Consider the following 72089-nt stretch of genomic DNA (forward strand, 5'->3'; position numbering starts at 1 on the left):
AAGGCGATGCGGCTTATGCAGAGTCTGTTTGTGCTACAGAGGAGTTGAAGTTTTACAAAGACAATGTTGACCCAACAGATATGACCTCTCTGAAAAAGCCGACTACGGAGAATGAGCCGGCGATGAAATTTAAGTCGGCTGATGAAACTAAGCTTGTTGATTTTGTTCCAGGAGATTCATCTCAGCAGTTTAGCATCAGTGCCATCTGGATCCAAAATAGGAAAGCGCGCTCATCGAGTTCATCCGTGAGAATAGGGACATCTTCGCATGGAAACCTTCTGACATGCCAGGTGTACCTAGAGAACTCGCTGAGCATACTCTCAATGTGGATCCGAAATTTAAGCCGGTCAGGCAGTTCCTTCAGCGGTTTAATGAAGAGAGGCGGAAAGCTATTGGTGAAGAGGTGGCCCGGCTCTTGGCGGCCGGGTTTATCGTTGAAGTCTTTCACCCAGAGTGGTTAGCTAACCCGGTGCTGGTACTCAAGAAGAACGGCACTTGGCGGATGTGTGTGGACTACACGGACTTGAACAAAGCGTGTCCGGCTGATCCTTTTGCCCTCCCCCGTATTGATCAAATCATTGATGCTACGGCAGGTTGTGCACGCTTAAGTTTCTTGGATGCTTATTCCGGATATCATCAGATTAAGATGGCAGTTAAGGACCAGGAGAAGACGGCGTTCATCACTCCCTTTGGAGCCTTCTGCTATGTGTCTATGCCCTTTGGACTCAAGTGTGCACAGGCGACTTACCAGCGTTGTGTACAGAACTGTCTTCATAAACAGATTGGGCGCAATGTTCACGCTTATGTGGACGATATTGTGGTTAAGTCCATAAAAGAGGAAACCCTGATAGATAATTTAAGGGAAACCTTTGATAATCTCCGGGTGTACAAGATGATGCTTAACCCGGCCAAGTGTGTTTTTGGCGTTCCTGCAGGCAAACTCTTGGGTTTCTTGGTTTCTGACAGAGGCATTGAGGCTAACCCGGAGAAGATCAAGGCCATCACCTCCCTGGCTAAGCCGGCGTGTATAAATGACGTTCAGCGCTTGGCGGGTCGCATCGCTGCTTTAAGCCGGTTTATAAGCCGTTTGGGTGAGAAGGCCATGCCTTTATATCAGTTGATGAAGAAAACTGATAACTTTGTCTGGAATGATGCAGCTAATACCGCCTTTGAGGATTTGAAGAAGCAGCTGGCAGAGCCCCCAGTCCTTGCTGCTCCGGTTGATAAGGAGCCCTTACTGCTGTATGTGGCGGCAAATGCACGAGCCGTCAGTGTGGCTATTGTGGTGGAGCGCAAGGAGGAGGGCAAGGAGCATCCGGTTCAGCGGCCAGTTTATTATGTCAGCGAAGTGCTCATTGAGTGCAAGCAGCGGTACCCGCATTGGCAGAAGCTTGTGTATGGTGTGTTCATGGCGAGCCGGAAACTTAAGCATTATTTTCAGGGTCATCCCATCACTGTGGTCAGTTCTACCCCTCTTGGTGATATCATTCAAAACAGAGAGGCCACAGGGAGAATTGCTAAGTGGGCTATAGAACTTGGACCTCATGGTCTCAAATATGTGCCACGCACTGCTGTTAAATCTCAGGCCTTGGTGGATTTCATCAATGATTGGACAGAGTCACAAGTGCCCGAGCAAAAGCCGGATAACACGTATTGGACTATTCACTTCGATGGGTCCAGGCAGTTGGAGGGCTCGGGGGCTGGCGTTGTATTGGCTTCCCCTAAAGGTGACAAGTTCCATTATGTGCTACAGTTGATGTTTCCTTGCACTAACAATGCGGCTGAGTACGAGGCCTTGCTCCACGGTCTTCGGATGGCTAAGGAGATGAGCTTGAGCCGGGTAAGGTGCTTTGGTGACTCGGACTTGGTGGCTCAACAGGTATCAGGCAAGTGGGACTCTAAGGACCCTCTCATGGCGGCTTATCGCCGCGAAGTTGATGCCATTGCTGGGCACTTTCAGGGCTACCAAGTAGAGCACATCGATCGCAGGAAGAACGAGGCGGCTGATGCTCTAAGCCGGCTAGGCTCTCAGCGAAAGCCGGTGCCGCCTAACACTTTCCTGGACGTCCTGTATAGCCTTTCGGTTAAGCTGCCTACGGAGGAAGACTTGGCTGTCCCTGACCCGGAGGCACGACTGGTGGCGGCTCTCCATATAATACCAGACTGGACAATGCCATATCTGGCTTACATGACCCGGGGCGAGTTGCCTGAGGATGAAACTTTGGCCAGGCAAATAACCCGGCGGGCTAAGTCAATGATCGTTATTGATGGCGAGTTGCATCATCGCAGTGTTACAGGAGCATTTCAGCGTTGTGTCTCCCCTGAGGAAGGACAAGAGATCTTGCGTGAGATCCATGAAGGAGATTGTGGCCATCATGCCGGCTCAAAGTCCCTTGTGGCCAAGGCTTTTCGTCATGGTTTTTATTGGTTGACGGCTCATGCTGATGCAGAGGACTTGGTCAGTAAATGTGATGGTTGCCAGAGGTTCTCACGACGGGCTCATGTGCCGGCTCAGGAGCTGAGGATGATCCCAATCACTTGGCCCTTTGCGGTCTGGGGGCTTGATATGGTTGGACCTTTCAAAAGGTCCAAGGATAAGAAGACCCACCTTTTGGTGGCCGTTGACAAGTTTACCAAGTGGGTTGAAGCGGAGCCAGTTAGCAAGTGTGATGCAGCCACAGCGGTTCAGTTTATGAAAAAGGTGATCTTTCGCTTTGGTTTTCCACACAGCATTATAACTGACAATGGCACCAATCTCTCCAAATGTGCCATGGAGGAGTTTTGTCAACGAGAGCATATCCGACTTGATGTTTCCTCAGTGGCTCATCCTCAATCCAATGGTCAAGCTGAGAGAGCTAATCAGGAGATTCTGAAGGGTATCAAGTCCCGGCTTTTGGTCCCTTTGCAACGGACGCCGGGTTGTTGGGTGGAGGAGTTGCCCTCCGTGTTATGGAGCATCAACACTACTCCTAACAGGTCTACAAGCTTCACGCCTTTCTTCATGGTTTACGGAGCAGAAGCAGTCCTCCCCAGTGACATCCGTCACGACTCACCTCGCGTGGCGGCTTATGTTGAGACGGATAATGAACAGGCGCGCCAAGATGCTCTTGACTTGTTGGATGAACAGCGTGATGTGGCAGCAGCCCGCTCATCGATTTATCAACAAGACCTGCGCCGTTATCATAGCCGCCGGGTTAAATCCCGGGTCTTTCAGGAAGGCGATCTTGTGCTCCGGCTCATCCAGGATCAAACAGATGCACACAAGTTATCCCCGCCTTGGGAAGGGCCCTTTGTGGTCAGCAAGAACTTGCACAACGGGTCATATTACCTCATTGACATTCGGGAGCACAAAGATCCACGTAAGTCGGAGGAAGAGACCCGTCGGCCGTGGAACATAGCTCAGCTTCGGCCTTACTACACTTGAGCCACCGGCTCTCGTGGTGTACATATTTCTCTCAGCCATGTATATACTATGATAAGCAATAAAGCAGGACCTCTGTCCTTTTTTCCTCCAAATATGCACGTGTTGTTTTTATTGCAAGATTACATGATGACTTAAAGGAGGATCCGGCTTATGATCGTATTCGAATCTAGCCGTAAGCAGTAAAGTCACTTGGGGGCTTCCTGTTCAAACATGGGTCGTATTCGAACCAAAGAGAACATAGCTGTCGATACCCATTTGATTGGCACAATGCCGAGCTCATTGGGAGGTTACCTTTGGTCATATCTGAATCATCGTTTAACCCCTCTGAGAACCGACGTGGATCGTATTCGAATCAGCGTCGTTAAACAATTCTTAAAATCACTTGGGGGCTTCCTGTTCAAACATGGGTCGTATTCGAACCAAAGAGAACATAGCTATCGGTACCCTCTTGATTGGCATCGCCACACCCACTGGGGGCTATATGATCGTATACGAATCTTAGCATAACCCCTTTGGGCCGGGTCTCTGGTCGTATTCGAACCGGAAGCCCCTAAGTTCTTCTGCTTTATCACAAGTTGTCTTTGATTATCTCAAGGTGTGTACAACCGGGTTTCACTTTGCCGGCTTAACCTTGGTTTACAGTATTGCTGAACGCAATGGGTGTTATAAGGCAGGTAAACCGGAGTTGCGGTCCCGACTTCCTCATCTGGATTATTTAAACCGGAAGTATGCTTGCAGACCGTTCAGTATGTTCTTACGGCTGTATTCAGGATATCATTGAAGACAAGTCCTTTTTGATTCATATTCCGGGTTATCTTAAATTTATGATTTTCAGGACGGTAAGCCGCCTCGAGACTTGTGGTTTGCCCCTCTATGCAGGATAATTAAGGGCACCTCTTTTGAGGTTAAGAAAAGCAAAGGATTGATTATGACCCGGAGAAACATCGAAGAGACAACTTCAAAAGACTTTAGCATTCAATACGTGCTCGATGGCACGGCAGAGATAAACTGTTGCGCCTATTCTATTACAAAATTCATCAAGTCTAAAAGGGTGGAGCATTGTTTGGTAAACCGCCAGCCGAGTTATGATGCCTGCTGAGTTGAAGTCTCCGGCTCATTCCTACCCTCTCCTCCGGCTGATCCCAAGACCTGGAAGGTTGATGACTTCCAGTCGATGCCGCTGAGAGCTTCGAATTGGGCTTCCTCGTCAATTAACCCGGCCGGGTCAATCTCCGGGGCGAAGGTGTGTTGACGAGCCGGCGGGATCAAGTTGAGGGCTTCATAGCGAGGGGTTGGAATCCTCTGATTCTCCGCATCATAACCCGGCTGGTACTTGGTCAGATCGGTGTCGTTCCCGATAAGGGTGGCCACCGGGCGTACAACCTTCACGCAAGCTGCGAAGTCCTTCTGATCGAAAGCTGAGCCGTCTTCCTTCAGGCTTGGATAGCCAAGGGCGATGTCCGCCGGGTCTAACTCCGGCAGGAATGCCTTGGCCAGGCTGAGCGCAGCGATCGCTCCGGCTCTCGCAGAGGCCCGTCGCAGCTCTTGGATCCGCTGAGGCAGAACGGCGAGCCGGCGCAGGACTTCTGCCAGGTGAGTCGGCACCTCGTTGGATAGGGCCACCACAGCTAAGGCACGCTGTGACCCGATGTAGAGCTGCTCCACCAGGGTATACACGGCCTTTAGCTTGGTAACCACGCTCTGGTTGAGGTTGGCACTTCTGGGACCTGTTTAACAGAATCAGATAAGCCGGCGACAAGGATGAATCATGAGATATAAACATGCTAAACTTGATGAAAGCCGGCGAAGCGACTTACCGAAGATGGCGGCCACCATCTGGGAAACCTGGCGCTTTAGGCCAGAGAGCTCGGCGGTCTTCTCGGAGAGAGCCTTCTCCGCCTGTTCAGCCCGGGTCACCAGTGCGGCCTTCTCTTCGGCCCAGGCTTTCCGCTCAGCATCAAACTCTGTCTTCAGCTTCTCTTGAGCGGCGATGCTGGATACAAACTTGGCGTTTGCCTTCCGGGTCTCCATCTCTTGCGTCTTCAGCCGGTTCTTCAGATCCGCAAGGTCTGCCTCTAGCTTCTTGCCAACAGCCTGCATATATTTCCGGGTTATTAACAGTTACTATATAAGTCCCAAGCGTTTTCCAAGCAAAGACACTTGGCACTTGGGGGCTAATGCATATTGAACGTATCTATCTACAAACTGCCGGCTCAATGGAGTAAGCCGGAACCTAAGTCTACAACATATTCAATCATAAGTCGTTGACTCGGGGGCTAGCATGGCAAAGGTAACTATGCAGTAAGTAAGAAGACAGCAGAATGATACCTCAGATTTTTGCTGGATCTGGTTCACCATGGCGACCTCTGCGTCCCGGCTCTTGTGTACTTGGCTGATATAGCCAGAGACGAGCTCTCCAATGCTCAGGTTTGTGTAGTTGGAGAGGTCCAGATTCACCCGGTGGGACTGCAGCAATTCCCCCTTAGCGGAACACTTGGCCAGCACGGTGGGTCTCCCCGGCTCAACGAACTCCGTCTGGGTGATTACCACGTCCGGGTCGTTTGTTGGTTGAGCTGAGCCGGAGGCCTCCGGGTCAGCAGAAGCTTCTACAGGTGCTGGGTCCTTTGGAGTGGCGGCTTCGGGGGTGGAGGCAGCTGGCGGCTCTTGGACCGTCACCTCCGGCTCAGGCAAGTCCTGATCAGGAAATCCGACACCCCGGCTGACTTGGTCTTCTTCGCTCTCTTGGTGAGTTTTGCCTGGGCACTGAAAGGACAGAAGCGTTAAGCACACAAAGGGTAAGTAAGGACAAGTATAATATGAGATGGTTGTTATTACCCGGGCGCGGTCTTGAAAGTCGGAAGACTCGACTGCATAGAGTCGCCCGAATAGGGGGAGGTCTCCTGATAATTGGAGTCAGAAGAATTGAGTGGCTGACGGATAACACCCGCCAACGGATGAAAGGGGTACAAGTGGGAAATAACCTCAGTTCGGCGCTTCCTTGTTGCGTCGGGTAACCCGGTGGAGAGGTCGGTGTCCTTGTTGGTCTGGGTGTGACGCCGGCTTTCATGAACCTGTCGCTTCAAAATAAATTGAGGGTATTGATAAGCTAAAGGATGTGAAAAGCTTACTTTCCAGGTTACCCTTCGGACTTTCAGCTGTGGCAAGGGCTCCGAGTCGGAGGAAAGTGACATTACCTCTTCAACCACCGGGTTACTTGCGCCGGTGTCATCCTGTCAATAAGCAAGTATTGATAAGGCGGACAACAACAAACAGTGAATATAGCAGGGACTTAAAGACTCAGGGGTTACCTCTGACTCGGAGCTGTCGCTTAATTGCATCAGCTCGGAGGCAGTAGGCCTGCTTCCTTTCCTGCGAGGGGCGGCTTTCTTGGCGGCTTTCTTCACCTTTCTGGCCTTCTTCGCCGCCTCATGGTCGTATTTGACCCGCCAGAACTTGTCGTCAGCCTGAAAAATACAATGGTGGTTTCATTAGAAGATTCAGATGAAAGTTATATACAGAAGAAGATCAGATATTCAGATTGGCGGCTTACCGCTGGGGCTGGGTTGGTCTTGCAGAAGGGGGCTAACCCGGTCCTTCCACAGTCTGCCAGGCTCTCGTTCAAGAGAGCCTTGGTCATTTCCTCTGCAACGTCTTCAGGAAGATCATTGCGGCTGTGTCTCTGAGGGTCGTCTTTTCGGCCCGTATACTCACACATTAAGCCGGGGCGGCGGCTCAATGGGATCACCCGCCATGAGGTCCAGACCCGGACCAGATCGATTCCATTCAGGCCGTTGCCTAGGAGAGCTTTGATCCTGTTGATGGTGGGGAGCAGAGGCTGGCGCTCTGCCGGAGTCAGTTTGTCTGACAATGGGTGTGTTGACTCCAGACGTGTTGGGCGAAAGCCGGGAAGCGGGCTTTCATCAGCCGGGGACGTATCTTGGCAGTAGAACCAAGTCATGTTCCAATCCTTTGGGTGGCTCGGCGGCTCTACGTAAGGGAAAAGGCAGTCCCTACGCCGCTGGATGGAGATACCACCTAACTCCAGACTTGGCCCATTGGCGCACTCATTCTGGCGGTTTAAGTAAAAAAGCTCTCTGAAGAGCAGCAGACTAGGTTCTTCTCCAAGGTAAACCTCATAGAAGACTTGGAAGTTGCAGATGTTGGACACTGAGTTGGGTCCAATGTCTTGAGGTCGCAAGTCGAAGAAGTTGAGCACGTCCCTAAAAAACTTTGAGCCGGGCGGTGCGAAGCCCCGGCTCATGTGGTCCGCAAAAATCACTACCTCCCCATCCTTTGGCTGTGGCCTCTCTTCTGACGGGTCAGGGGCACGGTAGGACATGATGTCTTTCTTGGGCAGATATCCTGACTTCACAAAATCAGCTAGGGTCTCATTGGTGACATTGGACCTCATCCAGTTGCAAGTAATGGGAGCTTTGGGAGGCATGGTGCAAGTCGGCAGTCTATGACAAAAAGGAAAAACGTCCGGGTTAATTATAAGCCGGAGGAGATCTACAGTTCAAAGCTAAGGTGGCGGCTTATGAAGGGGACTAATGATATATACCTACGTACAGCGGGTTATTTAAGCCGCAGGGGCATTCATAATAAATTGATTATCTACGGCCTTATCGCATCTAAGCCGGAGGGTTCTACGAAGCATGGTTTTCTGTCAGCCGGAAGATTCTACGGCGCGTGGTTTCTTTAAACCGGAATTGTAAACCGCCAAGATTCAACGATTGCAATTTTTACTAAGTGTGGTAAAACAGGTTTCACACATCGCAGTGAAAATTTTGGATCAAAATGGTCGATTAAAAGGAAAAATTCCTAGACCTAAAAATGGAGGCAGGAGAAGTTCTTGGGTTTGAACAAGGTTCTTATGCAGTACAAAGAAGGCTACTTGCGTGTGAAATGGATCTTAAACATCTACCGCAGTGGTTATGTGCAGGGCTAAGATCAAAAAGGAGCAGTAAAAGTCGAATCCACCAAGGGATGCGACGAACTACGAAGAACAGAGGATGAACTCCAGAGCTCTAATGCGAATCTACCCTATGAAGTGTCGAGAACTTACCGGTGCGGAAGAGTCGCGGAGGTCGTCGCGTTTATCTGGACCGAGTCAGGGTGATGCAGCGGCCAAGAGCGACGACGGCGTGGAGCTCTGTTGCGGCGGAGACGGCGGCGGAGCTCGAGCAGGCACGGGGGCAGTGAGAGGAAGAAGACGAAGGAGAGAGAGGTGACTGGAGGCCGTCGGGCCGGCCTATTTATAAGGCGAGCTCGTAAAGCGGGCGCGAGAATCAAGGAGACCGTGGCGTGGTTATCTCCCCTCACGACGCCTCGATTTTCGGGATGACAGTAAAGGAAAAGATCCGTTGCGGATCTGGCGGAGTAAAAAACGGGCTTAATGGACAATGACGTCACGGCGGATTATCCGGAGTCCAGAGGATGACGTCACGCCGGGTTATGGCCTTCACACGAATGATAAGCCTGAGATTTTTTCTGTCGGAAGAATTGAAGATTGACATGAGCCGGCTCAAATCAATCTGGGGCCTAATGTTGAGGATATAGACCTTAGAGTCACCCGCCAAGAGGGGCCGGGTTACTCATGTGGTCGTTGCCAGAAGCCCGGAGCCAAGCTTGAAGACGATGGGCCAGAGATGGGCTTAAGACCCGGATATGGCTTAAGGCCCGTAGTTACAATCATTATTATGGTAGAACTTGTAGTGTAAGGCAAGTATGGTTGAGAGTCCGAGCCGGACACTCTTATGAGCCGGCCGGGACTCTGAGGGCTGCTGGGCGTCAGCCTCCCTATATAAAGGGACGACCCGGCAGTGGTTTAGGGACAAGAACAATCTCATCGAGAGCCGGGCATAACAGTTTAGCTCCCTGGTGATCGTAACCCTAATCAATACCACCTCAAACTGGACGTAGGCTTTACCTTCACCGTAAGGGGCCGAACCAGTATAAACCCTCGTGTTCCTTGTCCTGCATTAACCCCTTCAAGCTTCCTAGCTGCGATGGCTCCACGACTAAGTCCTAATTCGAGGACATCTGCCGTGACAACTCCACGACAGTAATCCTTATTCTTCTTTCTTCAAGTGGTTTTATCTCTTCTTTTCGGAGACTGTTCATCTTATCAAATTCTCGGTTCAAAGTGTTTTCATCTTTTCTTTCCGGAGTTCCAAGCTTCCTCGGCCATCTCGTCGGAACCCCCATCCAAATCATTGCAAGGATTTAATCTTATCCCTTTCATCCTTCAATTTTATCTCGGCATTCTTTTGTTACCGGAGTTCACCACGGTGGCTCGTCATGATTTAATCCATTCTTCAAGAGTTCTTCAAGATGCTTATCGAAGGTGCTCAAGTATCTTTCCTTTTGCTTTTCGAAGTGCAATTAAACCTCCGTATTCTTTGAAGTGGAGTTTTGCATTTCTTCGTTCTTCTCAGCTATCCAATCATTTCCGTTTGTGGCCGGTTATCACCTTATGATCTTGAGATGTTACCTATAAGACCACAACAAACTTATTCTTTTGTTGTCGAATTTCAAACAACTCCGTTCAATCCTTTCTTCTAAGGTTGCTTTCTATTTCATTCGTGGCACAAGTTGTCATTTTCTTCCCTGTTCTTCTCATTCTATTAATTCAAGTCTTCCGGAGATTTTGTGTTGCTCCTCAAGTCAAGTATCATCCCATTTCTCAAGTTCATGTTCTATTCTTTCCTTGTTCAGCCGGAGTGCTGCATAAATTCTTTCATTCTTATTCCTTTTCTATCTTGTTCCAACCGGAGTGGTTTCGAATTCACTCTTATTTCTTGAGCTTTTGCTTCTGGTCTCATTCAACATTCCTTTTTCCTACTCGAGTGTTCTTGACTTGTTCATCCTCACTGTTTTGTTCTTATTTCACCTCATCCCCTTTCCTTCCGTCTCGGTCCTAAGATCTCGGGACGAGATCTCTTGTTAGTGGAGGAGTGTTGTAACGCCCCGGATCCGATGTGCCAGGTGCCTGCCAGTTTTTCGCCGTCCTTGCCTTGTCAGCTGCTTGCGTGTTGCATTTTTCTTCATGTCGTGCATCCCATATCATGTCATCATGTGCATTGCATTTGCATACTTGTTCGTCTGATGCATCCGAGCATTTTCCCCGTTGTCCGTTTTGCAATCCGGCACTCCCACCTCTTCCGGCGCACCCCTCTTGTTTCTTTTTGTGAGGGGGTGTGGAACATTCTCGGAATGGACCGAGTCTTGTCAAGTGGCCTTGGTATACCACCGGTAGACCACCGGTCAAGTTTCGTTCCATTTGGAGGTCGTTTGGTACTCCAACGGTTAACCGGGTAACCGCAAAGTCCGTTTGTGTGTTGCAGCAAAACCCCTCTCTAAACAGCCCAAAACCCCTCTAAGTCTCCGCCATGCTCTCGGTCGTTCGATCACGATTGCGTGGGCGAAAACCGCACCCCATTTGGACTCTCCTAACTCCCTCTACCTATATAAACACCCCCTCCCCCGAAATTCGCGCAGGTTAAACCCTAGCATCTTCCTCCTCGCGCCGTCGGACACGCCCGTCCGCGCCGGACATGTCCGCCGGACACGTCGCTCCGGCCAACCACAAGTCGCCACATCACCCCGCCGCCGCACCCCTCCACTCGCGTCGCGCCACCTCACCGCCGCCAGCGCCCTCCTCCACCGCGCCACCCGGGGCCCAGGGCCCGTCCTCCGCCGCCGCTCGCCGCACTGGAGCCGTGCCGCCCCGTTCCCGCCGCCCGCGTCCCTCGCCGGCGCGCCCGTGCTCCGTCGCCTGCGCCTCGCCGCTGCGCCGCCGCCGTCCACTGCCGCCGCCGCCTCGCGCTCCAGCCCCGCCGCCTCCTCGCGCCGCCGCCTTCCTCCGGCATGCCGCCCCGCCGCCTCCTCTCCCTCCGCGTCGCCGCGCCGGAACCGCGTCGACCGCGCCTCTGCCGCCGTCCTCCGGCGAGCCCGAGCCAAGCCTCGACCCGATCTGGATCCAAATCCCGTAAGGTTGACTTTCTTCCCCTCTCCCGAAATCTCCAAGTCCCGATAATTTTGATATTACATGCCCCTGTTCAACGCATCATAACTCCATGCATACATCTCCGTTTTGTGCGTGTAATATATCGAAATGTTCGCCTCATGATGCTCTACATTTTGTTAAATTGCACCATGTTCATTAGAGTCCATCTTGGTGCCCAAATCTCTGGTGCAAGAGTGCTAGTTGCTGTTATCTGCTGTTACTTATCAGAACTTGAGGATTTGTTATTTTTGTATCATTTAATCTGTGCATCTTATGGGCATGAGCTCTACATGTGTTTTGTTGTATGCCATGCCTCTTTCCAGTAGTGTATGCCATGTATTTTTGTGATCTCTGTGGTGACTAGCACAAGCATGAAAACTAGGCTTTGTAATGTTTCTGATTTCAGGGACTTGGTATTTTCTCCGTCTTTGTCTGCTGTTATTTTGTTGCCATGTAAACTTGATGCTACAGAGAGATCCATGCATATTTTGGAGATATTCAGTAAGGATGTTTTGTAGATATTGTTGTAATTGATCCATACCTGTCCTTGTTTGCAATTATGGAGTGCCATAGCATGACTCAATCTTGCCTTACTTTTGCTATAAAATATTTCTGGCAGATTGTTTACGTGTTATTCAATTTTGCCAAGCTTGTTGTAGTTGTTTCATACATGCTATGTACTTTCTCTTGCCATGGATAGCTTCATAAACATGCCTTCTTGCTGTAGGTATGCTTGTTTTGTCATGCATTGCCTTGTGGTGAGTGCATAAAAAAGCTCACCAAGATGCCCTCAATGTCTGTTTCTGCCATGCTCTGTTTTCTGCTGTCTGAAACCTGTTAACGAAACTTGCTATGTTCACATGGTTGCCATAATATCTTCTGGTCCTTTTTGGCTTATGGTCAGTAAAGGACGTTTGTCATATGTATTTAGTAGAATACTGTCATGCCTTGTTTTGCCATGTTAAGTTCCTGTAGCATGTTGATTTCGTGCTCTGAACATTGCTACCTGATGCTGTTTCAGGCATGTCCAGTAATTTCACCAAGTCTGTGAACCTGATATCTTTTGCACTTTTGCCATGCTTGTTTGAGCTTGTTATGTTGTGATCTAGCTGTAGCTCAGTGTTCATCTTTTGTTAAGCATCTCCTGTAGATTACTGCCATATGCTTTGTTGTTATGTTGAGTTGCTGTAGCATATTGTTTTGATGCTTGCAATATGCCTAGTTGCTGTTTTGGACAGATTGTTGCTATGTCTTGTTCGGAGCGTATGTGTTGCACCGTTGCTCCGTTTTGAGCATGCTCTATATGAAACTTGCTTAGTTTTGCATGTAGACTCATATTATCATGTTGCATCCTTGTTTTGAGGTGTTTGCTTAATGTTTGTATGCATTTTGCATCAATGCCATGTTTAACTTGTTTTGCTCATATCTTCTAGGCCGTAGCTCCGAATCTAATGAACTTTATATGTAATTTGACTAGAATTTCGTGTAGATCATCATGGTGCTCTTTAGCTTGCTGTTTAAAAACTTCAACTTAATGCTTGGTCAGTTCTGGACCAATTTCGAAATTTGCATATGAGGACTTACCGGAATTGTTATATGTTGTTTCCGGCCTCATTTAAACTTGCCTTGATGTGTTGTTCTTGTATGCATCATCTCTCGTCATGAGTAGCTTCATATAGCCTTGTCATGCATCATACTTGGTTGAGCATCATGCCTTGTTCATGTGTGGTGTGTTTACCTTGTTGTGTGATTCTTCTCGATAGTTCCCGTGTCGTTGCGATCGTGAGGATTCGTTTGTCTTCATGGCTTCATCTTCTTCATGGACTCGTTCTTCTTCCTAGCGGGATTTCAGGCAAGATGGCCGTCACCTTGGATCTCATTACTATCATTGCTATGCTAGTTGCTTCGTTCTATCGCTATGCTGCGCTACCTATTCACTTGCTCTTCAAGCCTCCCAAATTGCCATGAACCTCTAACCTTTGTCACCCTTCCTAGCAAACCATTGTTTGGCTATATTACCGCTTTGCTCAGCCCCTCTTATAGCGTTGTTAGTTGCAGGTGAAGATGAAGATTGCTCCATGTTGGATTATGTTTATGTTGGGATATCACAATATCTCTTATATTATTAATGCATCTATATACTTGGTAAAGGGTGGAAGGCTCGGCCTTATGCCTGGTGTTTTGTTCCACTCTTGCCGCCCTAGTTTCCGTCATACCGGTGTTATGTTCCTTGATTTTGCGTCCCTCACGCGGTTGGGTGATTTATGGGACCCCCTTGACAGTTCGCTTTGAATAAAACTCTTCCAGCAAGGCCCAACCTTGGTTTTACATTTGCCTCACCTAGCCTTTTTTCCCTTGGGAGTCGCGCTCTCGAGGGTCATCTTTATTTACCCCCCCGGGCCAGTGCTCCTCCGAGTGTTGGTCCAAACTAGAGCCCTTTGTAGCGCCACCTCGGGGAAACTTGAGGTCTGGTTTTAGTTGTACGGACTGCTCATCCGGTGTGCCCCGAGAACGAGATATGTGCAGCTCCTATCGGGATTTGTCGGCACATTCGGGCGGCTTTGCTAGATTTGTTTTACCATTGTCGAAATGTCTTGTAACCGGGATTCCGAGACTGATCGGGTCTTCCCGGGAGAAGGAATATCCTTCGTTGACCGTGAGAGCTTATAATGGGCTAAGTTGGGACACCCCTGCAGGGTATTATCTTTCAAAAGCCGTGCCCGCGGTTATGTGGCAGATGGGAATTTGTTAATATCCGGTTGTAGAGAACTTGACACTTGACCTTAATTAAAACGCATCAACCGCGTGTGTAGCCGTGATGGTCTCTTCTCGGCGGAGTCCGGGAAGTGAACACGGTTTATGGGTTATGTTTGACGTAAGTAGGAGTTCAGGATCACTTCTTGATCATTGCTAGTTTCACGACCATTCCTTTGCTTCTCTTCTCGCTCTTATTTGCGTAAGTTAGCCACCATACATGCTTAGTCGCTGCTGCAACCTCACTACTTATCCATTCCTTTCCCATTAAGGTTTGCTAGTCTTGATACCCATGGTAATGGGATTGCTGAGTTCTCGTGGCTCACAGATCACTACAACACCAGTTGCAGGTACAGGTTTTGCGATGATCATGACGCGAGAGCGATGTTTCTTGATTTGGAGTTCTTCTTCTGCTTCTTCGATCAGGGGATAGGTTCCAGGTCGGCAGCCTGGGCTAGCAGGGTGGATGTCGTTTGAGTTTCTGTTTATGATTCATCCGTAGCCGGATGTTGATCTTATGTATGATGTATTGTTGTATTCTTGCGGCATTTGTATGCCTTGTATGTATCCCCATATATTATGTAATGTTGATGTAATGATATCCACCTTGCAAAAGCGTTTCAATATGTGGTTCTATCCTTGTTGGGACCTTCGAGTCTCTTTAGGATAGTATCGCATACTGGGCGTGACACTTTGGCGCGCTGCCCGTTGAGCCTTCTAGCCCTTCTGGGCCTGTATTTGCAAAACCGATGGTTGGAAGGCCCAGCGGGCAGCGCCCCAACATTTTTTTGCTGTATTTAGTTTTTTTGTTTTCTTTTTTGCTTTATTTATTTTGTTTTGTTTCTACTTACAACAAAAAACTTATTTATTTTATTTTATTTTGTTTCTAATTACTTATTTATTTTACTTTATGATAATTCTTTTTGCTATTAAAGTTTCTATCAAAAAAAGTTCTTTATGAAAATTCTTTTTGTTGTATTTAGTTTTTTTCTTTTTTGCTTTATTTATTTTGTTTTGTTTCTACTTACAACAAAAAACTTATTTATTTTATTTTATTTTGTTTTTAATTACTTAATTATTTGACTTTATGATAATTCTTTTTGCTATTAAAGTTTCTATCAAAAAAAGTTCTTTATGAAAATTCTTTTTGCTTTTAGTGATTTTGAACAGAAAATTCTTCGATAATTTTAGTTGCATCAATTTTATATGGTTTTAGTTTCAATAATACTAGAGGTTTCTTATAATGTTTTGAACAGAAAATACTTTGTTAATTTTAGTTTCATAAATTTTATTAAAGTTTATTTTATTTTGTCGTAACAGAAGAAGTCCGGAGTTGTAATAAGTTATTAAAAATAAAAAAGAGGCGCAATGCTCGTTGATTAGCTTCAAGCCTTTCGGAATAGTGTAGACTGCACTGCACATAGCTCCATGCAGTCTACCTTATTCCTCAAGGCTTGAAGCTAAGCAACGTGAAGGTGAGCATTGCGCCTCTTCTTCATCGTCTCTGCACTCAGGGCTTATAAACCGCTCCTAGTGCCTCTCAGCTAGCGAGGTGGGACTAAAAAACTGCTTAGAAAGAAACTCTAGTACCGGTTCGTGCCACGAACCGGTACTAAAGGTGCTCGTGGGGCCACAGCCTCATTAGTACCGGTTCGTGGCACCAACCGGGACCAAAGGGTGGAATTGGTCCCGGTTCGTGCCACCAACCGGGACCAATGGCCTTGCACAGCGGCGTGGTGGTGGGAGTTTAGTCCCACCTCGCTAGCTGAGAGAGAGCCGCACCTGTTTATAAGGTGCGGTGCGCCTGAGCTGTCGAGCTCCTCTCTAAAGCAGGATTACGGGCCTAACCTCTCTGTACATGCCTGTGGGCCTACTGGGCCTTCTACGGGCCTGAATCCTGGCCCATGGATGGGTTTCTAATCATATTCAGGCCGTGGTGGCCCAGTAGGTGGCATAATTTTTAATTTTTGGCCTGTTATTTTTCATGCATTTACTAATTATTTTGAGTTATAAGACCCTAAAATTGAAAAGCATTTCAAATGAACTCTGAAAAGGTTGAAAGTTGGCATGGTATCATCATTTCATCCACATAGCATGTGCAAGAAAGTTGAGAGGGTTACGGCAAAAACTAGATGCACTTCGTGTACAAAACGGACAATGGTATCATACTCGTCTATTACAAAGTTGGCATGGTATCATCATAATAGTTGCGGGAGAAAGTCTTCACTTTTTCTTCGCTTGTGTCATTTGCTTATTGCACCGTAACCATGGATAATCTTCATCGTTTATCAGGATGCTTGGGTCAGCCTTGACTTTGAAGGGAGGAATTTCATGAAACTTTTCATAATCTTCAGACATGTCTGTCTTGCCCTCCACTCCACAATGTCCCTTTTTCCTGAAAGAACTATGTGGCGCTTTGGCTCATCGTATGATGTATTCGCTTCCTTATCTTTTCTTTTTCTCGGTCTGGTAGACATGTCCTTCACATAGATAACCTGTGCCACATCATTGGCTAGGACGAACGGTTCGTCAGTGTACCCAAGATTGTTCAGATCCACTGTTGTCATTCCGTACTGTGGGTCTACCTGTACCCCGCCTCCTGACAGATTGACCCATTTGCACTTAAACAAAGGGACCTTAAAATCATGTCCGTAGTCAAGTTCCCATATGTCCATTATGTAACCATAATATGTGTCCTTTCCCCTCTCGGTTGCTGCATCAAAGCGGACACCGCTGTTTTGGTTGGTGCTCTTTTGATCTTGGGCGATCATGTACAATGTATTCCCATTTATCTCGTATCCTTTGTAAGTCAATACAGTCGAAGATGGTCCCCTGGACAACGAGTACAACTCATCACAAACAGTGGTGTCACCTCTGAGACGTGTTTCCAACCAACCGCTGAAAGTCCTGATGTGTTCACATGTAATCCAGTCGTCACACTGCTCCGGGTGTTTGGAGCGCAGACTGTTCTTGTGTTCATCGACATACGGGGTCACCAAGGTAGAGTTCTGTAGAACTGTGTAGTGTGCTTGAGACCAAGAATATCCGTCCCTGCATATTATTGAGTCCCCTCCAAGCGTGCCTTTTCCAGTCAGTCTCCCCTCATACCGCGATTTAGGGAGACCTATCTTCTTAAGGCCAGGAATGAAGTCAACACAAAACCCAATGACATCCTTTGTTTGATGGCCCATGGAGATGCTTCCTTCTGGCGTAGCGCGGTTACGGACATATTTCTTTAGGACTCCCATGAACCTCTCAAAGGGGAACATATTGTGTAGAAATACGGGCCCCAGAATGACAATCTCGTCGACTAGATGAACTAGGACGTGCGTCATGATATTGAAGAAGGATGGTGGGAACACCAGCTCGAAACTGACAAGACATTGCGCCACATCACTCCTTAGCCTTGGTATGATTTCTGGATCGATCACCTTCTGAGAGATTGCATTGAGGAATGCACATAGCTTCACAATGGCTAATCGGACGTTTTCTGGTAGAAGCCCCCTCAATGCAACCTGAAGCAGTTGCGTCATAATCACGTGGCAGTCATGAGACTTTAGGTTCTGGAACTTTTTCTCTGGCATATTTATTATTCCCTTTATATTCGACGAGAAGCCAGTCGGGACCTTCATACTGAGCAGGCATTCAAAGAAGATTTCTTTCTCTTCTTTCGTAAGAGCGTAGCTGGCAGGACCTTCATACTGCTTCGGAGGCATGCCGTCTTTTTCGTGCAAACGTTGCAGGTCCTCCCGTGCCTCAGGTGTATCTTTTGTCTTCCCATACACGCCCAAGAAGCCTAGCAGGTTCACGCAAAGGTTCTTCGTCACGTGCATCACGTTGATTGAAGAGCGGACCTCTAGCTCTTTCCAGTAGGGTAGGTCCTAAAATATAGATTTCTTCTTCCACATGGGTGCGTGTCCCTCAGCGTCATTCGGAACAGCTAGTCCGCCGGGACCCTTTCCAAAGATTGCGTGTAAATCATTGACCATAGCAAGTACGTGATCACCGGTACGCATGGCGGCCTTCTTCCGGTGATCTACCTCGCCTTTGAAATGCTTGCCTTTCTTTCGACATTGATGGTGGTCGGAAGAAATCGACGATGGCCCAGGTACACATTCTTCCTACATTTGTCCAGGTATGTACTTTCAGTGTCATCTAAACAGTGCGTGCATGCGTGGTATCCCTTGTTTGTCTGTCCTGAAAGGTTACTGAGAGCGGGCCAATCGTTGATGGTTACAAACAGCAACGCGTGCAGGTTAAATTCCTTCTGTTTGTGCTCATCCCACGTACGTACACCGTTTCCATTCCACAGCTGTAAAAGTTCTTCAACTAATGGCCTTAGGTACACATCAATGTCGTTGCCGGGTTGCTTAGGGCCTTGGATGAGAACTGGCATCATAATGAACTTCCGCTTCATGCACATCCAAGGAGGAAGGTTATACATACATAGAGTCACGGGCCAGGTGCTGTGATTGCTGCTCTGCTCCCCGAAAGGATTAATGCCATCCGCGCTTAAACCAAACCATACGTTCCTTGGGTCAGCTGCAAATTCAGCCCAGTACTTTCTCTCGATTTTTCTCCACTGCGACCCGTCAGCGGGTGCTCTCAACTTCCCGTCTTTCTTACGGTCCTCACTGTGCCATTGCATCAACTTGGCATGCTCTTCGTTTCTGAACAGATGTTTCAACCGTGGTATTATAGGAGCATACCACATCACCTTCGCAGGAACCCTCTTCCCGGGGGGCTGGCCGTCAACATCACTAGGGTCATCTCGTCTGATTTTATACCGCAATGCACCGCATACCGGGCATGCGTTCAGATCCTTGTACGCACCGTGGTAGAGGATGCAATCATTAGGGCATGCAAGTATCTTCTGCACCTCCAATCCTAGAGCGCATACGACCTTCTTTGCTGCGTATGTACTGTCGGGCAATTCGTTATCCTTTGGAAGCTTCTTCTTCAATATTTTCAATAGCTTCTCAAATCCTTTGTCAGGAACAGCATTCTCTGCCTTCCACTGCAGCAATTCCAATACGGTACCGAGCTTTGTGTTGCCATCTTCGCAATTGGGGTACAACCCTTTTTTGTGATCCTCTAACATGCGATCGAACTTCAGCTTCTCCTTTTGACTTTCGCATTGCGTCCTTGCATCGACAATGACCCGGCAGAGATCATCATCATCAGGCACTGGTTCCTCTTGATCTTCAGCAGCTTCCCTCCTTGCAGCATCATTGGGCACATCGTCTGGTTCCTCTTGATCTTCAACAGCTTCCCCCGTTGCAGCATCACCGTATTCAGGGGGCACATAGTTGTCATCGTCCTCTTCTTCTTCGCCGTCTTCCATCATAACCCCTATTTCTCCGTGCCTCGTCCAAACATTATAGTGTGGCATGAAACCCTTGTAAAGCAGGTGGGTGTGAAGGATTTTCCGGTCAGAGTAAGACTTCGTATTCCCACATATAGGGCATGGACAACACATAAAACCATTTTGCTTGTTTGCCTCAGCCACTTCGAGAAAATCATGCATGCCCTTAATGTACTTGGAGGTGTGTCTGTCACCGTACATCCATTGCCGGTTCATCTGCGTGCATTATATATAATTAAGTGTGTCAAAAACCATTACAGAACATCATGAATAGATAATTAAGTGACCAAATTAATAGAAGTTCATCATCATATTAAAACCAAAGTACATACATAGTTCTCATCTAACAACATATATATAGCTCTCCAGAGCATCTAATTAATTAAACCATACATTGAAACTATGTAAAACATTTCAATGCGAAAACAAATGCGATCATAATCGCAACCAAGGTAACAATTGATCCAACGACATAATGATACCAAGCCTTGGTATGAATGGCATATTTTCTAATCTTTCTAATCTTCAAGCGCATTGCATCCATCTTGATCTTGTGATCATCGACGACATCCGCAACATGCAACTCCAATATCATCTTCTCCTCATTTTTTATTATTTTTTCCTTCAAGTAATTGTTTTCTTCTTCAACTAAATTTAACCTCTCGACAATAGGGTCGGTTAGAATTTCCGGTTCAACCACCTCTTAGATAAATAAAATCTATGTCACGTTGGTCGGTATATTTGTCATAAACAATAAATGAACCAAATAGTTATAAAAAGATAATATATACCACATACGAATCATAGACAGGACGAGGGCCGACGGGGGCGGATACCAAAACCATCGCACTATGTAATAAGAAGGAATAATAAAAGTAACAAAATTAGACAAGTAACTATCTAAAGTAAGAATTTTTTCCTTTTAGAAAGAAGATAAGAACAAGAGGCTCACCACGGTGGTGCTGGCGACGAGATCGGTGCGGGCGATCAACGGCGGTGAACACGGGGACAGGACGTGACGGACCGCTAAACCTAGACAAATCTCGGGGAAAATGGAGCTCGGAGGTCGAGTTTCGAGAGGAGAAAGATTAACTAGTGTGGCTCAGACATTTCATCGAACACCTCATGTGCACAGGAGGTGAGCTAGAGCACCCAAATGCCCTCCCCTCGCCGGCCAGAAAAAACAGAGCACTGTGGAGTGCTCTGCTATGGCGATGGGGTATATATAGGAAACTCATTGGTCTCAGTTCGTGGCACCAACCGGGACTAAAGGCCTTTGGTCCCGGTTGGTGCCACGAACCGGGACCAATGACCACCTTTAGTCCCGGTTGGTGGCACCAACCGGGACCAAAGGCCTTGTGCTGCCCCGCGTCAAAAGTTTAGTCCCACCTCGCTAGTTGAGAGGGCTCGAGAGTGGTTTATAAGCGCTGCTGCGCCCACCCTCTCGAGCTCCTCTCAACTGCAGGCTTTCGGGCCTAACCGTTCTCTTTGCCTGTGGGGCCTACTGGGCCTTCTGCGGGCCTGAATCCTGGCCCATGGATGGGTTTCAAGTCGTATTCAGGCCGTGGTGGCCCAGTAGGTGGCATAATTTTTCTCTGTTTTTTGTTTTCTCTTTTACTTTATTTGTTTTGTTTTGTTTCTACTTACAACAAAAAATTATTTATTTTATTTCTAATTACTTATGTATTTTACTTTAATTATTTTATTTTTATTTATTTTACTGCTGCTATTTTTATTTATTTTACTGCTGCTATTTTTATTTAATTTATTAAGGTTTATTTATTTTAGTTACTATAGTTTATTTTATTTTATTTTATTAAGGTTTATTTATTTTTATTTATTTTATTAAGGTTTATTTATTTTATTTACTATAAAAAATGAACATAGATGCGCCTATAGAGAAAATTCAACCTAAATTCATAATAAATTTCTATGAAATTCAAAGAAATTTACTGTGAATTTAGGTCAAATTCCCTGTATAAGGGCATCTATTTTCACTTTGAGAGGAGCTGGGCTTATAAACTGGTGTGAGCGCCCTTCGGTTGGCGAGGTGGGACTAAACACTGGCCGCAACTAGGACCAGCCCTTTAGTCCCGGTTTGTGGTATGAACCGGGACTAAAGGATGGTGGGCCAGGAGCGTGGCCCATTGGTCCCGGTTTGTCCCACCAACCGGGACCAAAGGGGCCGGACGAACCGGGACCAATGCCCCCACGAGGCCCGGCAGGCCCCTGGCCGCACGAACCGGGACCAATGCTCGCATTAGTCCCGGTTCGTGACTGAACCGGGACTAATGTGAATATTGCCCTGTGACCAAAGCCCAGTTTTCTACTAGTGGAGGTTTGTGCCAAGGAAGACACAAAACCCAGAAGTAGACTTACGTGTGTCCAGGCATCCTCCCTAATCCGCATCGGTATATGCTATGAGATCCTTCGAGCGGGACTTGTATAGTTGAAGCCCATAATGTGACGTGTCTTGCAAGTATCGAAGGATCCTCTTGACAAGTTGCATGTGAGTGTCACGTGGCATATGCATGAACAACAAGCTTGCTAGACAGCATAGGCAATATCAGGGCGTGTGAGGGTGAGGTATTGGAGCACTCCGGCCACGATAGTGCATTGGATTGGAGAGGAGTTGGCCTTCTTGGGAGGACAGTTTAGAGTTGGTGTCTACGGGGGTGGAAACCGGCTTACAATTGAGCATTTTGGCGCGCTCAAGAATCTCGAGGGTGTACTGTTGCTGGCATAGGAAGAGGCCGGAATGGTTGGTGGTGGCATTCATTCCCAAATAATGATGAAGGGCACCTAAGTCGGACATGGAGAATTCCGACTTGAGAGAGTTGATGATGGAGGTGCGTGTTTGTGGAGAATTGGCCATTAAGATGATATCATCAATGTAAACCAACAAGTAGGCAGTGGAGGGGCCGTGTTACATGATGAATAGCGAGGAATCACTCTTAGAAGCATGAAACCCAAGAGACAGAAGAAAAACTTGAAAACAAAGGAACCACATACAAGGAGCTTGTTTCAAGCCATAGAGGGACTTACGGGGGAGACACACATGATCCGTCCTTGAGTAGTCCACAAAACCAGCCGGTTGAGAGCAGTAGACTATTTCATTGAGATCACCATGAAGAAATGCATTTTTACGTCGATTTGATGTATGTGCCATGAGTGGGTAGCAAGGCTCAACACCACATGAATAGTTGCCGGCTTGACCACACGACTGAATGTTTCACCATAATCCACACCCTCTTGCTGCGTGAATCCACGCATAACCCACCGTGCTTTGTAGCATGGCAAGGAGCCATCCGTGTTGAACTTGTGGCGAAAAATCCATTTACCCATGACAACATTACACCTGTAGGCTTAGGCACCAAAGACCAAGTAAAGTTGTTCATTAAAGCACTAAACTCATCTAGCATTGCTTGACGCCAATGGGGATCTTTGAGAGGTGATTTGTATGTGTGTGGTATGGGTGAAATGGAGTTGGACGTGGCATCGACAAGAGATAATCGTTTGGGCATGATAACCAATTTTGGCTCTGGTGGACATTTTGTGTGAGTTATGGGGTGGCTGCACCCGGATTACATGCATGGGTAGAGGTGGCGTTGGGTTAGTGGGTGGCACGGAAACTAAGGTTGATTTGGTGGGGCTAGCGGCAGATGTGGCTGGGCTGGTGAGTGTGCGATCCGAGGGGGATGCAGTGTCAAGCGAGCCGACCGATGCAGAGTGCGAGGAGGCTTGAGGATCGTGGGGGCAGAGGAGACATGCACGCCAGGCAAGGCGGATCCACGCGGGAGTCGAGCGAGCGAATGGGAGGGGTGCATGGCGGCATGAGGCGCAGAGTGCGTTGGTTGGGTGGGCAATGGAGCCACGACAGCCGATGGGGACGGGTGGGTCCCGAACGAGGTAGGTGGGGTGGGGGATCAAAGAGAACCGGTTGGGGGGTAGGAGTGCATCGGCATTTTCTGTGGAGATGGTGTGCCAGGACGTGGGGGCGTGTATAGAAACACCGTTTGTCAAAAATGACGTGACGAGAGACGATGACGCGATGTGTGTCTAAGTCATAGCACCGGTAGCCCTTGTGTTCGAGTGGGTAGCTTAGGGAAATGCACAGGGAGGAGCAAAGGGCTAGCTTGTGATCCATAGTGGTATATAGGTTGGGGAAGCAAAGACAACCAAAGATGCGAAGATGATCATACTCGGGATGCACGCCGTAGAGAATAAAATAGGGTGGGGGGCAATGACACAATACGGATGCTGGTTAAGTAAGTAAGTGGCCGTTTGGAGGGCTTCGAACCAAAAGGGTGGAATGAGGTTAGCTTGAAGGAGGAGGGTGCGAACAATATCGTTCATGGTCCGAATGAGGCGTTCAACTTTACCGTTTTGAGGAGAAGTGCGTAGGTAGGAGAAGTGATAAGCAATGCCATTAGAGTAGAAGAAGGAGCGTAAAGAGGAGTTGATGAATTCCCCGCCATTGTCGCATTGCATGCTCTTAATGATCACATGGAATTGAGTATGAACAAACATTAAAAAAGCGTTGTAAGATGGTGGATGTTTCTGATTTATGACGCAAAGGAAAAGTCCATGAATAATGAGTGAAATCATCCAACACAACGAGATAATATTGAAATCTAGAGAAGCTTACAATGGGAGAACACCATAAATCACAATGGATTAAATCAAATGGCGTAAATGTTTTGCTAAAGGAGGAAGAAAAGGGAAGACATGGTTGTCGACCTAGTTGACATGCACTACATGGTAAATGTGGGGCCTTTTTACAACCACTAAGGAAATCTCTGGACATGGTAGAAAGGGTGTGAGCGTCGGGATGTCCAAGGTGATGATGCCACAGATCCAAGGAGGTGGTGGTAGCGAGGAGTGCGGATGTCGGAGCCGAATTATTGCCAATGAAGGGGTAGAGACCGCCGGTACTAACAGAGATCATGAGAACTTTCTGAGTGTGAAGATCCTTCACAAGAAAACCACACGGGTAAAATTCAATAGAGCATGAGTTATCCTTAGTAAATTTACGAACTGAAATATGGCTTGTAACAACAGTGGGTGAAACAAGAACATCAGTGCGACGAAAATCATGGGGTTGGAGAGTAGTAGATACTATGGCCGTGACAGGGAGATGGTGCCCATTACCAACAAGAATGCTAGAAGGAACATGCTTTAATGAAGAACTAGACAAGCTCAGGTTACCTTGAGTGTCGATCACGTGCAAGGAGGCGCCGCTATCAAGATACCACTCGGGGGATGGGTTGGTGGGGAAGCCGTCGTTGCTGTAGGCGGTGTTGAGCATGGTGAGGTGCTCCCACGATGGAGGCTGGGGCGGAGAGTACCGAGGAGGAGCTGAAGGCACAAGCTGATACATGGGGTACGCTTGGGCATGCGATCCTGGGCGAGGGCCGAGAACGCCCGCGGCATTGGGAGGTACCCAGCCCGAGCGCGGGGACGACAACGCCGTGCTGTAGGGGCCAAAGTAGCCCTTGAATTGGAAGAACTGGGGCTGGGAGCCCTGAGCGCGGCCCCCAGAGTTGGCTCGTCTGCGGCCACGCCGAAGGCCGCGTCGCGGCCACATGCACAACCATCGTCGATGCAATCACCGCGTCCATGGCCAGACTAGGGGTTTGTCTTATGTGGAGCACCCTGGTTGCGGTCGATGCCGCCATCGGAGGAGCGGTCGCCGCGATCACCTTGGTCGCGGCCGTCGTTGCCGAGGCTGCTACCACCCGAGGACCCACAACTAGGGAGGGCAAACGCAGATGCGCTCTCATCGGCGGCACGATGAGCCATGGATTCTTCCGCCAAGAAGACACGCGAGAGGACCGTGTCAAACGATAGCGTAGGTACTTGGTTGCCCAGAGCGACTAGAATGGTGTCGAGACATTTGTCGAGGCTGTGGAGGAAATGAGTGGTGAGATTGATCTCGGTGACGGCGTGGTCAATGTCGGCGAGGCAGTCGGTGAGAAGCTTGATGTTGCGAGCATGCTCAGCAACCGCGAGATCACCCTGCCTGAGGTTGCGGTATTGTCGGTTGACGATCATGAACCAAGCGATGTGATTGTTAAGGAAGAAATCCTTTATCTTCTTCGAGATGACATAGGTAGTGGTGGCGCCGATGACGCGATCAGTGAGAGGATCGGCGAGGGTGGCGTAGATCCAGAGGGCGACATGGGCATCCAACTCAAGGTATTGGGCATCATCATTGGGAGGTGGGGGGTTCTCGATGAGATAGGTGACGCCATAGCGGATGAGCACCATGAGGAAGGACTTCCACTTGTGATAATTGTGATCAGCATGGTTGATCAAGAATTTAATGTGGTTCGAGATATGATCATTGAAAATGGGATTGCAAGGGGTGGACACTGGTGCCACCGGCGGATCATAGGTAAATAGCGGGGCGAATGGGAACCAGCGCCAGCAGAAGTGCTATTGAGGGAAGGGTTTGTGCCGAAGACAAACGGCGGCGAGGACGCCACAGAGGTGGTGGCGGCGGGCGCCGTGCAAGAGAGGGAGCCCAGTGACACAACGGAGCTCGTGGCTGGGGAGGAGGAGGATTCGTGCTCAGCCATGATGAGGGCCCTAGTATCTGATACCAAGTTGGAGAGAATAGTTTCTGTCCTTGATCTGATTACATAGTACAGGTTATACCCGAGAAAGAGAGAGAGTGAGTGAGAGAGAGCCCAAGAGAATAGGCACGTAGGCCAAGGGCCATGAGATCCTGAATAATAGGATCGGTGTATGTACAAAATACAGTTACAACAGACGGTACAATGTACAAGTTCTAACAGTGACAACCATCTAGGTCTCCCGGAAGAATGATCGACAAAACCATAATTTATATGAAACGATGTCAAAGAATTCGGTATGTCAAACAAAATACCATCCAAGATTTTTTCGGGCCCAACAACGTCAGAAACTAGTACAACAACATGAATATTAAAGATCAAGGCACAAACCAACACCTCCTTACTGTGTGCATCATACGATGTAGAGGCCGGGGTACTTTCCTTTTCAAAAAAAATAAAATCAACACCTCCAAAGAGTCATCATTGGTTCTACTCTATCTATTTGTGAAGGATAGATATCGAGCGATGTCACTTAGAGCACCGAGGCAACACCTTCAAGAAGACGATAACTCAAGTTTGTGCACACGACAAATGTTATTGGATCCTAGCATGCATGTAAGGAAAAGATAAGGGTTTTCACAGACGGAGTTGCCTTGTAGGCATTGGGTCACTTGACCCATCTCTATATCTCTTCTATTTAAAAAGAACGTAAGATTCCCATTTCATCTTTTTTTCCGTAACCTCGTCGTCCAACATTTCATGTATATATGATAATCAATCATCTTAATTTACTTACCTTCTAAACTAATAACACTTTAATTACTTACCAAACTTCTAATCAAAATATAAAATAATTCACGGGCAGAATTTGATGAACATTTATTTACACAGTCACATTATTATTGACAGGTAAATCACAAGCTAACGTACTAAAATATTTATATCCCGTTGCAATGCACGATCATTGTTCTAGTCTCTATCTCTACTACTTAAAAAGACCGTAAGGTTTCCATTTCACATTTCTTCCCACCACACCTTCGCCCAACCTTTCATGTATATGATAATCAATCACCTTAATTTACTTACCTTCTGAACCAATTTCACTTTAATTTACTTACCAAACTTCTAATCGAAATATAAGGTAATTCACGGTCAGAATTTGATGAACATTTATTTACACAATCGCATTATTATTGACAGGTAAATCACAAGCCAACGTATTAGAATATTTATATCCCGTTGCAATGCACGCGCATTGTTCTAGTCTCTACTACTTAAAAAGAACGTAAGGTTCCCATTTCACATTTCTTCCTACCACCCCTTCATCCAACCTTTCATGTATATGATAATCAATCACCTTAATTTACATACCTTCTGAACCAATTTCACTTTAATTTACTTGCCAAACTTGTAACTAAAATATAAGGTAATTCACTGGCAGAATTTGATGAATATTTATTTACACAATCGTATTATTATTGACATGTAAATCACAAGCTAATGTACTAAAATATTAATATCCTGTTGCAACGCACGTGCATTGTTTTAGTACTACTTAAAAAAGCATAAGGTTCCCGTTTCACATTTCTTCCCACCACCTCTTCGTCCAACCTTTCATCACTTATTAATTTTTCAATTTAACCAGGGGAAGGGTGTTTACCAGTTTGCCGACAAGTATGGAGCAAACGTTGATGGGTACAGGTAAAAACATGCAAACCCAGACCCATAGTTTCTGTCAGTAAAAACAAATGTCTACATAATTCAGAGATCATGCATGGAGTTTAGCTCTCATGACATCTTATTCGGTTCTTACTACGTTGCAGCCCGATATATACACCAGAAGAATGGTCTCCAAGTGGTGACGTTTATGTTGGAGGTGACATTTCTTTAAGCGTGTCATAAGATGTTTACTGTATCCCAAATTCAATAAATTTGACCTTTTATTTTCTTGATGACTTATATATACAGGAAAGACAAGGCTGTTTCTCTGGGCAGTCACTCTTGCTGGAATTCTGCTGGGCGGTGCTCTTCTCTCATATGATAATCAATCACCTTAATATACTTACCTTCAGAACCAATTCCACTTTAATTTACTTACCAAACTTCTCATCAAAATATAAGGTAATCACGGACAAGATTTGATAAACATTTATTTACACAATCACATTAATATGGGCAGGTAAATCACAAGTTAACGTACTAGAATATTTATACCGCGTTGCAACACACGGGTTTATATATTATTTTGAACTAAAATAATAATAGAGTTCCTTTTCTTGCTAGGCGGATTGCTTCGTCCAACATTACATATTTTTTCTGATGATCATTCCTTGAAAACCGGCTTAATTGTCTCATATTTTAGTGACCTACCAAATAAACTATATTTTCTTTGGCAAGTCAATAAGTAATTACAAAAAATCATAACAGAATTTGGTAAATATTTATTTACACAATCATATAATATGGAATTATGGGCTAATGTATTAGAGTATTTATACCCCGCAGCAACGCACGGACAAATACCTAGTTAAAATTAGAAAATCCTTCACTAGCTTAGTACTAATCACCTTTTTTCTTATAGAAGATGACCCCATTGTCATATATATGATCCCATTGATCTTTTTTTCTAGCTTCGCCTTTCACCTTGGATTAAGGGATTAAATATGAAGAGGATGTGGGACCATTAATCTATGCTAATTGGCATTTCCCAACAATAATATATTGTTTGGCAGTTAATTATTAATTAAGTGGCACTATCTTTTCGACACCGCAGGCTGCTATATGATGCTGATAAGAATTTGCATCTGTCACACATCTATGTCGCTAGACACACTATTTGATCAATCGATCAATCGGGGGACCGGCCGGGGGCAACAAAAGATTCTTGCGTTACTGTCTCTGCCGCTAACACTGCTCAGTCGATAGCTCATCAGAGAGTTACCAGCTGCAAATGCATGCAGTCTGTTTAATTAGGGGATTTGCTAATTCTCATCTTGAAAGAATTAGCGAGCTCTCATCTAACATCTATGCCATTTGATTAATTAAATAAAAATTCACGTAAAATCAAATGATGTAAAAGTTCGATGAAACTTACTCTCTCCGTTCACTTCTATAAGACGCTTCAAACAACTCACATTGAACTGTTTTGGGTGATGTATGAATTGTCTACAATGCCGTCTTATAAGAGTGAACAGAGGGTGTGGCGGCGTCCACTCCCGGCTAGACGGCCCTACCGAGGAGCCGCGCCAGGTGGCTGCCATGTCCTTCTTGCGGCGGTGGCGGAAGGTTGGGCACATCAGGCTATCTGCTTGGTGGCGGACTGTGGCAGCGAGGTGATGGACTTCCACGCAGGTGCTGGTCGGCCAACGACGCTACGGTCCACGGTCTGGTGGTGGTGATTCAGATCTGGTCGGCCGAGTGGGGGTGACTCGTGACTGTAGAGTGCTACAGTGACCTCCCATGGCTCCACGACGGCGGTGGTCACCACATGATCTTCGGGAGCATCATCTCTCAAGATCCAGTGGTTGATTCGGCGGTGAGATGTATATTATGGACGATGACTTGACGCAGAGGGATGGTTGTGCGGCGCTGGCGGGCATCACACGTAGCTGCTGGGATCGCGAAAAAGTGGTGGCGACAAAACATAGGTGACTTCGATGGTGGTGCTACTCAGCACCCGGTCTCGAGCTCCGGGGTGAAAGCCTAGGTCTGAACCGAGCGGTTCTACCTGGCAATGGCGATATTTTTCTTATGTCGTTACCTTGTTGAAGGCATTGCTCGGATATGTTTGAACCGATTTTTCAGGGTGAAAACCTAGATTCTGGCCATGTGCTTGGATCCGGTGACGGCGGCGCTTGAGTGTCGCTCCCTTCTTGAAGGCGTTGCTGTTGAAGAACCTCGTCATCCATGTAATGTCCTGAGATAGTTGGTGCGGATATGGTCATTGCTGTAGTTTGCCGACCACATATCTGATCGCTTTTGGGCTTTTTTTTTCCTTTTTCTCGCCTACACATAGCTTTGGTCTTATATGACTTTGCTATTTGTCAGCGTGTTTTCGCGTTTGTGTTGACTGTGTGTATCCTAGTTATGCAGAGGCCGGGTGTGTGCTCATTGTGTTATGTATCTTCTTGATGCTTCATTTTGAGCAAATAAAATCCACCCTTTATCGAAAAAGAGTGAACAGAGGGAGTAGTTAATTCTTATTTAGATGAAAGCTAGCTACACTCTTTAGTTAACTACACCAAACCAATGAAACCATCATAGAAATTCAGTTTTTCTTTTTGAAATATAGCAATTCAGTTAACTGCATGATCGATCCGCGTCTATGTGTGATGTGCGCATTTTGCATGAGTATGAAGCACGTACTTTCTTGCGCGCACGTACGCGCGCGCACGCGCGCCTATACTTCTCATTAGGCTTCCACCCTATTTTGTATATAAAGCAACAATCACAGTGCACGGTCGAGTGATATAAGATAGCAAGGAAGCCCTCAAACAAAGCAGATCAAAGAATAGCCGCACAACAAAAATTAAACTGAAAAAGATGCCCAAGAGAATAAGACGGCTAGAACACACCGATGCGGCCCAAAACCTACGGTGCCTGAGCCCCACTACATCGTCCCTAGGAGGGTAACGACCCAAACCGTCGCTGCTATCGAGTTCAAATAGGCATGTGTTTTCACCCGAAGCCCTAGCCTAGGGGAGGGACACGCGACAACATCCTCAAGGTGAAAGCGACACTCGTGTGCGTCGTCGTCGTCGTCCGTGCTAAAGCGCGAAGCTTCCATTGAGACCCTCACCTGCACTGCCACGAGGCACCTAGGTCACTAAGTGATGGATTTCAACCCGCCCGAACCAGATATGGGCACCGTCACTTTTGTCAGAAGAAAGCCAGCGAGAGGGCCACACTTCGCCATACCCCACTGCACCGACCACTAGGTACGCGTCGTTGGCTGACTACCGACACGCACCGTCGGAGGGTGCATTGAGCAGCGCCTCATCAGATCTGGACACTCCGGGTCTAAATGAGGGGCCACCCAGGTGATGTCTACTGCACAACTTATTCTTGTAGATTCCTGTTGGGCCTCCTAGCGCAGAGTTTTGTACGAGAGTAACAATTTTCCCTCAAGTGGATGACCTAAGGTTTATCAATCCGTGGGAGGCGTAGGATGAAGATAGTCTCTCTCAAACAATTCTGCAATCAAATACAAGAAATCTCTTGTGTCCCCAACACACCAAATACAATGGCAAATTATATAGATGTACTAATTCGGCGAAGATGGTCATACAAGTTTAGTATGGATAGTAGATATATGTTTTTGTAATCCGAAAATATAAAAACAGTAAGGTAGCAAGTAATAAAAGTGAGCACAAACGGCATTGCAATGCTTAGAAATAGGGTCTGAGATTCATATTTTCACTAGTGCAGTCTCTCAATAGTGCTAACATAATTGAATCATATAAGAATCCCTCAACGTGCAATAAAGAGTCACTCCAAAGTTCTTATCTAGCGGAGAACATAAGATGAAATTTTTGTAGGGTACGAAACCACCTCAAAGTTATCTTTTTCGATCAATCCAATGAGCCATCCCTATAAGTGTCACAAACAGCCCTACAGTTCATACTAAAATAACACCATATGATATGCCTCAACCAACTCTAATGTCACGTAGATACTCCAATGTCACTACAAGTATCCGTGAGTTTATTATTCGATATGCATCATACAACTTCAGATTCATAATATTCAATCCAACACAAAGAACTTCAAAGAGTGCCCCAAGGTTTCTACCAGAGAAAGAAGAACGAAAATGTGTATCAACCCCTATGCATAGATTAACCCAATGTCACCATAATTCGCAAGTTGAATCCAAAACATATATCAAGTGAATCAACAGAACACCCCATTGTCACCATGGGTATCCACATGCAAGACATACATCAAGTGTTCTCAAATCTAAGAAGTATTCAATCCGATAATAGTGAAATCTCAAAGGTAAAAACTCAATTCATCACAACAAGATAGAGAGGGAGAAACACCATATGATCCAACTATATTAACAAAGCTTGTGGCACATCAAGATCGTTCCAAATAGAGAACACGAGAGAGAGAGAGAGAGAGAGAGATCAAACACAAAGTTGCTGGTACATACCCTCTGCACTGAGGGTGAACTACTCCCTCCTCGTCATGGTAGCCGCCAGGATGGTGAAGACGGACTCCGGCGATGATTTCCCCCTCCGGTAGGGTGCTGGAACAAGGCTACAGATGAGATCGCTTCGGTATAGAGGCTTTTGGCGGTGGAGCGAAAGTTCTAGGTTTCTTTCTGGTTTTTTTGGTATTTATAGGAATTTTTGGCGTTGGTTTCACGTCAAGGGGCCCGTGAGGGAGCGACAAGCCTGACATGTGTGCCCTAGGGGGGGGGGAGGGCGTGCCCCCAGGCTTGTCGCTTCCTCGTGAGTCTTCTAGTCCTTCCTCGAAGTTTCGGGGATCTCTTTTGGTCCATAAAAAATCATCGTAAATTTTCAGCCCAATCGGAGAACTTTTATTTCTACACAAAAAACAACACCATAGTAGTTCTGGTGAAAATTGCGTCAATCTGGGTTACTTTCATTGAAATCATACCAAAACCATATAAAATTGTTGTAAACATGGCATGAATACTTCATAAATTATAGATACGTTGGAGACGTATCAGCATCCCCAAGCTTAATTCCGGTTTGTCCTCGAGTAGGTAAACGATAAAAGAAATAATTTATGAAGTGTGAATGCTAGCATAGTGCATAAGTTTGACCAATGTTTATTTCAATCACTTTTCCTAGCACCATTCATAAAACTCATCATGATAAAGTAGCAACCAATTCACATGTTATGGTTCAAACAATGCATTCTCTTGAAACTTAATAACCTATGTTCTTAGTCACCAAACAATCTCAATTCAACTTGTTTTCAACAGAGTCTAAGTAAGATCTCCACATACTCAATAATCATATATTCTTCTATGATTGCTAGTACTCAAAGTATATTTTTAGAATAAATGGCGTCCATCGAACACAGAGTAAGATAGGGGCTTAATATTTCGCCTCCCAACTTATTTATCATAAAGATAATTGTCAACAATAATAATTCATGATCAAATATATTTGATTGGCCCTATATGCCTGGATCTTTCCCCATCACATGATGCTTGAACAACTAAAGAATAATTGAGGTTGAAATGAGAATGCACACTTATTGACTCTTGCATAAAAGTAAAAGTTGAAAACTAAAAGATAGGCCCTTTGCAGAGGGAAGCAGAGGTTGTCATGCGCTTTTGAATTTTTTTTGATGCGCAAGCCCTTAATGCAAAGGAACACCACGTTATATTGCCCCTTGTGATAGCAACCTTTATTATGCAGTCCATCACTTTGATTTCTTTACCATCACAAGTTCGTACAACGCTTATTTTCCCTTGCAAGAAAAGATCATACATATTTTAGGAGCAATTTTTATTGCTTTTTGCACCAATGACTACTTACTCGAAGGATCTTATTCAATCCATAGGTAGATATGGTGGACATGCATGGCAAGAAACTGGGTTTAAGGTTTTTTGGATGCACAAATAGTATCTCTACTTAGTACGATTTTTTGGCTAGCAAAAAATCCTAAGCAAGCACCACATGTTGGAGGATCCATAACAATATAACTTCTATGCAAATATACCTAAACATAACTCATTACGTTGTCTTTCTTGTCCAACTTCAACTAATTTTCTCAAGTTTGAAAATAATTAATGGGTATTCACAATCACAAAAGTTGTCCAAGATAATATATTTATATGTGAAAGTTCTCTTCCTTATACTAATCATTCATGAATTGCTTGTATGACCAATATTGTGATTGTCAAGCTTCAATAGATTTTACTTTCTAAAGCCAATGTGAAACTACTACTAGGCATGATACAAGCATATGAAGCACATATAATTTCAACTTTGGGATGTTCAATTCATTCAACAATTTACTCTTAGGATATAACTAAAGAACGAGAGTAAATGACAAACCACTCCAAAAAGATATAAGTGAAGATCAATGAGTAGTCAAACAATTAAGTAGCTATGTGAGGACTCTCTCTCATTTACAAATTTCAGATCTTAAGTATTTTATTAAAACAACGAAACATATATAAAAGATATTCCAAGAATAGTACATCTCATGCAAAGAGGCAAAAACTTAGGCTCAACCGATACTAACCGATAATTGTTGATGAAGAAAGGTGGGATGCCTACCGGGGCATCCCCAAGCTTAGATGCTTGAGACTTCTTGGAATATTAGCTTGGGATGCCTAGGGCATCCCCAAGGTTGAACTCTTGTGTCTTCTTAATTCCTCTCATAATCACGGTTTCCCTAAATCTCAAAAACTTCATCCACACAAAACTCAACAAGAACTCGTAAGATAAGTTTGTATAAATCAATGCAAAACCTTATCATTATTTACTGTAACAAATTACTAAAATTATAATTTAACATTGCATACTAACTGCCTCTGCATATTTAATACTCCTATCCTCAAATAGAATCATTAAACAAACAAACATATGCAAACATAACAACAATCTGTCTAAACAGAACAATCTATAAAGGATGGAAGAAGATTCATACTTCTTTAACTCCAAAAATTCTGAAAAATACGAAACTGTAGAAAATTGGTCTTAGCTTACTGTGTAAAAATTTGTGACAGCCTGGTTTTTGCCCTCTTTTCTTTTTCTGATTTTGATTGCCATTTGATTTGAATTTGGATTTTTGAATCAACTCAGTTGGACTTAAACCCTTGGGCATACACTTGATTTTCACCCAAGTGGCTCATCTCTCCCTCAAACCATCATTTCCTCTCTGATTAATACCAAAATAATCCTAGGAATATTTTTCATAATTGAAAAATATTCATTTTTCCTTCAAAAACCCTAGTCAGCAACATATGCTCCAAAGAAACCCTAATTTTCTTTGCTCACCAAAATCTGAGAAAATTCCCAAATATTCTTTGAACCTTGGCACACATCCCTGAGAAAAATATTGCATAGGTTCTTGGAATATTTTTGCTACAGAAAATCATTTCTGTTCTGGTCAGAAAATGCAGTTTCTACAGCAAGTATACTTTTCCTTGATCCAATGGAGCTGAAATTTCTAGGGCTTCATTACCCTCCTAAGAAACTACTAATCACCAAAAATCAGCCCTAAACTCTTTTTGGTTTGATCACAATTAACCTCACAAGTTTCTGACCAGAAACTTCCCAGGAAGAAACCAACTCACATAGCACACCTGTGATCAACTCGAACCCATGGAGTGACTCAGATCATCAAGAACAACACGCCAGACACGAATTTATGGCAAGCCGTGGCTCTATGCCAAAGTTCGCGCGGTGACCACGCGTGTGCACGATGCCAATGAGCTAGTCGACGCGCTCTGGATGCCCGCCGAGTGCTCTGTTCAGCGTGTGCTCGCTTCCCACCCCGCCGCGCCTTGCCAAACCTTGCCACAATCGCCATCCCGACGTCCTTAACTCACCTTGGCACTTGCCGACGCCGGAGTTCGCCGCAGCGAGCACGGGCACAACGCGGCCAAGCCAACAGTGCGCTCGTGCCCACTGTGCTCGTCGCCACCCACGCCCTGTGCTCGACTCCGCTCGCCCACAGTTGCTGCGTGAACCACAACGTCTCCCCCCTCTCTCACTGATGCAAATCGTCGCCGGGCGCCGCTTCCAGAGAAATCCGGCGGAGCCTCGAGCACCTCTCCCCCTCGCCTGTAAATACAGCCCCTCCCCAGCCTCTCCGAGCATCACCACACACTCAACCAACCTCCACAACGCCGTAGATAGCCATAGCCCGGCCGGGCAGGCCTCGGGCCGCCGTCCTCGAGCTCGAGCTCGCCGGCGATCCCCTCTGTTCGCCACTACTCATCCAGCCCCTCTCGAGCTCGTGCATCTACTCCAGCGTCTCCGCGGTGCTTCTCTGGTGCCTACTCACCCGGTCGGAGCCCTTGGAATCGACTCCCTCTGCCGTCTTCCTCAACTCCGGCGAGACCCGACCGCAGCCGCCACTTGTGAGCTTGGTTCCGAGCTACTCCGGCCACCTCTCGCCAAGCTACGCGTACGGGCAGGTGCGCCTCGACCTCCTCTCGCGTTCTATCCCTCTGGATCGGGCCAAGGAGCCCTCCTCGCCAGCATGAGCTCCGGCGAAGCCCCGCCGCGCTCTATTTCTCTCTCTTCCCCTCACACCTAACCAGCGGGGCCCACTGCCAGCCTCTCCACTCATGCCCGAAGCGGTACGAGTGGAGGCGTATTCAGAGAATACATCATCGACGTCACCCCCTGGTTCTGTTTTATTCAAATTTAATTCAAATTTTGACCAGAAACTTTGACCAGCTATAAGTTTTAAACCATAAGTCCAAATGAATTGATTCTTTTTGCATTGTGTTTATTTTGAAAAGTTCTAGCAGCACACCAAAATGTAGATTTTCCTCTGTTGTCTAGAATTTCTGGTGTTATTCAGAGTGATTCTTGATATTTTCTTTCTCTGTTTTTGAATATCTTCAGAAGGTGAAGCTTGTCTTGAGGATCACCAGGAGGAGTGTGAACCTCATCTGCACTAAGGCAAGCCACAACAACATTTTCATGGTGTCATTTCAATATTTGTGATTTTTCCAACTTGAATATGAGTTATCTCATACATTTAAATTATTTAAATGAATATTTATTTCTGTTGAATACTTGCCTTGCTTGAAATGCTTAGTTTACAGAAGTTTGAGACTAACTAAGTTAGTTTTAGTCAGTAGAAGTAATATTTGGTTATGTGCTAATGAAATGATTATGAAATGACTAGCTTTGTTATTATTTTCTTAAGTAAGAAAGTAGATTATTTTAAGATAATATCATGGTTAAATTTGGTGAAGTATAATAACCACAGGAGTGGAATGTGTTTGCTTTGATGATGATGATTGTTAGTAGAATACTTGATGATGCTGATCCATTTATTTTTGATAGTATGTGATGCATGATGTATGGTTGCATATTCATGGCATATCATGACACCTGTTATTTTTATTCCAAGTTAAACCTGATAATAGTTCAACTTGAACATACCGTTGATCGGGTCATGGTGCCACTGAATCGAGTTTTTCCCAGTGCAACCACATTTTCCTTTATGGAAGGCCTTTATTCGGTCCGTTGTCATGCCTCTGGTCGGTACCTCCAACGAGGGAAGGTTATGGGCATGCGTTACCCTGGCCTGGTAAGCAGACATAACCTTGTGTGCCCGTTTGTTGTTATGGTACCTTGTCCCCGTTTGGGACCGTTTATGTTTTGCCATGACGGTGGCCGTTGATGCCTTTGGTAGGCACGGGGCCACCCAGGACTTAGCCCAGTGGGAAGTGAGTCGGAGTGGCCGGGAGAGTATCATGGCAATGGGAGGGTTTCGTCGGAATGCCGTTGGTCCACCCGAATGGGAGTACGAGGCCATGGATTCTGTGGTGTGGGTACAGTGCGCTACCTCCGCAGAGTGTAATTTAATCTATCGATAGCCACATTCTCGGTTACGAACACAACTCGTGAGTAAGTCACACCATGGATCAACTTTCCTAAGTAATCATGCACACTAATTATAATCATTTGGCACTGAGATGATGGATGAGAATTGATGATGATTGTGGAAACCAAAGTGTTGGTTTGGTAAGTGGTCTGAATATGATCACCGTTTGGTTACGAGGTAACCCGTTCGGTAAGAAAGTCCGAGGGACTTGATGCACGAGATTATGTTCACTGCATTTGTAGTAGTCTTTTGAATTGATAATAATTTGATTAAATATCACGATATTGTTTGCCATTATGTTTATGCTTGTTGTGAGCTTGCAAGTACATTCAATGTACTGACATGGCGTGTCATGCCAGTTTTCAGGAAAGTCTGACTGGATCGAAGTGCTGCCGTGTCTAGATCGTGTCCACATCAGTGTCCATGTGACATGGAGTCCCGCTCGTCACCGTTCCACTGCCGTGTAGTTGTCGTGATCGAGGCCCCTTTATGTTCACTAAATAATGTACATATTATTCAGCCGCACCGTGTGTGCCGCTTGGCCTCGCTACTTGATGTAACATCGAACTATGTTCTGCTAGTATCAATAAAGCGGTTGTTTTCTGTACCAAGATGTTGTGTGTTGCCAGAAGACTCGATCTCTGGGCTGGCAATGCAAGGTAAACCGGTCGCTCTGAGCCGGGGTGCCAAAAAAATTCAAGATTTTATCAAGTTCTGATTTGTCTGAAGAATTCCTACAATAATAGAAAACTTTCTGTTTTCAAAGAGCACCTCATATACTTGCACACTGAGCATGGTAACGGCTATACTTGCCACTTTTATTGAAATAAAATATACAAAACATTATTCTAAATAACAACAAGCAAATCTCAACAAGTGAAAGAGACGCTCCAAGCAAAAGACATATCATGTGATAAATAAAAATATAGCTCCAAGTGAGGTTACCAATAATGTTGAAGACGAAAGAGGGGATGCCTTCCGGGGCATCCACAAGCTTAGACGCTTTAGTCTTCCTTGAATATTACCTTGGGGTGCCTTGCGGATCCCCAAGCTTAGGGTCTTGCCACTCTTTATTCTCCTCTCATCAATATCTCACCCAAAACTTGAAAACTTCAGTCACACAAAACTTAACGGAACTTCGTGAGATAGGTTAGTATGATAAAGAGCAAATCGTTCACTTTGGTACTATCAAGACAAGATTCAACATTTTTCTCACATAATGACTACCGTAACCTGTCATATCTATAATTTATAGTGACCGATATAAGCCATAGAAACTAGAAAACAAGCAAACTATGCATTGAAAACAGAATCTGTCAAAAACAGAACAGTCTGTAATGATCTGAACAACAACAATACTTCTGTATATACCAAAATTCTGAAAAGTTAGGAAAACATAGGCAATTTTTATATCAATCATGTGTAAAACTTACTTAATTTTTTTTACGTTCCATAGATTTTAAAAATTCTGGCACTGGGCGCAAACGTTTCTATTTTTTGCACATAATCAAGTCAACTATCATCCACACTATCCCAAAGGCTTTACTTGGTACTTTATTGAAACAAAAGCTATAAAACATGATTATTACAATATCTTAATCATGTCAACACATAGAAATAGTAGGTATAAGTATTGGGTTGTCTCCCAACAAATGCTTTTCTTTAACGCCTTTTTAGCTAGGCATGATGATTTCAATGATGCTCTTATAGAAGTAAAGAACTGAAACATAAAGGGAGCATCATGAAGCATATGGCTAGCACATTTAAGCCTAACCCACTTCCTATGCATAGGGATTTTGTGACCAAACAATTTTTGGGAGCAAGAATCAACTAGCATAGGAAGGCAAACCAAGCAAATACTTCAAAACTTTCAACACATAGAGAGGAAACTTGATATTATTGAAATATATATAAGCATATCTTCCCCTCTCATAATAATTTTCGGTAGCATCATGAATGAATTTAACAATATAGCTATCACATAGAGCATTTCTTCCATGATCCACAAGCATAGAATTTTTGTTACTCTCCACATAACCAAATTTATTCTCATTCGTAATAGTCGGAGTATCATATGAAACTCATATACTATAAATTGTTTCCACATTAAAAGAGTAACGTTCAGTTAAAGGATATTCATAATTATGAAAATAATTATCACTACTTTTTGTAACATAAGTATCATCACAATAATCATCATAAGTAGTAATTTTGTTCTCATCATAATCAACTCAAACCTCTTCCAAGATAGTGGAATCATTACTAAATAAAGTCATGACCTCTCCAAATCAACTTTTATCATTGTAATAAGATTCAACACCCTCCAAAATTGTGGGATAATTATTATCTAAAGTTGAAACTCTTCCAAACCCACTTTCATAAATATTGCAATCATCATAAATAGGAGGCATGCAATGATAACAAACTTGATCATTCAAAGTAGGGGGACAAAAAAGGTCATCTTCATTAAGCATAGCATCCCCAAGCTTGTGACAAACATTAATTGCAGCAAATAAATTCTCAAACATGTCATTCTCATCAAGCATAGCATCCCCAAGCTTGTGGTTTTGCATATCATTAGCATAGTCACTCTTATCATTAATAATATGAATAGCACCAATAGAATAACAATTATTGTCACCATAATATTCTAAGTTGGTGCCAAAAATATTCTCAAGATTATACGAAGTGTCACTATCTTCCCAATCATAATTATCACAAGAAGTAATAGGCATAACAAAATTATCCTCAATAGTTCCTTCGGACATTGTGCCATAGGACAAAGAAACAATATAATCATCAAGTGTATCATCTTCAACAATTATATTCAATTCATCCTCATGAGGTACAACAATAATTGGAGCAACATTATTTGGGAGAGATACCTTTTTACCTCCACTTTTTCTTCTTTTCTTCTTCTTCACCACATCATGTGTGGGTTTAATTAATTTTTTCGGGCTTCTTATTGATGAGATTGATTAGATAGGAAGCTCCTTCTCATCACCTATTTCATCACGAGAGACAGTAGGAGGGAAAGTGGAAATCTTTACCCTTTCATTAGTATTCCTTTTGTATTCTATTGGTTTTCCCGTCTTTCTGTAGTTGGCAATATTAGCATTCTCATTGAAATTTACCACATAAAACATACAGATTTCCTGTAGACTAGTTTCAGTATAGTCTGTGAAAATGAATGCTTCAAACCAACTATTCTTATGTGTCAATTCTTCACACCCCAAAAATAGATAAAGTTCATTATAAAGTTCAAGGGTTATCAAGTTATTACAATATTTGGCCATGATTCAATCATGAAGAAGTATGCGTTAGAAATTAAGATGACCAACCCTATTCCAAAGTTCACAAGTAATGGCATGAAGAGAGCATAATTTTGTAGAAAATTTATCCATCACTTTAAGCCACCAATTGGTTTTATCATGCTTATGCTTCTTATAAAATCTTTCATCCCTATAAGGCATGTCTTCACAAACTTTATGCACTCCACAAAAATTGACACGCTTGTAAGAAATCTTTTTATCATGACTAGTGCAATCATCATTAGTATTATGGATATTCATAGCAACCATACTAACAACATTGCAATCGTGCTCATCATTCAAGGATATTATGCCAAACATTTTATTGAATATCTTCTTCTAACACTTTGGCACAATTTTCTGATCCATCATTTTTCAAGAAACACATCATAAAGATAAAGAACTTGATGCAACTTCAATTCCTTTTTTTGTAGTTTTCTTTCATAAAACCAAATTAGTGAATAAACAAGAAAAATAAAGGATTCAATTGCAAGATCTAAAGATATACCTTCAAGCACTCACCTCCCCGGCAAGGGCGCCAGAAAAGAGCTTGATGTCTACTACACAACTTATTCTTGTAGACTCGTGTTGGGCCTCCAAGCGCAGAGTTTTGTAGGATAGTAGAAATTTTCCCTCAAGTGGATGACCTAATGTTTATCAGTCCGTGGGAGGCGTAGGATGAAGATAGTCTCTCTCAAACAACCCTGCAATCAAATGCAAGAAATCTCCTGTGTCCCCAACACACCCAATACAATGGCAAATTGTATAGTTGCACTAGTTCAGCGAAGAGATGGTGATACAAGTGTAGTATGGATAGTAGATATAGGTTTTTGTAATATGAAAATATAAAAAACAGCAAGGTAGCAAGTAACAAAAGTGAGCACAAATGGTATTGCAAATGCTTAGAAACAAGGCTTAGGGTTCATACTTTCACTAGTGCAATCTCTCAACAGTGCTAACATAATTGAATCATATTACAATCCCTCAATGTGCGACAAAGAGTCACTCCAAAGTTCTTATCTAGCGGAGAACATAAGATGAAAGTGTTGTAGGGTACGAAACCACCTCAAAGTTATCTTTTCCGATTAATCTATTGAGCTATCCCTATAAGTGTCACAAACAACCCTAGAGTTTGTACTAAAATAACACCATATGATACGCATCAACCAACTCTAATGTCACCTAGATACTCCAATGTTACCACAAGTATCCGTGAGTTGATTATTAAATATGCAGCAAATAACTTCAGATTCATAATATTCAATCCAACACAAAGAAATCCAAAGAGTTCCCCAAGGTTTCTACCAGGGAAAGAAGGACAAAAACATGTATCAACCCCTATGCATAGATTACCCCAATGTCACGATAATTCGCAAGTTGAATACTAAAACATACATCAAGTGAGTCAATAGAACACCCCATTGTAACCACAGGTATCCATATGCAAGACAGATATCAAGTGTTCTCAAATCCAAGAAGTATTCAATCCGATAATAGTGAAACCTCAAAGGTAAAAACTCAATTCATCACAACAAGATAGAAAACACCATATAATCCAACTATACTAACAAAGCTCGCGGTACATCAAGATCGTGCCAAATCAAGAACACGAGAGAGAGAGAGACAGAGAGAGAGAGAGAGAGAGAGAGAGAGAGAGAGATCAAGCACATAGCTACTGGTACATACCCTCAGCCCCGAGGGTTAACTACTCCCTCCTCGTCATGGTAGCCATCGGGATGATGAAGATGGCCTCTGGTGATGATTTCCCCCTCCGGAAGGGTGTAGAACAGAGCTACAGATGAGATCACTTCGGTATAGAGGCTTGCAGTGGCGGAGCGGAAGTTCTAGGTTTGTTTATGGGTTTTTGGTATTTATAGGAATTTTTGGTGTTGGTTTACGTCAAGGGGGCTCACGAGGGAGGGGACAAGCCTGCCACGCGCGCCCTGGTGGGGAGTGGGGAGGGCGCGCCCCCAGGCTTGTCGCTTCCTTGTGAGTCTTGTGGTCCTTCCTCAAAGCTTCGGGGGTCACTTTTGGTCCACAAAAAATCATTTTAGATTTTCGGCCCAATCCGAGAACTTTTATTTCTGCATAAAAAACAACACCACGGTAGTTCTGCTGAAAACAACATCAGTGCGAGTTAGTTTCATTAAACCATACCAAAACCATATAAAATTATTGTAAACATGGCATGAATACTTCATAAATTATAGATACATTGGAGACGTATCAACATCCCCTAGGTTAATCCCTACTTGTCCTTGAGTAGGTAAATGATAAAAAAAAATGAAGTGTGAATGCTAGCATAATGCATAAGTTAGATCAATGATAATTTCAATCACTTTTCCCAGCATAATAATAGCAACATTTTTTCATAAAACTCATTATGATAAAGTAGCAATCAATTCACATGTTATGGTTCAAACAATGCATTCATCTTGAAACTTAACAACCTATGTTCTTAGTCACCAAACAATCTCAATTCAACTTGTTTCAATAGAGTCTAAGTAAGAGCTCCACATACTCAATTATCATATAGTCTTCTATGATTGCTAGTACTCAAAGCATATTTTTAGAACAAATGGCGTCTATTGAACACAGAGAAAGATAGGGGCTTAATGTTTCACCTCCCAACTTATTTATCATAGAGATAATTATCAACAATAGTAATTCATGATCAAATATTGAATGGCCATATATGCATGGATCTTTCTCCACCACATGATGCTTACCAACTAAAGAATAATTGAGGTTGAAATGAGAATGAACACTTATGGACTCTTGCATAAAATGGACACGTACATGCATATGATCATACATCAGAATATATTATGATCGCAGTGGAGCCCAGGATCTTAGTCGAGATGGCTCTTATTGACTTAGGGAAACCCACGTTTGGCGGCCATTTGGGCCCGTGAAACTTGGCGCTTGGCAGGACCTCCTTGATTGCATCGCGCTCCACCCCCCAGATGTGGATCAACCGAACGATCGCATCTCCTACCACTTGGAGCCATTAGGCCAGTTCTCCACCAAGTCCCTATACCAGGCCATTGCGGCTGCACCTGCCCGAGCGCCCCTGATCCATATCTGGGCGCTTAGACTGCCACTCAAGATTAGGATGTTTCTCTGGCAATGGATCCGGGTATGGGTCCCTTCGGGCGTGGGGGTGCTCAAACGGAATGGCCCTGGCGATGGGATTTGCCCTTTGTGTGGGACGGTGGAGGACTCGAAACACATCTTCTTCATGTGCGTGTTTGCCCAATTCCTTTGGAGTTGCTTCCACGAGCGGTTGGTGGTTGTTGGTGCAACAACAACTACCCCGACCTCTTTGTGGAAATCCAGGCCACCCCTCAGCGCGACAGCCACATTAGGTGGATGTATTGGGGTTCTTGCTTGTACACTTTGGACCGTGTGCAATAAACTTGTGATCCAGCATGTTCCTCTACGATGTGCTACTGATGCGATTTTCAAAATGTGCGGTTACTTGTAGCTTTGGCGGCCACTTAGCCGGCCCCAGGATCGAGACGCCATCAACATGGTTATTCAGATCTTTGCACGATGGCTCTCCGCTTGGCACCGCCACTTACTCCACCACCTCCTGAGCAGGATTAGCCTCCTCGAGGCCCGTCCTGCCGCTTTTCTTTTCGTCTTTTTTATAGGGCTTGTTGAGCTGTGCCCCCTCAGTAGAACCCTGTGTACTTTTGTCTACTAGTTGTGTGTGTGTGCGCGGTGTGAACATTTGTTGAATCTTGTGACTCTGGTGGTTTGCTTTATATATAAAGTGGGGTGAAAGCCTTTTTCGGTAATATATTATGATCAGCGTATGCAAGTATACATACAATACATAGTAACATCGTTGTATATAACAACAGCAGTAGTACGTACGTATTAGTCACATTGTATTATATATATATGGCAAGCCGGTGCATTCATTTCCCCTCTGCATGCCGCTTCGACGGTCTATGGCGGGGAGGAGTATCCTGGTGCCTCCGCTCCGGTTAGTATTCTAGGTTTGGGTTTTTTAGTCCTCGGAGGTGCGGCGCTCGGGCGGATGGCGGCGCTTCTTTTTTGAATTTGTCTTTCGGGTTTCGATCACCCTTAAGTTCATCCGTTTAAACGTAGTCGACGGAACTTCGACGTAGATTTTTTACATTTCCTTGGGGCGGTGAGGTTATAGTTTCTTGTCATGTGGTGAGATTTGGTGTCAGATACTTCAGATCTATGCATGGGTTCAATGACGATGACTACAGCTCCAAGGCGCCGGTCCTTAGGGAGGCACGTGCATGAAGACTTCCTGACAAGCCGGCTCCGGTAGGGGAGTGGCGGCAATGGCGTGTTGATGGCTTGTTCCGGAGGCAGTGTTGGTCGTTCGGTGGTCTAGAAATCTTGATGTGATTTTTATCATGTTTGAGAGGCTTTGTACTTCCAATGAACTTTAATAATATACCTGATCATTTCCGCAAATGGACATGGTTCATACAACAAAAGATATCTCAGTTCATCATTGGACAGAACTAGATTTACACTAAAAAAACTAAAGATGAACGAAGACGGAGAAGGGTGGAGGAAATCACCATTTGCTCGCCGGCCCCTTCCCCTTGCAGTCGCGGATGCGACTGTACCCGTACGTGTAGGCAACGACTACGGGAGGGTTGAAGCCGTCGGAGGAGATGATGCTGGCATTCGACGGACCGCGTGCGCCTATTCCTTCACCAGCCGGGCGACCTTGGCTTTGGCCGCCGCATCGTCCGCCACCTCGCGCTCTGATTGCTCGATGGCGAGCCGAAACGCCTTGGCATTCTTGCTGTGGAGACACCACGTGTCGATCTCCGCCATTGTGAGCGATCGGCGGAGGGCCGCCGCGAGGAGCTGGTCGTTCGGATTTACCGGCGCGCGCACGCGGTACCGCGGGAGAACACCGCTTCCGCCGCTGTTGCCCTCCCCCTCTCCTGCTACCTCTCGTGGCATATCGCACGCGCCTTTTATTTGGGCATCCACATCCACACCAACGCCGACACGGGCACGAGAACCTGACGATGATCGGGGACGCCAGCAGGAGCAGATAGAGGAGGGCTCAGAGAGGGGCGAGTGGGGTGCGGAGCGCCTGGAGCTGCGCGGAGCGACCTGGCAGTGCCGTCGTCCACGTCGCTGGGCGACGGGGGACGACACAGAGCTAGAGCTTTTGCTTCCTCCCCTGTCGAGTCGCGACCGGCGCTACGGACGACGACCTCGTCATCATCCTCCCAATAGATGGGGTCGTCATCGCCAGACGCCGTGCTGCCGCAGCTGAACATGGGATCGAAATCTGAGAGACGGCGAGAGGAAGTGACGGACAGTGGAGAGCGGAGTGGACAGTGTGCTTTGCTAGGGTCTAGGGTTCATCTAGATAGGGATACATGTGGGGTCTGGTTGGGTGAGCGTAGGCCGGTCCGACATGGCAGATGCGTCCGGGCCTCCCCATACGCGACCTAGATTTGTGCTCGGTTTGATGGGTGCCAATCAGCCCGAACGTATAAGGCCGGTGTAAAAATGTCGGCTAGGTCAAGTTTTACTGACAGGCACCGACTGGGTTGTCCGCCCGGTCAGTTTGAGGAGTCTGACAGTAGATGCTCTTACATCCCAAAAAAAGAACTAGATGCTCCTACATTTTAGTCTCATCTCATGATCAACAAGTTAGGTCGGTTCGGAGACCAGGTTGGACCGCCTACAACATCGATCGTGAGCATTTTTCCTAATATCAACTGCATAAGCATGCAACATCTACTACTGCATATACTCCCTCCGTCCAACATATTGTAATATATTTATCTTAAATCAAACTTTGTGAAATTTGACCAACAATATGGAGAAGTATATATGAATGTTTACGTTACGAAAATTCTGTGATGAAACAAATGGTATCGAAATAACGCTACAGATGTTGATACTCTTTTTCTATAAGCTTGAGTAAAGTTTACAATGTTGGAATTGAAAAAAAAACTAAGACGCGCTGCAGCATGCATGCATGCATATCGATCATGTTTTGGGGCCACACTGACTACGTAATACGTACTCCACTTTTGCATGATGCATTTCAGCTGTGGTTTCCGGCTGGGCGAAAACAAACAAACGAACAACGCACATCTTAATTATAGACTCGCTTGTTACATGCAGTTGGAGTATGCATGCATATTCCCGACAGTGAATGGTAAGCCATATGCACGTATGAGCAGGTTCCGAGCTGCTAGCTGCTGGCTAGATTGAGCTTGGGATCATGCTTATGCATGCAGAACCAAATCGATCAATGGCTGGCCCCACATATCTATGGGCTTTTGTTAAAAAAAATCTATGGGCTACTCCATCTACACGTGCTGCAACGCAACGAATACTTTTCAGTTGTCATCGACAAAGTCAAGGCTCTGATAGAAATGCGGCGATAGCAGCGCGTCGACGGCTTGTTCTGACCATGGTAGTGGTCGTTCGGTGGTCTCAGAATCTCGATTTATTTTTTATTATGTTTGAGGTGTTTTGTACTAGCAAGATGTCCGTGCATTGCACGGAACATCAAGAGGCTATTTTTTTTTTTACAAAACATCTGTTGTGATTGACCCATGAAAGAGTGTTCCCATGTGTAAAAAGCTAATGATATCTCGAGAAAGGGGATAGATAAGATGAGGAGGAGTGGGGCGTGATGGTGATTGATGGTCGGACTGAGCGGAGGCATGGGATCGATGACGCCGGTAGCGGCCACCATGCCAGATTGTTGCAGGGTCTTCCTTTTTTAATTGCTAAACAATGAGGTTGTGGGATATAAGGATGAATGAGGCAATGCCTTATCTGCAAATGTGAAGAGAGGTGCGGGTATTTTTTTGCAAAATTGCCATAGTTTGCTTTCTGTCCGTCAGATATAGATCGGAAGGTCTATATTGCAAGATGACAGGCACACCGTCATCACCAACTCAGTTTTTCTTATAAGAGTAGAGATTTGAATTATTTTTGCAAAAAAAAGGAAAATAAAAGGTCTAGGACCACACTATCTGCACATATTAGTCCAGCAAGCAGAAACTATATTCAACAAACATCACTTCATCAATTGAACATACGGAGAACAAAGTACTACATACTGGACCCTGAACCACATGTATGGTCTGAAGTGAATTCTGAACTACCAAATGAAATGTCCATATTAGAGAGTACAACTTGACATCAGTCTTATCTTAGCCTCGCCACATGTATTTTTTGTTGGGTCGGACACCGAAAGGTGAGAAGGCTATCTTCCCTTCGTGAACGAATGATTCCTTTGACGTTACAAGGATCGCTGTTGGTATTACTTTTTTTTCTTCTCTTCACTACATGTTTAAATACGATTATATTTTTATCGCCGCGTACTCACGTATTTGTGTAAAACCATTGTACGTTAAGATTTGATTATTATTCCAGATATAGAAGGCACAAATCCTGCAAAGAAGAAGATAGAGAAGGCACAAAACAAACCAAGTTGAGCCCCATATCCGCCCCAAACGTTCGGGTGGCCTGCCGAGTCACTGTCCCCACAGAAAAGAGCCACCTGCTGGACCTAACAAATCCAACCCAAACACCCGGGCTGACTGGCACCCCCATACCCGATCCATATCTGTGGCGGATATGAGGACGCCCCGACACGCCCGTCACATCGTCTCCAACAAGCCGGACCAATCCCAAATCCTCTCAAAGTTGACTAGTCCATCACTTCGACTGCACCGCTCCCGCTTTCATCCTCCATTTCCCGCGTCTGTGCAGCCTGATGGCTTGAGAATTTGTGATGTTTTAGTAGTGATTTTTGCTCGGTTTCACCGAAATTCTTATTACTCTTCGGATATTTCTAACGCTAATCCATCGGAGGAGAAGAAAATCCAGTTCCTCAATGTTTGGCGGGAAATATCTGGAAGGAAACCAAGGAAGATTGCTGCAAATCAATCCAAATGAAGCAACTTTCCGGAAGAAACTGAAGCCACCTGACGAATCAGAGTAAAAGGTGGCATTCCATACGACCGCAAGTGCTCGCATGAGCGGTCGTATGGATTGCCATCGGCTCCACCACGTCTATACATGCAACTTTAGTAAAGGGCCTGAGGGGAGAAGAGAACCCTAGCCGCCGCCACACCACTAGAGCAGAAGAAGGGAGGATCTGAAGAACTTTCGAAGATCTTCTTAGTCTTTGGTTCTTTCATCTCCATCGTCATCATCATCATTTTCACTATTGTAAGAGGAATTTCAATTGGGAGAACAATTTTAATATTACTCAATCTCGTTTGGAGGTCAAGATATTTGAATTATCCATTTCATCGTATTGTGGATCTTCACGGTATTATCGATATGGTTTTCATTGGATCTATCTCTGTGGTGATTGATTCCCCTCTTATGATGCGTGAGTAATTCCCCCTAGGTGTGGGATATTGTAGGATCGAAAGTATGTCTAGAGGGGGGGGGGGTGATTAGACTACTTGACCAAATAAAAATCTAGCCTTTTTCCGATTTTAAGTCTTGGCAGATTTTAGCAACTTAGCACAAGTCAAGCAATCAACCTACACATGCAAATCTAAGAGTATAGCAGCGGAATGTAAATCATTGCATATGAAGATAAAGGGAGGAGTTTGGAAGGAGCAAACGTTATGTAAACACGAAGATTTTTCCCGTGGTTCTGATAGGTGGTGCTATCGTACATCCACGTTGATGGAGACTTCAACCCATGAAGGGTAACGGCTACGCGAGTCTACGGAGGGCTCCACCCACGAAGGGTCCACGAAGAAGCAACCTTGTCTATCCCACCATGGCCATCGCCCACGAAGGACTTGCCTCACTAGGGTAGATCTTCACGAAGTAGGCGATCTCTTTGCCCGTACAAACTCCTTGGTTCAACTCCACAATCTTGACGGAGTCTCCCAAGTGACACCTAACCAATCTAGGAGACACCACTCTCCAAAAGATAATAGATAGTGTGTTGATGATGAACTCCTTGCTCTTGTGCTTCAAATGATAGTCTCCCCAATACTCAACTCTCTCTCATAGATTTGGATTTGGTGGAAAGAAGATTTGAGTGGAAAGCAACTTGGGGAAGGCTAGAGATCAAGATTCTTGTGGTTGGATTCGAATATCTTGGTCTCAACACATGAGTAGGTGGTTCTCTCTCAGAAAATGAATGCTGGAAGTGTAGGCACGTTCTGATGGCTCTCTCCACGAATGAATAGTGGGTGGAGGGGTATATATAGGCTCCACACAAAATCTAACCGTTACACATAATTCACCAAACTCGGTGGGACCGAATCATGAAACTCGGTCAGACCGATTCAGTTCAAAATGTGAACGTTAGGCTTTTCGGTGGGACCGACATGTCAACTCGGTGGGACCGATTTCATTAGGATTATGGCATAACGTAATCTCGGTGAGACCGACCACATAAACTCGGTGAGACCGATTCCTGTAATAGGAAAACAGAGAGTTGGTCAGGCAAACTCGATGGGACCGAATCGCTCATTTCGGTGAGACCGAAACGTTATGAAAGGGAAACAGAGAGTTTGCATTGCGAACTCGGTGGGACCGATCACTCATCTCGGTTAGACCGAAACGTTACGAAAGGTAATAGAGAGTTTGCAATCCCATCTCGGTGAGACCGAGATCCCTGTCGGTGAGATCGGACTGATTAGGGTTTCTGGCTATGGCTATGTCAAATGAACTCGGTGGCGTCGGATAGATCAAATCGGTGGGGCCAAGTTTGACTTTTGGTTTGGGACATATGTGGATATGAGAAAGTGGTTGAGGGCTTTTGGAGCATATCACTAAGCATTTTGAGCAAGCAGGCCATTAAGCAACACCTCATCCCCTTTTAATAGTATTGGCTTTTCTTATGGACTCAGTGTGATCTTGGATCATTAAAATGAAAATGTAGAGTCTTGAGCTTGAGCCAACATGTGTCCTTAGCATTTTGAGGGGTCCACATTCCTAGTCGATGCCATGCCAAACATTGAACTTTCTGAAATGATCATCTTGAAAGAGCATTAGTTCAATGAGCTATATATTGTTTGGAATTACCAAAACCACCCAGGGATAGTAGCACTTTAAGAGATGTAGGTAAGTGGTAAGATTAATTTGTGCCTATTTTATATGTCATCATTTGCATTCGTAGTAGTATGATCTATCTAGTACGTTGTTATGCTGTCGTGAACTCTATGCGTGTTGTTTAATTTAAGGGCCCAGGCAACTTGATCTCAAGACCTATACAGGTAACACATATTGTTTAGGAAATTTGTGACCTCTGACGTGACAGGTGGAGGTATCTAGGAGGACCGAAGACAATATGAGATAACGGTGATCCATTGAACTTAATGCTTGGTTCTGGTCTAAGGACCTTAATTGTGGACACTACCACTCTATGGCAACAGAGAAGCAGGACCAGAGAATGAGATATAATCCCTAGAGGAGGAGTTTCGTTATTTTAGGGAGAACCGCCTACAGAACTCTTATATCAAATGCTATGAGTACAATACAAGGTAACTGGTATTACCATCGCACTGGCCCACTTTATGAACTCTTACCCTGAGCTGAAATCTCTCCTCTCCTAATCTCTTCATTCGAGGAAACACAACCATAGCTTTCATTTATGCTATTTAGTTTTATTAGCTCTCTTAGTTGTTACTACAGTTCTCTTTATATTTGTCAAACTGGTTTATTCGTGAGTCAGGACAGTAACGATATTTGTAGAAGCTCCAGCAGTTACTTCACATAAGAACTTTGACACCTTGTGTGTGACGGAAATACTAACTATAAATACTCTCCTCTGCTCTTCGTTGGGACGATTACCCATTGGGATACTTCTGCGAAAGTGCTACACCACCCTGTTTGGCTTCCGGGCATCAAAGTATTTCCTGGCGCCGTTGCCGGGGAGCTAAGCATAGAGTATTAGTTTTGTAACTGTTTTTGCAGGTGTTCTACTTGTTCGGGAAAATCGTATTTACCAGATTATATTGCTCGTTTTCCCCAGGAGCAGAAAGCTTCATTAATAGAAAAATCCAAAAATAGTGAAACGGCTGAGCTTAACACTTTGTTTCCAGAAATGTTGATTACTCCAAAGCCCAAGAAGACCACCAGGGATCATTGTGCTCCAGTATTTGTTTCTAGATCTCCTATAGTATATCCTACTCCATCCGTCCCAAAATAAGTGACTCAACTTTGTACTAGCTTTAGTAAAAAGTTAGTACAAAGTTGATTCACTTGTTTTGGGATGGAGGGAGTACTAATTATGCTCAAGAGTATTCGATTGATTGAGATCTTATTGTAGAAGTTAGAAAGCATGCCTTTGCAGGAACTGAAGAAGAAGACCCTCAATCACATCTTATGTTCTTTGACACATTATGTGGAACTTTTAAATTGAAAGATGTATCCCGAGAATTCGTATTATTAAGGCTCTTTAGGTTCTCTTTGAAGGATGATGCAAAAAATGGTATAATCGATTGCCCCAAGCACTACAAAAAAAACTTCTGTGATGATACATGTTTGTCATAGTAGGTCGCGTTTTCTGCCATGCACGTACATCCATGACGATTTTATGACAGAATCAAGATAGTCATACCTGTGCCGTCGTAGAAGTATTCCATGACAATACTCAAATTATCATCACGGAAGTGTCCACTTCCATGACAATAAATGGCGCATCATGGACGTGCTTTCGTCAAGGGTAACTGACACGTGGCATCCACCATAACAGGTCGCCGTTAAGCTATCGGGTTCTGGTTTGGATCCGTTAACCTGGTAACAGCCCAGACCAATGGGGATTTTCCACGTGTAAAATTTTCATTGGCCAGAGGAACCACGTGTTAGCTCGACGTCGCGACAGATGTCATTCTTCCAATGGACGAGATGGGCCTATGGAAAGGTGACGCGTGGCACAACCCAACAGTGGCCCAGTTAGTTTAAAAAGGCTGGCCCGTTTGACTTGGTCAAAAGTTAGTGGGCCTGCCCATGGAAAGCGTGTTAACGGCCTGTTCGCATATAGCCCATTCTTGACCCATTATGGCCTTTCCGAGTTCGGCCCAGTAGCGTCATGTGGGCCGTCTAATATAATTCTAGCCCATTGTCACTTTCGGCCTATGTCTGGCCATTACAACTTGATACTTGGAACAAAATATGACTCTATATAAATGCCTCCGGCGGTGTACCGGGATGTGCAATGAATCAAGAGTGACATGTATGAAAGAATTATGAACGGTGGCTTTGCCACGAATACGATGTCAACTACATGATCATGCAAAGCAATATGACAATGATGGAACGTGTCATAATAAATGAAACGGTGGAAAGTTGCATGGAAATATACCTCAGAATGGCTATGGAAATGCCATAATAGGTAGGTATGGTGGCTGTTTCGAGGAAGGTAGATGGTGGGTTTATGGCACCAGTGAAAGTTGCGCGGTACTAGAGAGGCTAGCAATGGTGGAAGGGTGAGAGTGCGTATAATCCATGGACTCAACATTAGTCATAAAGAACTCACATACTTATTGCAAAAATCTATTAGTTATCAAAACAAAGTACTGGGCGCATGCTCCTAGGGGGATAGATTGGTAGGAAAAGACCATCGCTCGTCCCCGACCGCCACTCATAAGGAAGACAATCAAGAAATAAATCATGCTCCGACTTCATCACATAACGGTTCACCATACGTGCATGCTATGGGAATCACAAACTTTAACACAAGTATTTCTCAAAGTCACAATTACTCACTAGCATGACTCTAATATCACCATCTTCATATCTGAAAACAATCATAATAAGGAATCAAACTTCTCATAGTATTCAATGCACTTTATATGAAAGTTTTTATAATATCCTTCTTGGATGCCTATCCTATTAGGACTAAATTTACAACCAAAGCAAATTACCATGCTGTTTAAAGACTCTGAAAATAATATAAGTGAAGCATGAGAGTTCATCAATTTCTATAAAATAAAACCACCGCCCTGCTCTAAAAAGATATAAGTGAAGCACTAGAGCAAAATTGCCTAGCTCAAAAGATATAAGTGAAACACACAGAGTATTCTAATAAATCATGATTCATGCGTGTCTCTCTCAAAAGGTGTGTACAGCAAGGATGATTGTGGCAAAATAAAAAGCAAAGACTCAAATCATACAAGACGCTCCAAGAAAAACACATATCATGTGGTGAATAAAAATATAGCCTCAAGTAAAGTTACCGATAGACGAAGACGAAAGAGGGGATGCCTTCCGGGGCATCCCCAAGCTTAGGGCTTTTGATTGTCCTTGAATATTACCTTGGGGTGCCCTCTGCATCCCCAAGCTTACGCTCTTGCCACTCATTATTCTATAGTCCATCAAATCCTTACCCAAAACTTGAAAACTTCATAACACAAAACTCAACAGAAAATCTCATAAGCTCTGTTAGCATAAGAAAATAAATCACCACTTTTGGTACTGTTGTGAACTCATTCTTTATTTATATTGGTGTAATATCTACTGTATTCCAACGTTCCCATGGTTCATACCCCCCGATACTACCCATAGATTCATCAAAATAAGCAAACAACACATAGAAAACAGAATCTGTCTAAAACAAAGCAGTCTGTAGCAATCTGGATATTTCGAGTACTTAGTAACTCAAAAAATTCTGAAAAATTAGGAAAACCTAAGCAATCTGTTTATTAATCTTCTGCAAAAAGAATCAGTATTTTATCACTCTTCTGTGATTTTAAACAATTCTGGGACTGAGCGCAAAAGTTTCTGTTTTTGAGCAAGATCAAATCAACCATCACCGTAAGCTATCCCAAAGGTATTACTTGCCACAAACACTAATTAAAACACAAAACCACATATAACCAGAGGCTAGATGAAATAATTATTGCAAAACAGAACCTAAAAATCAAAAATAAAAATTGGGTTGCCTCCCAACAAGCGCTATTGTTTAACGCCGTTAGCTAGACATAAAACACGAATAGATCTAGGTATGGTCATCTTTGGTATGCAATCCATAAGTAGCTCTCATAATAGATTCATAAGGCAATTTAATTTTCTTTCTTGGAAAGTGCTCCATGCCCTTCCTTAACGGAAATTGAAATCTAATTTATCCTTCTTTCATATCAATAATTGCACCAATCATTCTAAGGAAAGGTCTACCAAGAATAATAGGACATGTAGGATTGCAGTCTATATCAAGAACAATGAAATCTACGGGCACATAATTCCTATTTGCAACAATAAGAACATCATTAATCCTTCCCATAGGTTTCTTAATAGTGGAATCCGCAAGATGCAAATTTAAGGAACAATCATCAAATTCACGGAAACCTAACACATCACATAAAGTTTTTGGAATCATGGAAATGCTAGCACCCAAATCACACAAAGCATGGCACTCGTAATCTTTAATCTTAATCTTAGTAGTAGTTTCCCACTCATCATAAAGTTTTCTAGGGATAGAAACTTCCAATTCAAGCTTTTCCTTAAAAGATTGCATCATAGCATCAACGATATGTTTAGTAAAAGCTTTGTTTTGATTATAAGCATGGGGAGAATTCAACATGGATTGCAACAAGGAAATACAATCTATTAAAGAACAATTATCATAATTAAATTCCTTGAAATCCAAAAGAGTGGGTTCATTGCTACTTAAAGTTTTGACCTTTCCAATCCCACTTTTATTAAGTTTTGCATCAAGATCTAAAAACTCTGAATCATTGGGACGCCTTTTAACTAAAGCTGACTCATCTCTAGTCCCATCTTTATCAAGATTTATATTGGAAAACAAAGATTCAATAGGAGTCACATCAATCACTTTAAGATCTTCATCTTTATTTGAATATTCTGGTTTAGCGGCCATCTTATTTACTAAGGTTGCTTGTTTATCAGAAATTTGACCTACTAAATTTTCAAGATGAGCAAACTGAGATTTTAAACCATAAAATTCCTTAGACTTATCATCTACCTCTTTATTCATGTATTCCATAAAACTTTTCTGCTCCTTAAGCTCGTTTCTAAAGAAATTATTATGCTCAAATTGCAAAGACATGAAGCTCCTAACATTATTTTTAATTTCTTCCAACCTCCTAAAGTGAGAATCAATTTTTTTTGGTTGATCCATCGTGACAAAGCAAGCAATCCAACACACAAGCACACAAAAGGCAAGCGAAGAAGACGAACGGAAGAGGGGCGAAGAAAAGGCAAATCTTTTCGAAAATCATTTTAGAAGTGGGGGAGAGGAAAACGAGAGGCGAATGGCGAATAATGTAATGCAAGAGATGAGAGTTTATGATGGGTACTTGGTATGGCTTGACTTGACGTAGATCTCCCCGGCAACAGCGCCAGAAATTCTTCCTGCTACTTCTTGAGCTTGCGTTGGTTTTTCCCTTGAAGAGGAAAGGGTGATGCAGCAAAGTAGAGTAAGTATTTCCCTCAGTTTGAGAACCAAGGTATCAATCCAGTAGGAGACAACGCTCAAGTCACCGAATACCTGCAAAAACAATCAAACATCTTGCACCCAACGCGATAATGGGGTTGTCAATCCCTTAACGGTTACTTGCAAAGGTGAGATCTTATAGAGATAGATAAACGGTAAAGTAAATATTTTTGGTATTTTTGGTTTATAGATCGGAAAGTAAAAGATTGCAAAAAGAGTAAATAGGAAACTAAAATTGTAGATCAGACACTTATATGATGGAAAATAGACCCGGGGCCATAGGTTTCACTAGAGGCTTCTCTCAAGAAAGAAAATATTACAGTGGGTGAACAAATTACTGCCGAGCAATTGATAGAAAAGCGCAAAGTTATGACGATATCTAAGGTAATGATCATGAATATAGGCATCACGTTCGTGTCAAGTAGACCGAAGCAATTCTGCATCTACTACTATTACTCCACACATAGACCGCTATCCAGCATGCATCTAGAGTATTAAGTTCATAAAGAACGGAGTAATGCATTAGGCAAGATTACATGATGTAGAGGAATTAACTCAAGCAATATGACGAAAACCCCATCTTTTTATCCTCGATGGCAACAATACAATACGTGCCTTGCTGCCCCTACTGTCACTGGGAAAGGACACCGCAAGATTGAACCCAAAGCTAAGCACTTCTCCCATTGCAAGAAAAACCAATCTAGTTGGCCAAACCAAACCGATAGTTCGAAGAGAATTACAAAGATATCAAATCGTGCATAAAAATAATATTCATAGGTAAGCTGATCATAAATCCACAATTCACCGGATCTCGGCAAACACACCACAAAAAAGTATTACATCAAATAGATCTCCAAGAACATCGAGGAGAAGATGGTATTGAGAATCAAAGAGAGAGAAGAAGCCATCTAGCTACTAGCTATGGACCCGTAGGTCCGTGGTAAACTTCTCACGCTTCATTAGAAGGGCAATAGAGTTGATGTAGAAGCCCTCCGTGATCGAATCCCCTCCGACAGGGTGCTGGAAAAGGTCCCTAGATGGGATCTCACGGGTACAGAAGGTTGCGGCAGTGGAAAAGTGTTTTCGTGGACTCCCCTGTTGGTTTTGGGATATATGGGAATATACAGGCAAAAGAAATAGATCGGTGGAGTCACGAGGGGCCCACAAGGGTGGGGGCGTGCCCTACCCCCTTGGGCGCGCCCTCCATCCTTGTGCCCGCCTCGTGGCTTCCTGACTTTCACTCCAAGTCCTCTGTATGTCTTCTGGTCCAAGAAAAATCATCGCGAAAGTTTTATTCTATTTGGACTCCGTTTGGTATTCCTTTTCTATGAAACTCAAAAACAGGAAAAAACAGGAATTGGCACTGGGCTTTAGGTTAATAGGTTAGTCCCAAAAACAATATAAAATAGCATATTAATGCATATAAAACATCCAAAACAGATAATATAATAGCATGGAACAATAAAAAATTATAGATACGTTGGAGACGTATCAAGCATCAACAGTTGGCAATTCATGATGCACGATTGGGCCGGTGCCACTGCTGTGGATGGTACAACGTCCATGGGGACCTCGCTCTTTGATCTTGGGCTAACCTGTTTTGCCATTAAAGTTTCAATTGGATTCCGAAAAGTTGAAGTTAGCAAAACATCTCAACTGGGAGTTGGAATAGAAAACCAGTTAAACAAACAAGGAATTAAAGAGTTTTGATTGGATGTTGAAAAGTAGTTATTAACATCATTGTAACCGGTTGCAGTAACAAAGTAGTTAAACAAACAAGTTTTGCAAAAGGTACCTGTTGTGGCATTGGAGTTTATCTTGGATCCTGAAAAGTTGAGTAGCCAGTAACGTGATTAGAGCAACTGGTTGCAGCAGCAAAGCAGTCAAACAAACAAGTTTTGCAAAAGGAAGCTGTTGTGGCATTGGAGTTTCTCTTGGATCCTGAAAAGTTGAGTTGTCAGTAACTTGATTAGAGCAACAAGTTACAGGAACAAACCTGTTACACAAATATATTTTTGAAAATGTACCTACTGTGCAATTGGACTTCCAATTGGATCCTGAAAACTTGAAGTTGGTAAGATGATTACAACAACAAGTTACAGCAGCAAACCAGGTAAACAAGGAAGTTTCTGAAAACATACCTGTTGTGCCAACGGAGTTTCAGTTGGATCCTGCAAACTTGAATGTTAGCAATCATAAATAAAGTGTTGCAAGAGCCATAAGAAATTAACATCAAACTAGTAAAACTAACCAGTTTTGGCAACATATTTAATTACACACGAACTAGTAAAACTAACAAGTTCTTGGCAACGTATTAAAGTAACAAGTCGGTACCATTTACCAGCAACACAGACATCTGTAAATTTCTTTGATGTAAGCAAAATGATTCTGACACATATATATATAGAAGTTAAAAACACGGTGTCCCTCATATCAACCTGACAGTTGTCTATCTAGGAGCATGCAAACATTACTAGTTCTACAAGTGATAACAGCAAACCATTTAAACAAACAGGGTATCAGAACATAAATTACACGTGAATTCTGCTGCACCCTAGAAGTACATATGACCAACTATCTACGTGCTTAAGTAGCTATTTTAAGTTCAGGCAAACAGGTAATTCTTAATAGTAAGTATCAAACACACAGATAGGCGCAGTCTATAATAGGATTAACAGGCTATGGCATTATGTAATCAGTAGCAACTAAATTAAGCCAAGCAACATAATTGAACAATTTTGCAATAAGTGGCTAACTGAAATTCCGAGAAGCAGGTAACTGAACTTACGCTAGTTCTTTGTACAGGCACACTAAAACTTCTTTTTCGCTTACAAGGTTCTACGAAGGAGTCCATGGCATCAATTGCTTGGATACGCAGTGCCAATACTTCTTTCTTCCCACACTGGATTGGTAAGTCGAATACTTAATCTCATAAGATGGTGCGTCCTTGATATTTTATATGAGGACGGGTTGTTAAACTAGTTGTAGCAACACACATCACACTGGCTTTTACTGTATATTTCATGTGATTACATTTGGCATATCGAGATCTAAGCAATCTACAATAGGATGAAAGACTGGCATCCTTCACATTATTGGCGAACTCAGTTCATAGAAACAAGCAATTCAACCATTCTTTGGGTAAATCAAAAGCACCACTGGAATATTTTTCACTACCCCAATTATACACGCAAAAAGGGGCGACGCCACCATAGGGGCTGGTATGACCGGCCGCCTCGGGTGGCTGGAAAGTGTGCACCTAGTTTGAGTCGTCCTGGTTGGCCAGGCTAGTTTTGTTTGTCCCAGTGCACGAGCAGGCAATGTAAAAAATGAAGAAAAATATTTCAATTTGGATGGGCCAATAACATAAGTGCAAGGCAGGCACTATAGCAGACCCGCGGCCCAAACAAGCGCCTCCCATATCGATCGACAGCAGGAAAAATCCCAATTCATTCACTCCAGCCTCCAGTCTAGTTTTGTCGGCGTCCTGGGAACAGGGGTGCCCAGACTTGCCTGCCTGCGGCCCACGGCGTGGCTCCACCAACGGCCCGGTATGGCCCAGCTTCGGCAGCAACTACTCAAGACCCTCGCGAGGGGCCAAGCTTCACGTGGCGGACGACACCAAGACCTCCCTGGGGGTGGCGTCGCTAGGCTGGCTCCCGAGGAGCGGAGATATCTATGCAGGGGGCACCTCACGAGGTTCACATGACGTGAGCCATGATGACCAAGGCCAGGCGGGCACCAGCGGGCGCAGTGTACCAGTTTCCTCTTTGGCGCTAAAGAGGCAAGCGCAGGCGAGGAGTCCCGAGGCATCGGGCAAAGGTTTCCATATCGGTGCAACAAGACCAAGGCCAGCAGGACGGAGGTCATCGGGGAGCCCACAGCAGCATCACCACGAGAGCCTTTGGCAGGCGAAGACTACTTTTGTCAGGATAACTTGTACTAGTTGTCTCCCTTCAAAATTGGCCGTTGTGGTATCCCTTCCCGCCTACATTTGGGAAGAGGACTAGGGCCTCTATAAATAGGACCTAGCCACCACCGTAGGAGGCATCTCATCTTGGATCAGATCCATTCCATCCTCACACACACTAGCTCATCGATCCCAAGGACACCTCACCTCCTGAGACTGTTCTTCCTTTGTACTAGTTCATCCTCAGCCCCGAAGGCAATCCACCACCACACTGGAGTAGGCTATTACACCATGCGGTGGCCCGAACCGGTATAAACCTCTGTGTCTCGTGTTCTTTGGGTTCGTTGAGCTAGGCCGTGGAATTTTTGGGCAGGTAGGCTGGGGAGAAAGAGTCCTTCGTGTGCACCCCAGAGTTCGAACCTCTCAAGGGTCTGTGGAACCCTGAATCCGACATTTGGCGCGCCAGGTAGGGGTGCGCCGAAGCCTTTCCTCCATTGATTCATGCACCACCACTCCACCGCTTCCATGGCTGATGCTCGTCGAGCCCGTGCTGCGCGCCGAGCCGCTCTCAACGCTCGTGTCGCCCAGACGGCGCCCGTCGGCGGGCCTCCCCATCGCTGTCCATCACCCGCTGCCAACGCCGCCACCGGCCCGGTAGGAAACGAGCAGCAGGCTTCGTCGCTGCACCCCTCTGTGCAGCGGGACGGACGCACCGCCACCCCATCGCTCACTCCGGCCGGTTCGTCATCCCACGCTCGCCGTGGGCCCGCGGACACGCAGGCTGCGCTGCTCATGGCGCGCGAGCTCCTGCGCTACCGCCTAGTCGACGACCTCTACGAGGACTGGCTGGACCGCATCGCCGAGCTCGTCAGCGCCGCTGGGGGCTCTCATGCACCATCCCTCTCGCTTCCTCGTCCGCCTCCTGCTGCGGGCGACGTGGCCCAGGAGTGCCTCCACCACCTCCGCGTCAAGACATCGCCCTCGCACCAAGACGCGCGGCCCGCGGTGCGACCCACCGTGTAGGGTGCCCATCCGTGAAGAAGGAAGCCGCCAGGAGGTCCCTCAGCCGCAAGAAGATGCTCCAGCACCACCACGTCAAGACCGCGCGCCGCCTGCGGTGGCGGCGCGTGGGTACCAAGACCAGGCTCCGCCTCCACGACGGGCTCCAGTGACTACAGCGGGCTGCCGCACCTTCACTCCCGAGCTGCGCAGCGTCGTCTGGCCCGGGAAGTTCAAGCTCGACCTGCCTCCGCGCTACGACGGCACCCCCGACCCTGCTGAGTTCCTGCAGCTCTAGGAGCTAAGCATCGAGGCAGCCAACGGCGACGAGAAAGTCATGATGAACTGGTTTCCCATGGCCCTCAAATATGGTGCGCGCTCGTGGCTCCTGAACTTGCCCGCGGGATCGATCTCCTCCTGGGGTGAGATGCGCGAGCGTTTCGTCACCAACTTCCAGGGCACTCGCGACCGCCCGCCGGCCGTGGGTGACCTGTGGCGCATCAAGCAGCAGCCTGGGGAAATCCTGCAAAAGTACATCCAGCGCTTCAACAACGTTCGCCTCAAGATCCCCAAGGTAACGGACGAGGCAAGCATCTTTGCTTTCTCTGATGGCGTCCGTGAAGTCAAGACGAAGGAGGAGCTCGCCATATACGAGGACCTATGCATGGCTCTGAAGATGTTCAACATGGCAACCAAGTGCACGAGAGTTGAGGAGGGGCGCCTCTCCCTCCTCGAGCTTCCAACTGCCGACCCAGAAGACAAGAAGGCCAAGACCAAGGATGTGAAGTGCAAGGGAGCGTCCGTGCTCGCGGCTGAGCCAGAGATGAAGCGCGGCTGCGACCACCCGCGGTCGTCCAAGGGCAGCCGTCCGTTCTGCGCCTTTCACAACGTACACAGCCACAACACCAACGACTGTCAGGAGCTCAGGGCCATCCATGATGGGCGCTTCGGTCAACGCCCCGAGCACAACGACCGAGGAGGAGGACGAAGTGGAGGACGCTGAGACGACCGCAGCCCCCGCTAGGAGTGGCGCGACCAGCCTCGTGAGGACCGCTGGTAGGACCAGCCTCGCGAGGGCGCCTGGAGGGATCATCCTCGTGAGGAACATCCTCAGGGCAAGGCTGGCCTCCCTCCGCTGCCACCACCGCCAAGGAGGAACGACGATCATCACCAGGACAAGGGGGCTGGGGGCTTCCAGAAGCCGCGCGCCATTGCCTGCATCTTGGGTGGCGCTCAGGCCCCAGCCTCCCAGCGCATCTTCAAGCATTTCGCTCGTGAAGTGAATGCAGCCCTCCCCAGGCTCGAGGCCACGCGCCCACTCTGGTGGTCCAAGTGCACCATTACCTTCAGCTCGTCCGACCAGCTCAAGTGCGCGGCAACTGCCAGCGCCCTCCCGATGCTCTGCTCGCCCATCATCAGCAATGTCCTTGTCACCAAGGTCCTCATCGATGGCGGTGCAGGACTCAATGTTCTCTCCATCGATACGTTCGACCACCTCCAAGTGCCATATGATCAGCTGCAGCCGACCAAGCCCTTCTCAGGAGTGACCGACGGCTCTACCACCCCGATAGGGCAGATCCGCCTCCCGGTCACCTTCGGCAAGTGTGACAACTACCACCCCGAGCTCATTGACTTTGACGTCGCCCACATTCGCCTTCCGTACAACGCCATCCTCGGGTATCCAGCCCTGGCCAAGTTCATGGCAGTGACTCATCATGGATACAACGTCCTCAAGATGCCAGGGTGCTGCGGTGTCATCACGGTTGCCTGCGAAGAGAAGGACGCGGTGTGCTCTCTCGAGCGCGCCTACCAGGCTGCGGCGGTCGAGGACCCAGACAACAAAGGCATCATCTACCCTCCCGAGGACGTCCCCAAGAAGAAAAAGTAGCTGCTCCACCAGGGGCCTTAGGAGAGCGGTACCTCTAGCGGCACCACCTCAGGACCTGCGCCCTCAGATGGGGCGCCTCCCTCCCTCGCATAGGAAGGCGCGCCCGGCGCCCTCCTTAGGCTGGGCTCGGGGGCTCTCTTCTGTAGGGCCTCAGACCTAGCCAACGTTACAAGGGAGGTTCTCGGGCACCACGTGGAGGCATGCTTCACCGCACGCTTCCCTCATCAGGGCACAATGCACGAGGTCCCTGGTGCTCAGGAGTTCATCACCAAGACCACCAAGGAGCTTCAAGAGGCAAGAGCCATGCGTGGCGACCGCTGCCCACCACCCGACGCAGCTCCTTGTCCTGGCGAGGACGACGAGCTGCACATCTGCGTCGACATTCCAGGGCTCAACAGGGCCGCATCTCAGGAGCCCTTCTGGCCATCGCGTGTCGGTCGGTGTGAGGGCCCGCCTCACAGCTATGTTCGCATGCCTTTCGGCTTGCCGAACGCGGCTGCCGCCTTCCACCGCCACCTACGAGGCATTCTGGTGGCCTAGGAAGCCAGGCACCAGGCGGTCCTGGCGGAGATGGGGACGGTCCTTCATGAGCCCCCCAGCCCCCAGAGCCTTCCGAGGCTCAGGATCCTGGCGGCTCGTGAGGAGATACTTGTTCGGCACGCGTCTTCAGCTACTCCAACACCTCGTCAACAATGGTGCAAGGTGACATTTTCTGGTTTATTCAGTTGGGAGCGCCCCTCGGATTGCATCATTCCCAGGTCACACGGGCCTGTCCCTGCGACGTGTATCCTTTTGCATCTTTAACTTACTTTGTTGGGGGCGCCCCTCGGGCTGCATCATCCCCAGGCCGCATGGGTCCGTCCCTGTGGCATGTATCGTTCTTGCATCTATCTGAACTAGCGTTGCTTGCCCCTTTGAGATGATTTATGCCTGCCTGATTACCCTTCACGACATCCCGCATTGCTGACTGGCCTCCTGCTCATCCCGCAACGGGGGCTACACATGCTGGCACGACGCTTGTGCTCGGGTCCATCCCTGCAACGCTGATAAACCTGAGAGGTCGAGCTCTGGCTCGTGGCCCGCCCCACGCACGCCACCTCACCAGATCCTCAGTGCCTTCATCTTCTTGCGGAAAGATCAGCGGCAGGACAGCGAACACGATTATGAGTCGTACTCTCCTCTCGGACTAACCCACAGCCATATCCGGAGCTTAACTACAGGTAGCCCTACCAGCTGCTCTTTCCATGCGATTCGCTTGCACATTAAAGGGAGGGCTCCTGAGCACCGCGCCTCAGGAGCTCTTACTGACTCTCTAGCCCTCAACCCCTGGCCTTGACCATAGCATCACGACCTGGCATACCAGCAGCGGCTGAGCCTCGCTTGAGGGCCGGGACCCGAGGACGCAGAGCACTTAGAAGAGCGTGAAAGGGGGGAAGCTGGCGCGAGCCTAACCTAGCAGTACCACCGCCGCTGACGCACAAATTGGGCGGTGCACAAGGAATCGCCTCAGGCTCGCTAAGATAAGTCACACATTCAAGTTAGCCCAGTGCTGCGACTCAGGATTTTCGACTCTTGCAGCCTTGCTCCGGCAATGACGCCTTCCTTTTCTGCCTTTAGGAAGCAGCTTGCACGCCAAAGGGGACCTCTTGAGCATTGCACCTCAGGAGCTATTACCGGACCTTGGGCCGCTCACCTCCTGGCCTTGACCACGGCATCGCGACCTGACATACCAGCGATGGCTGAAGCCTGCATGGGGACTGGGACCTGTCGGCGTAGAGCACTATGCTACCGCGAGGATGAAAAGGGGGGACAATGCCGAAGCAAGACGCGCAACCACGAACATCATAATGGGAATAATATTGGCGCAAAAGCACTACAGATTCTTTACACACCCCCACGGGGTTCATCTCGATTCCTCGCTGGGAACAAAAGAAGAAGGCTTCCAGGAGTCCTAACTACAGACGTCGCAACCGATGCCATCATCAATAGTGGGCCATGAGGGGCGGACGCCAACCCCATCCAGATCATCGACGACAACGAGCAGATGCCATCGCCGCGCTCCGGGCACGGCGAGAGGTCAGGGGCACGTAGCTGTCGTCGCTCGTCTCCGGAGACTCGCAAGCTCAGGAGAGTCGCTGGACTCCCAGGAGCCGTCGCTGCTGCTGGAGGAGCTATCGGCAGGACCGTGGGCGGGCTCAGCGCCTGCTACTGCACCATCCTGGTGGTCCCCTCCAGGGCAGCACTCTAGGCGGCAGCCTTCCTCGTCGAAGACCTTGAAGAACAGCATGGAAGCGCCGTCGTACTCAAAGTGGATGGCGAGGGCCCCCTCCGCGTGGCAAGCGTGGGCGACCTCGCCCCATCCACGGGTCATGAAGATCTTGCCCGGGGAGATGACCTCGACCTCCGCCCCCGTGGCCGGAGTGCTGCACTCGGCGTGCTGCAGCCACATCTCGAGCGGCCCTCTTGGCGGCATCTCTTCGGCAAAGAACCACGAAAGCTTGATCCACGTGCGCGGTGGCATCGATGCCCATACCATGAACTTGCGCGAGGAGCCCTCGGCATGGGTCCGTGGGTCGGCTACTCGTGCCACCACGGCCATGGCGCGAGCAGCGTGGGGTGCTGCCTCCTCCTCCGGAGCCTTGCGCTTGGGCGTACAAGGGTAGCTGTAACACCCCGAGAATCATGCTACAGTAACTCTCTGTGATTAAGCTAATCATGTTGCTAAACAGGCCTTGATCACATTGGAATCACATTTCTTTTCAAACTCCTAATCCAAACTTCAATTAAATTTAAAGTGGAAAATAAAAGTTTTCAAAAATTTAAACAAAAATGTTCGGTGGGTGCCAAATAATACACTGGTAATTATTGTGGAGAAAACTCCTTTTTAGAAAATGCCTAAGTATTTTAAAATGGATTAAAAGGTGAAAGAAAATAAATAAAAGAAAATGCAAAACAAAACAGAAAAAAAACAAAAGCCCCCCCACTGGACCTGGCCCAACTGGGCCAACCCCGAGGCCCAGCCGGCCGGCCCACCCCTATCCCCTTATCCACTCCCCAGTCCCCCCCACCGACAGCCACCCCCCACTTCCCCCCACCCCCGAAATATCTGCTCCTCCTCCCTACCCCGATCCAGAACGGGATCGAGAGGAGGCCACCGTCGCCGACCGCCCCCGCCGGCCTCGCCGCCGCCTCGCCGGAGCGCTCTCCCCCGCCGGACTGCCTCCCCTACGCCGCCGTCCCCGCCATCCCCCTCGACCCCCACTGCCGTGACCCTGCATACCCACGATGAGGCCACCGGCCTCCGTCGCCCGCCCCCTCTCCTCTCGGTCACCGCCGCCCCGCTCGCGCTCCGGCGCGCCCAGACGCACCCCCGCCGCGCCTGGCCACGCACCGGGCTCACCGTCGCGCCCTCACCCCGGCTCTGCCTCGCTTCGCCCGCGCCTTGTTCGACCTCGCCTTGCGCCGCGCGCCCCCTTTCCCCCGTGCGCCCCGCGTCCGAGCTCCGGACGGGCTCGCGTCCGCCGCGCTCCTCGTCGGAGCCCCGCCTCCCCTGGCCCTGGCCGCCGGCGCCGGCGTGCGCCATGCGCGCCCAGCGCCCCGTGTGCTCGCGAGCCCTCGCGGGTTCGCCCGCGCCCGTAACCCGCACCCGCATCGCCCCCTCTGGGCCACTGCCAGGTGGGCCTCGCCCCACCTGAGCCACTGCCCACTGGGCCCGACCCCATGGGCCTATGACAAACGGGCCCAGCCCACAGAACGAATATACAAAAAATAATAATAATAAAAATAAAGATATAATAAATAATAATAATAATAATAATAAAATAAAAATAATAATAAATAATTAATAATAAATAAGAATAAATAAATTAATAATAAATAATAATAAATAAAAATAAAAATAAAAATAAAATAATAAATAAAATAATTAATAAAAAAAAAGAATAAATTAATTAATAAATAATAAATAAAAATAAAAATAAAATAATTTAATTAATTAAAAATTAATTAAGTTAATTAATCCTGTTTAAATTAATCTAATTAGATAATTAATTTAATTAAATAATTATTATTTAGCTAAACCCTAATTAGCCTAAACAGTGAATGACAGGTGGGTCCCACTGGACCCACATGTCAGTTTGACTTAGTCAACCCCTGTTGACTGCTGATGTCAGCATGACATCATGCTGATGTCATAAATCCAAATTTCGAATTAAATTAAATAATTAATTAAATTCCAGAAATTAATAAAATCTTTAGAAAATCATATCTTTTAATCCGTAACTCGGATTAAAATATTTTCAACATGAAAGTTGCTCAGAACGACGAGACGAATCCGAATACGCAGTCCGTTCGTCCACCACACCTCCCTAACCTATCGAACTAGCAACTTTCCCCCTCCGGTCCGTCTGTCCGAAAACGCGAAACATCGGGAATACTTTCCCGGATGTTCCCCCCCTTCGCCGGTACCACCTACTGTCGCGTTAGGACACACCTCGCACTGTTCATTGTCATGTCACGCATCGTCATGCTTATGTTTGCATTGTATTTACTGTTTCTTCCCCCTCTTCTCTCCGGTAGACTACGAGACCGACACTGCTGCTGCCCAGTTCGACTACGGAGTTGACGACCCCTCCTACTTGCCAGAGCAACCAGGCAAGCCCCCCCCTTGATCACCAGATATCGCCTATTCTTCTCTATACTGCTTGCATTAGAGTAGTGTAGCATGTTACTGCTTTCCGATATCCTATCCTGATGCATAGCCTATCCTTGCTACTACTGTTGTTACCTTTACCTGCAATCCTACATGCTTAGTATAGGATGCTAGTTTCCATCAGTGGCCCTACATTCTTGTCCGTCTGCTGTGCTATACTATCGGGCCGTGATCACCTGGGCGGTGATCACGGGTATATACTTATATACTATATACATGACACATGTGATGACTAAAGTCGGGTCGGCTCGTAGGAGTACCCGCAAGTGGATCTTTGTGGCGGAGCGACAGGGCAGGTTGAGACCGCCTAGGTGAGAGGTGGGCCTGGCCCTGGTCGGCGTTCGCGGATACTTAACACGCTTAACGAGATCTTGGTATTTGATCTGAGTCTGGCCATTTGGTCTATACGCACTAACCATCTACGCGGGAGTAGTTATGGGTATCCCGGCGTCGTGGTATCAGCCGAAGCCTTCTTGACGTCAGCGACTGAGTGGCGCGCGCCGGATTGGACTGGAACGCCACTAGGCTAGGTCTGCTTCCGGCCGCGTACGCAACGTGCAGGTGTGCATAGGGCGATGGGCCCAGACCCCTGCGCGCATAGGATTAGACCGGCGTGCTGACCTCTCTGTTGTGCTTAGGTGGGGCTGCGACGCGTTGATCTTACGAGGCCGGGCATGACCCAGAAAAGTGTGTCCGGCCAAATGGGATCGAGCGTGTTGGGTTATGTGGTGCACCCCTGCAGGGAAGTTTATCTATTCGAATAGCCGTGTCCCTCGGTAAAAGGACGACCCGGAGTTGTACCTTGACCTTATGACAACTAGAACTGGATACTGAATAAAATACACCCTTCCAAGTGCCAGATACAACCCGGTGATCGCTCTCTAACAGGGCGACGAGGAGGGGATCGCCGGGTAGGATTATGCTATGCGATGCTACTTGGAGGACTTCAATCTACTCTCTTCTACATGCTGCAAGATGGAGATGGCCAGAAGCGTAGTCTTCGACAGGACTAGCTATCCCCCTTTTATTCTGGCATTCTGCAGTTCAGTCCACTGATATGCCCCTTTACACATATACCCATGCATATGTAGTATAGCTCCTTGCTTGCGAGTACTTTGGATGAGTACTCACGGTTGCTTCTCTCCCTCTTTTCCCCCTTTCCTTTCTATCTGGTTGTCGCAACCAGATGTTGGAGTCCAGGAGCCAGACGCCACCGTCGACGACGACACCTACGACACTGGAGGTGCCTACTACTACGTGCAGCCCGCTGACGACGACCAGGAGTAGTTAGGAGGATCCCAGGCAGGAGGCCTGCGCCTCGTTCGATCTGTATCCCAGTTTGTGCTAGCCTTCTTAAGGCAAACTTGTTTAACTTATGTCTGTACTCAGATATTGTTGCTTCCGCTGACTCGTCTGTGATCGAGCACTTGTATTCGAGCCCTCGAGGCCCCTGGCTTGTATTATGATGCTTGTATGACTTATTTATGTTTTAGAGTTGTGTTGTGATATCTTCCCGTGAGTCCCTGATCTTGGTCGTACACATTTGCGTGCATGATTAGTGTACGGTCAAATCGGGGGCGTCACAAGTTGGTATCAGAGCCGACTGCCTGTAGGAATCCCCCTTTCCACACTCCTTGGCCGAAGTCGAGTCTAGACATTACAAAACTTTTACTAACATGGCTGTGTGTCTTACGGGCCCACGTCGCCATTGGGTGGTACTAGGATCTTTTACTCCTCGACCTTTACTCTGGGACTCTGAACTCTCTTCTACTCGGGTTAAACGAATTTACTAACTCTAACACTAGGATCCCGTGACCACATTCACCCCAAAGTTGGATAAGCCATAGTTGTTTCTTAGAATAGTATTTTGAACAATTCACACACTGTCATTTGACTCCTTTGAAACGTCTTTGCTTTCAGATGGAACCCACGAGGCAGGTCGTTCGCCACACGACGGCCATTGGTGCCTCGGGATCACCTGCTGTGCTAGCTGAGATGATGACCTATCTGGGTTATCGCTGGCACCCTGAGTACACCGTCTACGAGGAGTACCAGGACTTTAACCAGGAGCAGTACCGTGCCATCGTCCACCTCTACTCTCGGGAGTATGACTCCACTACTGTGCTGCACACCGCACATGGAGTTGGTGTGACCATCGATATGGCTGTCCACGATGCTGCCTATGCTGCTCTGACACGTCTTCGTGGAGAGTATCGGGAGTTGGACACCTCCCCTTTCAGGCACATTGCTATCGCATCTGATGTTGGTGCGGAGGGATACTATACTGCTGCCTACTCCACTGTCACCCGAGAGCCCTTCTACCATCAGAACCTGGTTCTGCATGCTGATGGGCTGGATCGAGCTAACCGAGCTCTTCGCCACGAGATGTACACCACCCGTCAGCACCTTTACCGTGCTCTGACGCTGCTGCACCCCTTTGTCCGATCTGGACAGGTACCGCGTACTGCGATCTACCCAGCCAGGACCGTGATGCCCCACGGTGTCGGTTGGCCAGAGGTGGGAGGCTACTCTCCCGCACTTGGTCCTCTTCTGCCACCTGAGCGTCGGGCTCTACACCTGAGTATCCGCGGCCCCCAGTCTGCTGACGTGGAGGGCTATCCGTTGCCTCACTACCAGCTGTCGGGCTACGATTACCTCCACAGTACCTCTTGGGACTGATGTAGTCTTGCTTAGTTAGTATTAGTTGCAGTCGCCGCGAGCCTGTGTGCCGCCTATGATGTTTTAGTCTATGTACTGAACTCTATGTACTGAACTCTATGCATGACCCCTTTTGTAAGTTATGCCGACTACTATGTAGTAGCTATCGTGCTCCTTTCGTTATGCATGTTTCATCATGAATGATTCTTGTCTTGCAAATATTTCTCAATGCTGAACTACCCCTGTTATATATTAGCAGGATGGTTAGACCAGGTGGTCGTGGTCGTGGTGGCGATGCCCCACCACCACCTGAGTACATGGCTGGTATGATCCAACAGTTTGAACTGAACCGCCAGTTCATGGAAAATATGATGGCTCAGTTTCCTCGCCCCAATATGAACCAGCAGCCAGCCCAAGTGACTCTTCAAGATTTCATACGCCTCAACCCAACCATCTACCGCAGCTCAACTCAGCCTCTGGATGCTGATGACTGGCTCCGTGACATCACCTATGAGATGGAGTCTGCTGATGTAGCCCCTGCCAGCTATGTCACCTTTGCTTCCTTCTTCTTGAAGGGACCCGCAGCTCAATGGTGGGACAGCCACAGGCGTACTCTGCCAGCTGGAACAATCATCACATGGCCAGACTTCCAAGCAGCTTTCCGTGCCCGCTTCATTCCTCAAGGAGTCATGGACCGGAAGAAGCGTGAGTTCCGCAACCTCACCCAAGGCAACAAAACTGTCGAAGCTTATCAGCGGGAGTTTCTGGACTTGTCTCGTTATGCTGAAGAGGACATTGCAACTGATGCACGCAGACAGGAGAAGTTCCGTGATGGCCTTCAAGCTGACATCAAGCTCGCACTTCTAGTGCATGACTTTGCTGATTTCGCCACCTTGGTGAACAAGGCCATCAATGTCGAAACTGGTCTGCAGGAATACCAGAGCTCTCACAGGCGCAACCGTGACACGGGCTCATCTTCGGGCCCGCCCTCACAGAAGCGTAAGATATGGATCCCGAACAGCATGTACCGTCCAAATGCATCTGCCCCAAGGCAGACCTATGCTGCACCTCGTCTGCCTCCACCACCATCTAGGCAGTCAAGACTTCCAGCTCCACCATCCCAAGCTCCTGTTCCCACTCCGAATAATGGCTTGTGCTTCAGGTGTGGTCAACCAGGACACCGTGCTAAAGAATGCAACCAGAACCAGAATCAACTGGCCCTTCCAGCAACTGGCCGTGGTAACAATCAGCCCCGCAACAACAATGCTAAGTCTTATGGTCGTGCTCATGCCAACCACGTTGATCTCAACGAAGCTCAAGACCAGCCTGCTACTGTGATGGGTACACTCCTCGTAAATTCAGTACCAGCATCCGTTTTATTTGATACAGGTGCATCGCATTCATTCATGTCAGAAGATTTTGCATACAAGCACGACGTTAAATGTGAGGAGATGAACACTTCGGTACTGGTCAAAACCCCCGTGGGACAGTGTCAAACCTCCTTGGTTGGCA

At 46.3% G+C, this 72089-nt stretch overlaps 1 long non-coding RNA gene across 1 annotated transcript; it reads left to right on the forward strand.

The window, feature by feature from the left end:
• The first annotated feature begins 27767 nt into the window (after positions 1 to 27767).
• On the forward strand, positions 27768 to 28161 carry LOC123049286 (uncharacterized). Its single transcript, XR_006423537.1, has 3 exons — positions 27768 to 27830; positions 27953 to 28005; positions 28098 to 28161. It is a non-coding gene; the product is annotated as an uncharacterized lncRNA (long non-coding RNA).
• The last annotated feature ends 43928 nt before the right edge of the window (positions 28162 to 72089 follow it).

Source organism: Triticum aestivum, chromosome 2D (assembly GCF_018294505.1).
Source record: "Triticum aestivum cultivar Chinese Spring chromosome 2D, IWGSC CS RefSeq v2.1, whole genome shotgun sequence".
Lineage (NCBI taxonomy): Eukaryota > Viridiplantae > Streptophyta > Magnoliopsida > Poales > Poaceae > Triticum > Triticum aestivum.